At 36.0% G+C, this 69,353-nt stretch overlaps 3 protein-coding genes, 1 long non-coding RNA gene and 1 pseudogene across 4 annotated transcripts; 4 read left to right on the forward strand and 1 right to left on the reverse strand.

The window, feature by feature from the left end:
* Positions 1-3,741: 3,741 nt before the first annotated feature.
* Positions 3,742-4,506, forward strand: LOC133789042 (pathogenesis-related protein 1-like). Its single transcript, XM_062226757.1, has one exon. The coding sequence runs from the start codon at positions 3,812-3,814 to the stop codon at positions 4,301-4,303; it is 492 nt and encodes a 163-aa protein (XP_062082741.1). The 5' UTR covers positions 3,742-3,811; the 3' UTR covers positions 4,304-4,506.
* Positions 4,507-10,720: 6,214 nt separating this feature from the next.
* On the forward strand, positions 10,721-14,309 carry LOC133798135 (kinesin-like protein KIN-UA; annotated as a pseudogene).
* A 665-nt stretch (positions 14,310-14,974) lies between these two features.
* LOC133798227 (protein BLISTER-like) lies at positions 14,975-17,855 on the forward strand. The gene is made up of 6 exons (XM_062236485.1): positions 14,975-15,270; positions 16,090-16,176; positions 16,527-16,594; positions 16,957-17,070; positions 17,447-17,610; positions 17,772-17,855. The coding sequence occupies exons 1-6, from the start codon at positions 14,975-14,977 to the stop codon at positions 17,853-17,855; spliced, it is 813 nt and encodes a 270-aa protein (XP_062092469.1).
* Positions 17,856-25,337: 7,482 nt separating this feature from the next.
* On the reverse strand, positions 25,338-26,852 carry LOC133817930 (uncharacterized). The gene is made up of 4 exons (XR_009885746.1): positions 26,738-26,852; positions 26,085-26,155; positions 25,919-25,976; positions 25,338-25,394 (listed from the first exon to the last, which is right to left on the reverse strand). It is a non-coding gene; the product is annotated as an uncharacterized LOC133817930 (long non-coding RNA).
* Positions 26,853-26,926: 74 nt separating this feature from the next.
* On the forward strand, positions 26,927-51,131 carry LOC133789066 (cytokinin riboside 5'-monophosphate phosphoribohydrolase LOG8-like). The gene is made up of 6 exons (XM_062226791.1): positions 26,927-27,484; positions 49,943-50,040; positions 50,201-50,231; positions 50,539-50,638; positions 50,764-50,834; positions 50,918-51,131. Exons 1-6 carry the CDS (start codon positions 27,371-27,373, stop codon positions 51,077-51,079), a joined length of 576 nt encoding a protein of 191 aa, XP_062082775.1. The 5' UTR covers positions 26,927-27,370; the 3' UTR covers positions 51,080-51,131.
* The last annotated feature ends 18,222 nt before the right edge of the window (positions 51,132-69,353 follow it).

Genomic DNA, 69,353 nt, shown 5'->3' on the forward strand with positions numbered 1-69,353 from the left:
TAATTATTTTAAAAAAAAATTATATATCCACAACGACGACATGTCGTTGCTGTAGATGGGGGGCGGTTAATGGATCTACAATGACGACATACATCGATGCATGAAGTCGCAATATCCCTCTCGAACCGAAAAAAGGGATTTCCTATTGCGACTGATATGTTGTTGCTGTACTTAAATACTACTACAATGACTGCGTTTTGTCGTCGCTGTAGGTCGCTACAGATACGGACCTACAGCGACATCGTTTTGGCGACGACTTCTTGATCTACAGCGACAACAAAAGTCGTCGAAGTAGAGTCTTCTTCTTGTAGTGACTCTCCTAGGTTAAATTTCTTCTCTCTCTCTCTCTATATATATATATATAAAAGAGTGAGTATGAAATAATTAATTAATGGAGTTCAAGTTTTGAGGAGAAAGAGAAGAGGAATTAAACAGAGTGTTGACACCATTTTTCGTCAACTTAAAAAAAGAGAGCAAATAAACAAGAATATGCCATAGGAAATGAATAAAAAGAATCAAAACAAGATCTTTTTACGTGGTTCAGTAGTTAACATCTGCCTAGTCTACGAGTCTATGTTATTAGCTCTTTGGAGTCTTCTGGAAACTCTCAGAGAATAGTTGCCTAGAGATTTCTCTCCAAATCTCAATCTTCCGGTCCCCTTCAAATGAAGTTTACATCTCTATTTATAGAGAATGTTTCAGAATTCGTTCCCACATATTTCAGGAAGATATTCTGTAAATAAAATAAAATAATGCCAATAAATGCATTATTTGCTATGTACACGGTAATATCCCATAGAATACGGGATTGAATAACTAATTACATCATTTCCCTTAACACATAGAGAATTTACAACAATAAGTATGTTCACACATAACCGACTAGCTTAGACACCAGATCCATGCACCTTCGAGACTGTTTGCCTATTACGAGCTCGTCATCTCACTTCTCCTATGCTCCCAACAAGTAACCATTGACGAAGCCATCACCTTCGAGCTCACATCTCTCGAGCTCGGTCCATCTTCTTAAAGGGAAAGAGATGCATCAAGAAAGTTATACAAGTGTTGAACTCTTACTTATTGTGAGTTGCAAGTTCACTTTATAGGCTCGAAACACCTTCAAGGATACATATTATTCGAGCTCATGAGATCTTTGTCCGGTGGACCTCATAGTGACCTTGCTTATCTCGAGCTTACACCTTACGAACCTGGGTATCGAGATCAAGGTTCCCATTCTCGAAATATGGGTGTAACACAGAGCAAACAAAATAAATTTGGGGAAAAAGAAAAAAAAGCAGATGGCAGCTAATTATTCATTAGAGAGACAGGGATGAGAGAGGGAAATGGAGACACACGATATTTTTTCTTGATTTTTACTTTAGTATATTTTTTATTTATGTTGGGTTTAGTTTAAGCATACCTAAGTTATATATATATATACATATATATATATATATTAAATCAATTTTGTGTGTTTTGGTAATTTTTTTGTCGCTTGATTTTAGTTTATTTTGAGTATAAATATGATTAGTTATTTTATGATACATTTTTGACATATTTCAGTATGCAATGAGTTGATATAGTTGAAGACTAAAATATACTATATTTCTAACATAAAAAAAAAAAAAAAAAACTTAAAAAGGCGTATTTTGGTAAACTTAAGTCAACATTTCTTTTTTAGGAAAACCCTTAATTAATTTCCGGCGGGAGTTTTGTACTAATTTCTATCAAATGTATAAAAATGTAGTCTTGGCCTGCATTTTACATGATAATATTACATTAATTTATTAATACGTTGCTTATATATGTGCTTACTTATATATAAATATATATTATATGAGATGACAATAGAAGTGAAATTGATATATATATATATACCTTAATTACCTTAGCCGTTGGTAGTTTTTAATGTTATTTATATTCTAATTACCTACAACTACAAGTAAAGTACTTATTGTATATCATTTTCCTCATTTTGGTTCTATTGATTTCCCGTAATTAACGTTGGCAATAAAGACTCAGCCACACAAAAAAAAAATAAGTTTGTAGACTCATACATCTACGTCAAGCCGCCGGTGAGTATTTGACTATTTCCAATGAGAATGAGAGATGTAAATAGTGTGTTATATTTGGTACAAAAATTTAATATATTATATATTTAGGATCATGATTCAATGATAATTGTAAAAATTGTTGTAAAATTTAATATTTCATTAATGCAAATTTTATATTTATTTAAAATATAAAGAAAGTAATCATTTTTTTTTATATTTTTTTGTTGATAATATAAGATAATAAGATAAAAAGTAAAATATTTAATACAAATAGATAAAAATAATACTAAAATAATATAAATGGCATAAAAGTAAATAAAAAAGTATAATATTTATGGGGATGCAAAATTTGGCCAAACTTTTAGCATGTGCCAAATTTGTCACAACTTTTGACACACCAGCAAATTTTTTGTAAAGTGAGTTATATTTTAGCAATGCATGACCAATTTAGCACTCCATTGGAGATGCTCTTAATACATATCATGTATTTTTAGTAAATTTTTTGACACATATCCTAAATTTTCACTAGTAAATTATAATTATCAGTCTTTTTATGTATTGGTTTGGATCGGGTACTGTGGAAAGTTATATTGCATGCAAAATTATATTTTATATGTTATTTATGAAAAATAATTAATAAAATATAATTTTTTACATATAAAATATAAGTTTGATAATTAAGAAAGTAGAACTCTAACAACACAAAATTCTTTTTTTTTCTTACAAAACAACATCAATTCAAAGCATAATATCAATATATATGGAACAATACAAAACTTGAATTCCTTTAGGTTGTGTATGGTAAATTTTTTGTTTTTGAATTTTTTAAATACATAAATGGAAATATAATTTTATTTTTGTTTTTTTATTTAAAAAAAATAAAAATATGTTTACTATTTTTATTTTTTGTTTTTTTAAATAATAAACGCGTTTGATAACTTTTATTTTTATTTTTTATTTAACAATATGAAGTGTTGATTTGAATAAATAAGAAAGAAAGAAAAAAAGGTCGAAACCGTTTAAAAAATTTTTGAAATTGAAAAATAATTCTATTTTCAAAATTTAAAGAATTTTAATTAAAATTTTAAAAAATAATAAATAAAAATAGAGTTACCAAACATGTTTTGTGTTTAATTATAAAATTTTTAATTAATTAACTAAAAAAATATTTTTTAAATATTACCAAACAGCACCTTAACAATCTAAATAAGGCTGAGAATAACTCATCTGCGTAGTTGAAAAATGTAAATCTATTTTTATTTCAAAACTAATATCCTTATTAATATAAGCTAAACACAACATAAAATTTAATGTCAGTTTAAATTTTATGTGTTCAAATAATACTAATCATATTAAGAAAATATAAATATTTTAATAATAAATTATAATTGAAAATGAAAACTTATAAATATTTTGATAAACTATCCAATATAAAAATGTTTGTATTAATATTGCCAAAAAAAAAACAAAAACAAAAAATGAATTATTATTCAAAGTTCTACATATATATCTAGAAATAAAAAAAATATAAAACGATCTATTCCACAGAATAGTCAGAGAAGATATTATTAATTGGTATTTTCCACTAATGTGACCAAACTTATATGGTTTTACTGTAAAGAGATTGCGTATTAAAATAGGAGTCCCACACTTCCATCACTATAAATACCTCTAAAGATCAATACCCTTGTCATTCACTCATATAGACTACGTATAATAGAAAAGCACAAAATCTTCCAATAGCTAGCTATCCAAAAATGGAGTCAAGATCACTGGTCAGGATTTCGCAAGCACTACTATTCATGACATGTATAGTAGGGTTTGCCATTGCCCAAGACAGTCAACAAGACTTCCTCAACGCCCATAACTCGGCTCGCGCGATGGTTGGCGTCGGGCCACTGAGTTGGGACGACAGGGTGGCGTCGTACGCGCAGCAGTATGCCAACCAACGCATAGGTGACTGCAATCTGGTGCACTCCGGAGGGCCTTATGGCGAGAACATTGCGTGGGGCAGCGCAGACCTTTCTGGCGTTGATGCCGTGAAAATGTGGGTGAATGAGAAGGCCGACTACGATTACAACTCGAACACCTGCGCTGCTGGCAAGGTTTGCGGGCACTACACTCAGGTGGTGTGGCGGAACTCGGTTCGTTTGGGGTGTGCTAAGGTTCGGTGCAACAACAATAAGGGTACCTTCATCACTTGCAACTATGATCCCCCAGGCAACTTTGTTGGCCAGCGCCCTTACTAAATTAAAGCCAAAAAAATATTATCGCAGTAATAACAGGCATAAAAAAACCCTTTTATTAGTAATTAATATGTACCTGTGGTCGATCATATTGATGCCAGCAGAAAGATACTTGTATGGTTTGTGCCTAAATATCAATATCTTATATTGAAAATATAGGCTTTATATATATTATCAACGAAATAAATAAATTTGTTACCAGCAAAGTGATGTGATTTAATATATTCAGTCAAGGTTTGATCTTCTTATTTCTTGAATTAACCTTTAGCATTCGTCCTATTGATGTTGATGAGTAAAAAATGCTTCAAACAGTACCTTCCATAATTGGAAAGATCCTCTTATAGAAATCAATACTTTATGGCCATCATTATCCCCCATTATAAATTGGGTTGTATATATGCGAAATAAATAATATGAAGGAAGAGGACAATTATTTTGATTGGTCTTAAGTGTTTAAGCAAAAATAAGCTTCCTCCCCCTGTAACAAGGGTTGTGCAAAAAATTTTACAAACCGCCTAACCCGAATAAACCGATTAAGAGTTTTTTTTTTTCCTTTTATACATACATATAGTAAGTATATTAATACATATATTATAGGTAATATTAAATATTATTTTTCAATTTTTAACAATGAATTTAGAATAATGTTTTAAAGTTTCAATTTAGAATAATATGTTGAATCTAATTATTTAAACATTTTTTTATCAAAAAAAACTAAAAATTGGTTTTAGCGGGTTAACCCGACCAACCGCCTAAAACATTGGATGAGTTAAATATTTTTTTTTCTAAATTGGGCGGGCTAGCGTTGGATTTTTGCAACCCGATGTTGACTGCTTGAGGGAGAGTGAGGTGCCCTCTTGCACCATAATTGAAGTTGTGCTACACATGCGTCAGAGGAGAGTGAAGATCAGTTGATGGAGTGGGGCTGAGGCGCAGTGGAGAGTGATTGCGACACGTGTCGAAAGTCGAAGTGTTGGTCTCTCTTAGGCTTACGGGCCTGGTGGTGTTTGGACTGAATTTGGGACTACAAAATATAGAAATTAACATTTTTGTACTCCCAAATTTAGCCCAAACATCACGAGGCTCGTAAGGCCCAAGAGAGGCCAACACTTCATCTTTTGACACTTGTCACAATCAATCTCCACTACGCCTGCAGGGCCCTACTCCACCAGCTCCTCTGACGCATGTGTAGCACAAATTCAATTCTGGTGCAAGAGTGCACCTCACTCTCCCTCGCGCGACTGGGCAAAGAAAACACCCCCACCCATACGAATTTTCTGTACATACTACAAGAAAAAGACTCTACAGCAAGGATATTTAATGCGATGACTCCAAAGTCGTCGCTATATGTAGTCGAAATCCACGATTTTTTTTAATTCATTAAAAAAATTGGTTACCCTAAAAACACAACCAGACCCTCCAAATTCCTAGTACCCTACAGCGATGACATGTTGTCCCTGTTGCTTACCAGTAATTTGGAGGAAACAAGAGGCGGGAACTGACTCTATGGCGACGATAGTAGAGTCCTCGATGAAAAAGAAGAAGGAAATATGTTTGTCTATAGCGACGACATGTCGTCGCTGTTGGATATGGAGAGAACTTAACTGCCAGAAATTATTATAAAATAAAATAATAATTTTAATAGTATAAATTTTTTTTAATATTTTTTTTATAAATTATGTAGAAATTAAAATAATAATTTTTAATGGTAAATTAATAAATTTATAATTAAATATTTATTTAATTAATTTAATATATATTCATAAAATTTGATAATATATATCTAGAGAAATTAGGTAATTAAGTTAACTTTACTCTTAAAATAATAATTTAAAAATAATAAAATTTATTGTTATTTTTTTAAATAAAAAGTGAAAATTAGAATAAGAATTTGATAACTATTAAAAAACATAATAATAATTATAATGAAATATATTTGTTTATATAATGAAACTTTACAATACATTCATAACTAAAAATAATATATATTCATAAAATTTAATAATATATATTCATAAAATTTAATAATTTATTCATAAGATTCAATAAGATTTCACAATTTACTTGAAATAATTAGTATTTTGGTGATAAAAAAATTATTATCAAATAAATATAGTTTTTTATGATTATCACATTGTGATAATTTATTTTTCACTTCAATCAGTTATGACGATTGACAAGAGTTGCATAACTAATAGATGACGTAACTCTGATGAGTTTTGGAATGGTCTTCAAGCATTTATACAAATGACCAAGAATCATGCGAATGATTCGGGAGAAGTCAGATGCCCATTTGTTCAGTGTGTCAATATGTTGAGTCAGAAACTGGATGTGGTGGAGGCTCACATACACAGATAGGGGTTTCTGCAGCGATACGGGAAGTGGACCTACCACGGTGAAGTTGATATGCCTCCAGTAGTGGACGGCGAGGCTCCAGTTACTGATAAGATTATTGACATCATCAATGGTGTTATTGGTGAACAAGACACTAACGAAGAAGGCGTAAATGAAGGAATTTCATATGGTGGTGGCAATAGTGCGGAGAAAAAATTGATGACATGTTTCAAGAGGTAGAAGCTGAGTTATATCCTAGTTGTACTTGGTTGTCTTCCTTGAACTTCTTGGCAAAGATGATGCACATGAATGTTATGAATAAATGGACAAATAGTTCATTTGAAGAACTTTTGAAGTTTATGAAATTTGCATTCCCGAATGAGAATAAAATTCTGGCATCATTCTATGAGTCTAAGAAAAAAACGAGGAAGTTAGGGTTAGGTTATCACTCAATTCATGCTTCCAAGTACAACTGTTGCCCTGTGGTAGGAGTTCAAGACTATTTGGCACTACAAGAAAACATGATTTTAATAACACCAAAAATGTGTTATCAAAACATACCATAACACTTTTTGATGTGTTAAGACCGACTATGTTATCGTAGGTCAGGGTACTTTACATAACACTTTATCATTGTTATACAGATGTGTTATTATACTGTCAACGATAACACACTTTCTGTGTTATTTTAATAAATAGATAAGTGTTTAATTATATTATTTATAGTCGATTATATAACACATTTCAATACTTATAAATTTGTGCTATACTACACTTTAGTATAACACATTTTTTGTGTTATACTACACTTTAGTATAACACATTTTTTGTGTTATATAATGAAGTTTGCATAACAAAATTCTTTACTTATAAAAAGTGTTATTGTAATAGATATTATAACACATTTTTTGTATTATTTTAATATTTAGATAAGTTTAAATTCTCATTATATATTCATTTATATAACACTAATTTATTCTATTATATTTTTATTTTTTATTTATATAATTAAAATTAGCTTTCTTATATATACTAGCATCATCAAATAAACTTGATTTTCAAATAACAAAAAGTAAAAACATTCAACATTGTATTAACAATCCACAAATTAGTTTAAAATATTCAATACTATCATCAACAACAAAATGTTATTTAAGTATTCAAGTAGTCTTAAATATTCAACATATTGAAAAGTTACTACTTTCAGCACAAAAATATTCTACAGCTGCCCAATACAAAGCCTTCAAAATTAAGTATCCTTTTCTATTTCGCTTGTCACATCTACAAAATAAACAAAGAAATATTTTATTGTTATTATCTAGCATCACAAATTACTTCAAGAAAAATGCTATGGAAATTATTTCCAAAATAGGACACCAAATACAAAAGACAATCACAAATGCATAGCCAAGGACAATAAAAAATGTGAATACAAAAGCAATGGAAATTCCCTCTGATTTCTCTTTTCCAGAAAAAGAAAAATTTATATCAAACTTTATAATGTATTTCCAAACTAAAAAAAGTCAAGGACCAAATTTAATTGAACAGAGAAATCAAATCGCTTTTATAAAGAATAAACTAAGCAACATTGATGATATAATTGTTTCACAAGTACTATTTTTCTCTACTGTATGCACACAAAGCTTGATTAATTAATAGTAAGAAATCAATTATATAGAAAACTCATTCAATAGAAAAATCAGAACAGTAATTTAAATGCAGATAATACTAACATACATGAATGATCCTGATTATTGATTTTGAAATCTTAATAGTATAAGCTTAAAATAGATGGATGGCTTTTTTAAAAGAAATAGAAGGCAATCTTGCATTCCAACCCAAAACAAGCCTACCCAGCGCTTGTTTCATAGGATCTTTCACCCCAAAACAAAAATAATGCAAAATGAGTTGATTATTAATGGAATATAAAGCCAATCATCAATGATGTAATCTGAAGAATATAAAGCTATAATACCTGCAAAAATCTGGTTCAGAAACTCATTTTGGCCAAGTTGAGTGGTATCTGATTTTAAACAAGAAACTTGGAGAGTATTGTCTACTATAACATCCTCCAACTCTCACTCTTTCTTTGGCTCATTTTCTCCATTTCCCATTCCAACTGTTTCATATAGCTTCACAGTTTCTGCATAAGAAATAAGCAGCCACAAAAGTCTTTTTTAAAAAATACTTCAAGAAACTATGCTACAAAAAAAAAAGTTATGCAAAATAATACAACTTCACATATATTCCTTGTGAAAAACCCACCAATTATTTTGATGGCTGAACTCCAAAACTCTGGTAGTGATTCAACAACCCTAGATAGAGTATCTTGTAATTTACAATCTGAAGTGAAGTTTTCAGGCAAGCCATCTAGCAGAGCAGATTCTACAGTGTCCAAAATAACTTTGCACGATTGAGCAGCTTCTGCAAGAAGTACAAGAAGAAAGATTGGGAGTTTGTGAGGATCATAAAAGTTTGATATTTTAGTAATCTTAAACTTTTTAGATATCTAAGAAATGAAAATCAACAAGTAATAATCCAATCATCTTTTCTATCATTTTACTAAATACAATAAAAATATCAGGAAAAGAAAAACTACTTTGACTAGTACTAGACAGCAGCAGCAATAATGTGAAACAGAATTCCAAAGCTATGAACTAAGAATGAAATTATATTTAGGTAAAGGAAATATCTTCATATCGTCCAAGGCCTTGCAATGATTTTGCTTAGAGAAGAACAGCTTCAAGGAGCAGACTAACAACGTGCATGGACATAGGTGGGACAGAATCACTCTGTGAACGGCGTCTATTTTGTTCACATCTTCTAGAAATGGATCCTTTCATCCTAGGAGGCACTGCAGCAATGTCTATTCCTTCAAATACATGAAGTGCAGCTTTATGTTACCCTTTTGATACTGAAGTCTTCCTAGTAGAGCTCTTGCTTCCTATAAACCATGAAACCAAAATAAAACATCATCCAAAATAAATCATCATCCAAACTGATTTGCCAAAATAAATAAGTCTAAAAACAACTCCTTAGTAATTTGCCTCAACTTTATGACATTGTAAACTATACCATCCCAAGACTAAAAAAACTCAAAAACAGTAATGCTATTTTTGTAATAGTATACCAATATTTTAATCAAACTGATTTCTTGACTCTTCCTTTCGATAGAAAATTATACACAGGAACAATGTTAGAACAAACAAGTAAAAAGCCAAGGATTTCTCCCATATTTATTTCTTAATAAAATATCTCTCATATAACATATAAGAGACTCCAAGTCAAGTGTGAAGTCAGATACCCCGTGTCTAATTTCACCCGAATTTATTACTGCTCATTAACACACGTCTTTCACACACAACCTCAAAAGGTTTTCAGCCTCGACACACCCGAATTTATTATTTTCATTAGTTTATTTAATAAACATAGACTATATAATTTTTAGTTTATAAATATTATTCATAAATGTATATTAATTATTAATGATATCTAACTCCAACCATTGAATACTATTACTATAAAATACAAAAAAAAAAAGAGTTTACTATATATTTATACTATTACTATATAATATATATTTATATGTATACTATTACCATATAATATATTTATATTATTATTATATATTCATGTATTGATATATGCAACAAGGACTACTTGAAGAACATTTGGGAAAAGGAACAAACACTTTCTAACAGTAACACAGGAAGAAGAATAAAATGTAATATATTAACAAAGAGATTTCAAACTCAAATTTCTTACTCAGGATTCAAACAAAAAAAATTAGATAGATATTACTTGCTTGTCAACTTTAGGCAAACATATATTAGCAAAACTAGCTCACAAGAATAACAGTAACACAGTAAGAAGAATCAAATGTAATAATGCACAAGAATCTAAGATTACACCATAAGTCTTTATTAAGCATCAACAATCTGAGATTACACCCTATACACAGTTGAGAAGAACTAGCACACTAATATTATTACAGTTCACACATAATAGAAGTCCTAAAGAAACTCTCTCACAAAGCTAGTTCTCTCTTTCTTAAAGTCTAATCTCTAAAAAATATTGTATTATAGAATGAGGTATATGCCATTCTCTTTGGTTTTCCTTTGTTAAGATTTTTAGAGAACTTTTCATCCTCTGAAAAACAACTATCAGTGTAATTTACTATTAATACAATTAGAAGAATAGTCCATCAAAAAACTTGATCTTGAACAAATTTCCATAAAACAAATATATATGTATTAGAATAGTGAAAATAAAATATTATCACTCAAAAGTTCTTAATTACAAGTGCCAAATGTACAACCACACATATTCTTTATTAACAATATTAACCACTTGTCAATTGAAAACATGCCAACAAATAATCTCATATTCTAGTTGTTGTATTATAAACCCCTGCAAAAACATATTACAAACACACAGAAAAATGTTCCAGCTGTCTTATAAAGCTAGTTAGGTATTGTGAGGAAGAAAAAAAACTCAAAAGAAGAAGAGTGAAAATAGAGAAAAAAAGCTGAGATGTGATATTCATTCTTGCAAGGTTGAGTTTTGTAATGGTGTGTGTTCTTTCTTACTTTCTTTTCTGCTTTCTTGCAGTGATCATAAGGTGTTTGTGTGTGTTGTTTAATTCTTTAACTGAGCTTTTTGTTACTTATTGAAAACATTTGGGGGCTTGGAATTGGTGAAGTAATATCTAAACAATGCATCAAATTCATTTAATTTTTAAATGTAGAACATCATATTGCAGCTTAGATGTAGTAAATCTTAGAAGAGAAATAGAAGAAGCAACACTTTTAATAACCCATGCTGCTAAACAAGCTCATTATCCAAATTCATCTCTACAGAGTTTAAAGGTTCTAAAAAGCTTGTCTCTCTGATATGAAAGCTTCTGCAGTTCACAAATGTCATTTTCAACCAAATCTTCATTACAATATTTTTCCATTCAAAACACGTGTTATACATTCTCAATGTGCATAGAAGTGCCAAAAAAAAGCTTCAAACCAACTTTTTAAATCTGTTTTAGGGACAGTAAAAATAGAAAGTGGAAGTATACATTCCAAAAAACATGGAACTTTGTAATTCTGTTTTCCCAAAGTGTCCTAGATGGTTATAATGGGACAGTCATGGCATATAAGCAGACTGGTACAAGTGGTACAAGTAAAACATATACTCTTGGAAGACTTGGAGAAGAAGGCACAACTGCTCGTGGTATAATGGTGCGTGCAATGGAGGACATTTTAGCAGATATTTCTCTAGAGATTGATTCTGTGTCAGTTTCATATTTGCAGGTTGTTATATTTTGAGGCAAATTCTTTTATTTTTTTTATACATAGTCATAATCTTATGTATATTCCTTGTCAGATATTTGATTTCATAAACAATCAAACTTGTTTTGTGCTTTGATTAATTTGTAATATTTTCCAAATGATCCTAGTTTTTTTTTCTTTCCATCTATGCTTGCAGCTTTATATGGAAACTATACAGGACCTTCTTGATCCTGCAAATGATAACATTTCCATAGTGGAAGACCCCAAAATTGGAGATGTTTCTCTACCAGGGGCTACAATCATTGAAATTTGGGACCATATGAGTTTTGTGGAACTATTAAGGCTTGGAGAGGCTCACTGTTTTGCTGCAAATACATAATTGAACAAAAAATCTTCTCGTAGTCATGCTATTTTGATGGTAATACTTAATGTGTAATTTTTGGTACTTCAATGGTTCCGAATTTTAAAAGTTTTAAATTGTTTAAGGTGGAGCATTAACAATCACATAAACTGCTAAAGGTAAATGTGAATAGGCATGTGAAAGGAAGAGATTCAACTCTTTTGAATGAAAATTGTAACATCTCCCACATAAGTAAAACTCTAAAGGCTCCTTTAGTTCGGAAGGACAAGTTAGTTGTAGTCGATCTAGCTGGTTCAGAGCTTATTGATAAGTTAGGTATGAGTGTTTGAATTTCTTATTACAAAATGAGTCTTTTTTTTATTGTTTGCTTTGTTGACTAGCCTTTATTCATAGGAACAACTTACATTTAGCAACATTTATACCAATTGTTAGCAACATTTAGGAACAATGAGGCAAATGCTTTAAACTGAGGCAGTTTTTTTTCCACAGTTTATACCAACTTAAGAAGGAATTTGATTACAAATATTTATCCAGAAGGCTAGATATACAATTAGATAAACTTATTATGGAACATGAAAGGTAGCAGAAAGCATTTAAGGATGAAATTGAGAGAATAATCAGAGGCACAAAATCAGATTTTTGAGACTGAAAGGAATTATGCAGAAGTCTTGGAAGTAAATATTTGTGTTAATATTATCCAAAAGCATCATGTTCCTTTGAAAATTTTGGCATGTTTATTTGTCTCTTCAAGTTTGTTCCTTCATGTGTTAAATTTTCTTAAAAGCTAATTGGTCTTAACAGCTTTTCATTTTATTATTTTTTTTTAAGCAAGAAAAGTAGCTCAGGTCTCATTGTTTTTTTTAATACATGAACTTCTGATTTGATAATTGCCTATAGTTGTTTTAATTGTTGTAATCCTCATTTTTTGTATTTTTAGAAGGAAAGATTAAAGTATCAGAAAGATTACATGGAATCCATAAAGAAGCTTGAAGAGCAATTGATGATGAATCATTGAAACCATGGCAGTGACAAAATCGCAAATGGAGCGAAAGATAATGGCACTGATGTGACATCTAACAAAAAGGTAATTATATCAGATGAGAAAAAGAGCTTCCTATATAATTGTTTCTGAATGATACCTCTATTATCATCACAGAAGTTTGAAAAATAAAGCATCAAATCAAATAATACATTTTGCTTATTCTGTACTCTGATTCACCATAAAGCGTGTTTGGCACACTGATGTCTCTAAGGATGTAATAACTATACATGTCTAATTCAACTGGAACAAAAACAAACACTAAAATAAATGGTGGGAATTTATTAAATATAAAGTATTCACTATTGCTTTTGATCATCTCAATATCTCAGTCATTAAAAAATTGGCTTATATAGTGATGAATATGTTGCTTTATTATAACGTCTTAAACTTAATATATGGAATAATAGATAACAGTATCTGATCTATTTAGAAATGGATGTGTGGCTTATCTTAAATTATCACTTAGGCTTCTGATTTTCATGCCATATTTGGTCTCTTCTTTCACTCTCCAATTCAACTAACATTTTGAATTATGTTGTAATGTGTCTCTGGAAGTTTGTTTCACAAAATTTGTCTGCTCTAGAGGAAGTTGTTGAACTCAAAAAAATGCTTCAGAAAGAAACTCTTCTAAGGAAGAATGTTGAAGAGGAAATTAATATTCTAAAATATCAAATTTCTCAATAGATAAGGTCAAAAGGTATGTTTCTTCCTCTCTTCTTATAACTCTAATTCGTTGATGCCTTTATGGTATCAGCTATTTCAAGTTACTCTCCTTATTATTCTTAGGATATCGGTTAGTTCAATAAGACTACAACAAACTATATTCTTAGGTATTAAATACTTGAAGTAATTAATATATATATATCTCTGATATGTATTAAATCACTACTTATGGAATAAAATTTCAGATTTTGGGAACCATTGAAGCTTCTGATGATCATTCAGTCTACAAGAAAAAGAGAAAACACTGGCAAAACTCTGGCAAAATGATAAAGATAAGGCGTGTTATCTATCCATATATAATATCAAATATTTATTTCTATGGTGCACGTTGGTATTTAATGCATTATATGACAGGTAAAGTGCAAGTTTTTATTGTTTACCCTGAAACAAGCTATAGCTAGTAATTAATTTATAGTTATCACTACACCAAATACCCCATTCCATAACACATAAATATAAGTTTATTAAAAAAGTGTTATACTATCTAATGTAAAAACAAAAGCGGTAAATAATAAATAGTTAAAAAAAAAGGCGGGTTGGGAAATCGCTATACCTTCCTTTTCCCTCTTCCCGTTCTATTCTCTAGACCTAAACCCAAAGCTCTCGTTTTTTTTCCTCTAATCTAAAAACCCTGTCTCTAAGCCGGTCTCCTCACTCACTCTTCCCCGATCCCTCTCCTTCTCTCTCTCTCTTTCCTGCTCCCTCAACTACAATGGTGAGGGGATGTACGAGGCTTCAACCACGGTGGAGGTCGACGGGGCTGACAGAGGCTCAGCGGGACTGCCGGAGGCTTGACGACGTGGACTCGGAGACTCGTTGGTGCAGGTAAAGATCTCTCTCTCTCTCGTTCTGTTGGTGGGTGAAAGATTAATATTAATATATAATAATATTACACGATTCAACAATGGCAGAGATCACATGCGAGTGCGACAATGTCCCACCTTCTAAATACCAGTGCCAAGCTCTACTTTGCCCCCAGAGCCCATCTCTTTACCTTTTCTTCTAGCTTTGCTTGTAACCCTTTTCTCCGAATCCCTTCTTCCATTCCAAAGCCCCTTTCTCCTCTCATTGCTAGGGTCTCTCTTTCTTCTAAAGCTTCCAATCCCACCATGGGAGACTCTGCCAACGCTAGAATGGACGCTGTCCAGAGACGCCTTATGTTTGAGGACGAGTGCATTTCTGATTACCCTTTTTCCCATTTCTTCTTCTTTTTTGTTTGTCTTCTAGTGTGATTTGTTTGGTTGCTTGGATTTTGAATAGGAAAAATTGTATTATTGATTTTTTTGGTTATATACTTCGTGGGTTTATTAATTTTTTGTTCTTCATTGTTTTATTTCAATTATTGTACTTTGTTTGTTTGATGTTCTTCTTCTTCTTCTTCTTTTTTCATTGTTGAGGTAACGAAGTATATATATCATGGGGCTTAATTTTCTTCCTTAATCTTGCTTCATTACCATGATTTGTTTTATGTTGTGTTTGCTTAATATTTTTTGGTGCTACAACATTGCTATTATCAGTATCCCCTTTAAAATTTCAGCCAACCGAACTGAACAATTGTTGTGGTTAGAAAGCATCAAGATATTGATTTTAAATCTTATATCTACAGATATGTATTGTGTTTGTTTGTTTTTGGACAGAAAAGTGAATTATTGGATTTTTTTTTCATTGCTTTGATCTCTTATTGTTCTTGATATTATAATATTCCTTTTCTTGCTCTCTTTGGCTGTTCAAAGTATGAGAAAATGAAAACTTAGGTTTCATTTCTTTGTTGTTTGTTTTTGGTAAGAAATGAAAATTCAGTGACTGAGGTGATACTTTAATTGAGTATTAACTATAATCAAATGAGTTGAGGTCTATTTTGAAGTAATGACTTATTTATTATTTTTTATTTTTTGAAGAAAAAAGAATTGGAAGCCGAGCTGGTGAAATGTAACACGGGCAGCTAGGCCATGTCACAAAATAAGGTGAAAATTCATTTTTTTCATTAGTTGTTTGATCTGCTTGCTGTTTTTATTTTTCTTAACCTAGTTGGTATTGATGTCTTCAGGTCTGAGCAAGACAAGGAGCTAGAAAAGGAGGTTGTATCTGAAGTTGTGGGTGCTGGCCCATCTGAGGAATCTACATCTAATGGTGTGTAATACACATAGTCTATTAGATTATTCTTTTTCTTGGTTGATATTAAATGACGACAAGTAGGTGTTGAAGGGGTAATGAGAGTGATGAAGGGGAATACGAAGAAGGGCCTGTTGAAATTATCTGGTTAGGAAATGAGATCATTTTCAAAAAGAAAAGTATGCTATATATAATATTTTTTTAGTTGTGGATGAGATTTTGTGATTTGTGACTTGCTTGGTTATGTTTATTATTTTGTCAGTTCTTTGGCAAGATACATATATCTTTGTGCTGAATAACCTTTCTAATGTTACTTATTTTTATATAACACAATTCTTTCATGAAGTAACTGTTGAATATAAATTGTTACAGAAAGAAATTGTCTAGCATAGAGATGGATCGTATGGACTTGCAGTCAACTATTGATGCTCTTCAAGAAGGTTAGTGTTATAATATCATGAATTAAGGTATCGCTTTTGTCACTTATATGTTAGGTTGTGCTACTAATTTATGCCAAAATGAGAGTAGAAAAAGTAGGGGTTGATGGCCAGAGTGTGAACCAAATTAAAGTTTATTGAAACTGCTTTACAAATTCGTATTTGTATCAAGGACTGTCAAGTCTGGTGTAAAGATGGCAAAAGGGAAACAAATTATCTGGAATTAGGAAAGTGTTTATTTAATTACTTGAAATTTAACCGAAACTTAGTCTGAAAATATTCTAATTGTTCTTCTATTATGTGAATTTACACCGACATTGTTCATGTTATTAATACTTATTCCTCTTTTGTTGTTATTTGGGTAGAGAAAAAGCTGTTGCAGTCCAAGTTACGCAAAGCTTCCACTGGTGGAAAATCTGTTTATGTTACCCAGAGTAGTACACATAAGAAAGATGAATCTACTTCTACCGAAGATTTAGGTAATAATTCGTACTTGGGACTCTTATTTTTACTCTGAGAAGTCTCTCTGGGATATTGCTTGTGATTAAAACTTGATTTAATATGCAAAAATTAGTTTTGCTAATTCGTGCCTCTGGTATTTATGCTAGTCAAGAACTGGTCTTGATTCCCCTAAAAAAAAAAAAAAAAACTGGTCTTGATTGTTAAGGCTAAACAGCAGTTCGTTGTCCACTTGATTTGTACATCTAACCTTTTATTGTAGGGTCAAGTGTGAAGTCCAGTTAATTTTTTTTTATCTATCACACTATGCTGTATTGTCATTAAGAATAACTGTATATTACCAATACCTCATTCGGGTTTAAGCTTACTAGTTTGAATCTATTTGAATCCACACAGAAAATGAAGATACCATTACCAATACCTTGAATCAGGAAGTGCAGGATACATCTTTTATTGGAATTGATGCCTCCAATTTTTCAATGTTGCCTGACAATGGCTATTCAAATATACCTCCTGATCAGATGAGAATGATTCAAAACATTAATGCATTAATTGCAGAGGTATCATCTATCTAATCATTTTCTTAAATCATTTCTTGCATCATTTGTTATTTTTCTGCTCAAAAGATTTACTATTTCGAGCAAAACTAGTACATCAGATGATGTTTGTTTATATCATTATTTTGCTAATGAAACAACTACTGTACATTTTTTTCTTGCAGTTGGCTATGGAGAAGGAAGAGTTGGTTCAAACTTTGGCGTCTGAGTCATCTCATTGTTCTCAGTTGAAGGTAATGCAGATGTGATTTTTATTGTTTCTTTGTTAAATTGCACTAAGCTAATTTTCTTTTAAGTTGCTGGTATTCAATTCATGTTGTATCTGGAGATATGGTTAAGCAAGCACACACTTGGATTGTGTAAATGTGCATCTTTCGGTTCGAAAAATGGTTTGATGCACTACAACAAAATAGATGTTTTATGACTTTAATGGGGAGACATTGGAAGTCTACAATGTCTCCCACTTAGTGAGACGTTGTTGCTGGGGTCATTGTAGGTATATATCCCACGTCTCCCGTTGGGAGACGTGCCTCACTTCCCACGTCTCCCACTGGGAGAAGTGAAAAGTCAAATGTTGACTTTCCACCTCTCCCATTGGGAGACGTGGGAAGTCACTCACCTCTCCCAATGGGAGACGTGGGAAGTCCATAGGAGACATCCCACGTCTCCCATTGGGAGAGGTGAGTGATTTCCCACGTCTCCCAATGGGAGAGGTGGAAAGTCAAATGTTGACTTTCCACCTCTCCCATTGGGAGACGTGGGAAGTCTCCCACCTCTCCCATTGGGAGACATTGAAAGTCTCCCACCTCTCCTAATGGGAGACATTGAAAGTCTCCCACATTTAAAAAAAATAAATTAAATAAATTTATAATTAATATTATTAATTTAAATTGAATAATTAATATTAATTAATTATTAAATTAATATTAATTATTAATTAATTTAATATTTAATATTATTAATTTAATATTATTAAATTAATTTAATATTTAATATTATTAATTTAATAATTAATTAAATTGAAATAATATTAATTTAAATTTAAATTATTTTAATCTAAATTTAAATTAATTTAATAATAAATTAAATTGGAAGAAAAAAATATATTTGTTAGATATATACAAGAAATACAATATTTGTTAGAAATATTCAAAATGAACAAATATTGCATTGTGTATGAAGAAAGAGTTAAAAAATTAAAAAAAAAAAACCTATCAACGAGGACGGTAACTTTGGATTATCGGCAACATATATGTCGCCCATTCTTGTCGCAACTCATCAATTTGTGCCTCTGTATATGATGTGTTTGTTAGCTGCAAGAAATATAAAGTAAAATATATTAATTAATTATTTGATTACATTTATAGTTTCAAAAATAATTTGTAAATTTTAATTAATAATACCGTTCTCAAGTAATGCCCAGGACTCGCATGCTCAATCAAATCCTTCAACATCCTCATTAAGTAGTATCCACATGCCACATTGTCCGGTTGGTGTGGACACTAATTATTTAAAAATATGAGTAATTTATTATTAAATTGAAACTTTTTAAAAAAAATGCATACATATTATTCTACTTAATTATTATAAATGTTCAAAAATTTCTGCTAAAGTTACTTACCTGAGGTTGCTTAATGCGTAGAGTATCAGGGATCTCGACATCAGGAAGATTCATAGAGAAAAAAAGATTGAAAGCGCTGACGATCACTGATACAATCTCCTCACGGTTATTTAGCTCTGAATTCACCGGATCACAACAATAAACATGATATGCATATGGTGCCAAAATAAGCAACATCCAATGTTCACTGTATAAGAAAAACAAAAAAATTATAGCTCAAATGTTAAACAATGAAATTATTGATATGGGTCGGAAAAATGACAACTTTTTAAACTTACCCATGGTTCCAAGGGACAAGCATAACTTGTTCTTTTGATTTTACGTCATTGCAACGTCTGAACAGATTCTGAACACGATCGTCGAATGAACTCCCTTGAGTGGCGACGATATTAGGATTGACAAATAAAAACTTATTTTGGCGACCTTGTTGTACCACATATCTGTAAATGAACCTAATACAAAAATATGAAAAATTGTTATATGAATGAATAAATCAAATTAGAAAATTAAATGAACAAACTTATTTGTCAGATATATACCTCATGTAGCTGACAAGTACTGCTTGTCCAATCTTCTCCTTTCGAGCAAACTGAAGTATGTCATCCTTAAATATATAACAGTGAGACATATCCTGATCAAAAACTTCAGACTCTATGCCTAGATTGACACACTCGCCATCATCCCAATGAGATACGATATTCTGTAATCGTTCCAATGGAGTTTGGGCCAATTGTGTTGGAGGAGTTTGTTGTCGTCTTCTTTCTCGAGGTTGTTGTGTTGATGGAGCTCTTGGTCGTTGTGATCTGGTCCTACTTGTAGAGGGAGTCTGCATACAATTATATCAACAATTAAAAAAATTACAAACAAATATAGAATTGTAAAGATAATTATGTAAAAACATGGCATCACCTCATGAGTTACATCTTCAGATATAATGACAAAATCCTTAGGCCACGCTATTGGCGTCCCAATGGCCTGAGCAACTATGTACATGTCCAAATCAGGATATGCAAAAGGGAGAGGACATGTTGGCTTAAGAACACTCGTAATCATAACTTGGAAGTTGTTGCCTGCCTCTCTTTCAATGAGTGTACCTGATGCAACAATGTTTGAAACCGAACCAATTGCTAATTGGCATGCTCGGCCCTGCATAAGAAACATATTATATACAAATAATCATGTTGAAGCAGTAAAGAAATTTATTTGGTTTCAGAATATTCAAGAAAGTTTAATTACCTCTTGCAAAAGCGGTTGTAGTGCAACAATGTGGTGTTCTGCTTGAGGCACTACTGGGTCCGGAGTATAGTAGGACGCCTGCGCTGGTGGCACTGGTGGGTCGGGCACATAGTATGATGATGGCGCTGGTGGGACTCCAACGTTAGATCCTGACCCGCTCTGTTGGGCCAATAATTTTCTCAAGAGCTCATCTTGTTGTTGAAGGCGCTCTTCTAGGCGTTGTGCTTGTTGACGATGCTCTTCTTCTTGTTTTCGAAATCTTTCTTCAAATTCCTTTCTAATGTCGTCATTCGAAGAAGAGGCTTTTGATTTATTTTTCGTTGAGGTAGGTGTTGGAGTATTCCAATATACTGAGCGGGACACACCGTGTCCTCCAGCCCTAACACGTCCTCGAGGCTCAGGAGTGCCCAACGCCCTCGTCAGCACATCATCAGGGCCATCAGGTGCCCATTTACCCTCAGCTTGGAGTTGCCGGTAATGATCCTGTGAAACAATATTCACAGAAAGTTATATATATAAGCTAATAATTTGACATATCAACATTATTAAATATGAGCACTTACAATATTTTTTTGAATCTCAGAGGCCTCTCCAATTAGCTCTCCTTTTGCATTCCGACGACCCATGCTCCATAAATCTGCCCTATCAAGTTCAGTCAGACTTTTCCCACTTTGTTCCATTAACATCTCTTCAATACGCACATAGCCTCCTCTAGAGAGGTTGTGATTGTATTTATTCAGTGCTCGATAATTTTGCATCTCCTCTCTCTTTCTTTGCCACTCGGGAGTTAATCTTGAGTTCACAAACGCTAACCATTCATCCGGAGTTATGACATTCTCAAATCCAAATGGCAAAGCTGGCGGGAACTCATTTGGGTATTTTTTCAAAGCGTCGTAAACGTGTACCCTAGTAAGATTAGTCTTCCAATTTCGGAAGTACTTTCCCGCATCCTTCAACATCTGTTGCTTTTGTTTGGGGTCCAAATCATAAGTTTTCTGCAAGTTTGAAAGTAATAAGAAGCATATTATCAAAATAATATATATTTTAAAAACATTAAATGAAATATAATTAATAAAAATATACCTTCATTGTGTCCCATATTTTATTTTTATCCACCACACTAACATCTTTCCAACTGTTAATGTTGATGGACACAGTTGCTCGAACAACTGATCCAAGCTGTGATGAAACATTACTTCTAGATCCACCCACTAGTTGACCATACTCATTGTATTCAACAGGAGTAAGATGTCCTTCACTCCTTTTTTTGGTGTTTCTAGACATCCATGTACGTCCTCTCACAGATTTATTTTCTTGCTCCACTGACTGAGAATTAGGGCGTTGCTCTCCCTCATCAGAACTACCACCAAAAGGATCAGCCTCCATCTGTGAAACATAAATATCATTATTATAACAATTTTGGACACTCATAATCAAAAGATGAAACACATTGTGATAACAACTAAGAATTTCACATATCATAAACATATGAAACCTATTAAATGGTACCTCAAGACCCATTATCATCAACCCACAATCCTTCACCATTTTCACGGAAACAAATACAATCATCATCAACTTCGTCATTATCTTCTATTGCGGTGAATGTGACAAGTTCTTCTCCGAGAGGTATATCATGTAAATCACCATCTTTAATGTTCCATTCTCTTGTTTGCGTTGGAAGAACAATTGACCATTGGTTGTCTGAAGGATCATTCACATAAAATACTTGTTTCGCTTGTGAAGCTAATATAAATCGATCAGATTTGTGCCCAATTCGATTTAGATTAACTAATGTGAAACCAAAATCTTCATATATTATGCCGCTGTCACTTTTCACCCAATCACAAAAGAAAACAGGTACTCGAGTTGTGATATAATCTAACTCCCAAATTTCATTAACTACTCCATAAAAAGTCATATCACATTCAACTGGATTTTTATCTTTTGCACTAGAGACTTGCACAGTTTTAGCAACAAGGCTAACACCACTGTTTTGTGTGTTTCTGTTGTTATCGCGCTCCCTAGTGTTAAATAGAGTACCGTTAATCATGTATGATGAAAACTTGATGACATTAACTGAAGGTCCTCGAGAAATCCACTTAACAATGTCTGAAACCTTGTTTGATGTGTTTTGTAATTCTGACACAACCTATCAAATCAACATACCAAAAACAACAAAAAATGTCACCTTGTAATTAAGTACTAATTAATGACAACTTTCAATAATCAACACAATTTACCTTTTGTTCTATCCAACTACTAAAAGTTCGATAATGTTCGTCTTGTAACCATTTTGAGTTCCTTGACTTGGATGGAAATTTGGTCTTTATCCAATTAAAATGTTCCCTTCAATTATAAATATGTTGTTAAACAATTGAATATAAGAAATTACACAACTTAAACTTAATGTATTATATGAGTATAACTCACTCGATATAAGGTTGAATTTCATTTATATTCTGCAACACAAGACGATGCGCTTCATCTAGAAGATCTCGACTTACTGTGCATACAACGCTACCACGACGACTCTGAATCTCAACATTTTCAACATCATTTAACCCAATTTTCTGTACACCAGTCATGTATTCAGAACAAAATTCAACTGCCTCTTCTGCAATATAACATTCGACGATGCATCCTTCCGGCCGACTTCTATTCCTAACATACCCCTTAAGAATCTTCATATATCGCTCAAATGGATACATCCATCTTAAATAAACTGGGCCACAATATCTTAGTTCTCTAACCAAGTGAACTGTCAAATGGATCATTATATCAAAAAATGCCGGCGGGAAATATTTCTCCAACTCACACAATACCTCAACAATTTCATCTCTTAACTTAGGTAACTTTAGCGGATCAATCACCTTACAACACAGTGACTTGAAAAACAAGCATAACCTTGTGATTACATCTCGAACTCTCCTAGGCAACACAGATCGAATGGCCACTGGTAGCAAATGTTGCATTAGAATATGACAATCGTGAGATTTCATGCCAGTCAGAATACAACTTTTCATGTCTACCAATGACCTTATATTTGAGGAATATCCGTCTGGAACTTTTATATTAAACAAACATCTGCAAATTTCCATTCTTTCCTCTTTAGTAAGAGTGTAAGCTGCAGGAGGTAAATATGTTCGTCTCTTATCTGGTTTTGGAGTCAATTCATCCCTTATACCCATTGCAACCAAGTCTTGTCTAGCCTTAATTCCATCCTTAGTTTTCCCAGGAATATTCAACAAAGTGCCAATCAAACTATCACATACATTTTTCTCTATGTGCATAACATCTAAATTATGACGTATAAGTAAGAAAGGCCAATATTCAAGTTCAAAGAAAACAGATTTCTTTTTATAACACCCTTTTGGCTCTTCCACAACCTTGGCCTTGCGACTACGTTTCATCTTTGTAGGTGTACGAACTTTGGGCTTCCCTAACTTGAACACAATTTTAGACATCTTCTCAAGTACTTGGATCCCATTCAATGGCTCAGGAGCCTCTTCAAACTCTTGTTTACCATTGAATGCCTTCTTCCAAGTCCGAAGTTTATGCGTATTAGGCAAGAACTTCCTATGTCCCATATAACATATTTTCCGAGAGTGTTTCAAGTATTCAGAACATGTTTTTTCTTGACAAACGGGGCAAGCTTTATATCCTTTCACACTAAACCCAGATAAATTTCCATAAGCAGGAAAGTCATTAATTGTCCACAATAAGACCGCTCTAAGATTAAATTCTTCCTGCCTATATGCATCATAAACCTTAACCCCTTCATCCCACAAAGTTTTCAAGTCATCTATAAGAGGAGCTAGATAGACGTCAATATCATTACCAGGTTGTTTAGGTCCTGATATCAACAAGGTCAAAATCGTAAACTTTCTCTTCATACACAACCATGGGGGTAGATTGTAAATAACAAGCATAACAGGCCAACAACTATACTTACTGCTAAGGGATGCGTGTGGATTAAACCCATCAGTCGAAAGACCTAGACGAATATTACGAGATTCATTTCCAAAAGAAGGCCACTTCAAATCAACTCTCTTCCAAGCAAGGGTGTCAGCTGGATGTCTTAATTTACCATCCTTTATTCTTTCATTAGCATGCCACGACAAACTTTTAGCATGTTCGGCATTTCTAAACAATCGGATGAAACGAGGAATTGGCGGAAGGTACCACAAAACTTTGGCAGGTACTCCTTCCTTGACATCGTCACCATTTCTTTTCATTTTCCATCGTGACTCACCACAAGTAGGACACGATTTTGCGTCTGCAAAACTATTTCGATACAATATGCAATCATTAGGACATGCATGAATTTTTTCGTACTGCATGCCTAATGAGCATAATGTCTTCTTTGCCTCATAAAATGAAATTGGAATTTCATTAACTTCAGGCAATAACTCCTTCAAGAAACCAAATAACTCAGTAATGCTTTTATCACTCCATCCATGTTTAGCTTTTATATTGTACAACCTAAGAAGCGCAGATAATTTTGTAAATCTTGTACAACCAGGGTAAATTGGTTTCTCGGCATCATTAAGGAGTGTCTCAAACTTATTTGGGTCTACTCCTGATCCATAATGTGCGTCGTCAATCATTTCATCTAATGGATCCCAGTTCTCCTCCACTATATTCCTCCTCACTCCTTTTGGTCTACTTGGCAGAGTTGGAGCAATCGGAGCTATCTCCCCATGGTAATACCAAATTCTGTAACTCTTGTCGATCCCATTGAAATATAAGTGTTCTTTAATCTTTTTAAGATCCATCTTTTTAACATTTCCACACTTAAGACATGGACAATAAGTAAAATTTGGGTCTTTCACATTTTCCGAACAAAACCTTAAGAACAAATCAACCCCATTCCTAAATTCCGCAGATAACCTATTTGCTGACATCCACTGTTTATCCATATATTCTTCTATGTCTATGGAAAAGAAAAGAAACAACACTAAATAAGCACGTGATAAAGTTGTATGTCTATATAAAACTAATTTTTTATTATCCTAGATAAAATCGGGCAGCATTTCCCCTATAATAGTGACCTAACCATCTGCATGTGAATATCAAAACAAACAATTCAAACAACATACAATAAGTTTCTTCCTTATAGAATGTCTATATAAAACTAATTGTTTATTATCCTAGATAAAATCGGGCAGCATTTCCCCTATAATAGTGACCTAACCATCTGCATGTGAATAGCAAAACAAACAATTCAAACAACACACAATAAGTTTATTCCTTATAGCTCCGCAGCACACAGTAAAATTTATCAGAACCTACTTCACTAATACACACAAGTTCTCAACCTTCCGTTATCACCGCAGCACACAATTTTAATCTCAGAACCTACTTCACTATGGATGAATATTTAAGATATTCAAACTCCTCTAACATTTGTTTAATAATATTAAAAGTAGAAGTAAGAGAATATATATGTACCTCTTGCAATCTTTAATCCAAAAGCTAGCAAAGTTACTTCACTTAGTAATCAAATTCGCTATTAAATCCACAAACCAATAAAATTAAATTAATAAATAATAAATAAAACATCACTAAATATCTAGCAATATATAACGTATTATTGTAATTTTAGAAACTTAATTACCTCAAATGTGTGATTGATATTGGAATTTTGATGCAAAATACTCTCTAAAATCTCACCACAAAAATCACAACCTATGAAATTAAATTAATTAATATGTTAAACATTACTAAACAAATATCACTAAATATCTAATAATAGTAAATGATATTGGTAAACAAATAAAAAAAATCCCAATGTGCCGCTAATTATAACTTCAACAAAAAATCAATATAAAATTTCATAACCTAAAAACTTAATAATAAACAAAAACATAAAAATTTTAATATATTTCTATTTTATAAATTATTTAATAAATTTATTTTAACATAACTATTGATATAACAAAATAGTTACAATTTAAAAAAAAATTCAAATATACAAAAATATATCTAAATTTCGAAATAAAAATTGATAAAAATTTAAAAAAATCATGAACATATATACTCTAATGAAATATATACAATGTGATAGGTTAAATTAAAAAAAAAAACTAAAAAATCATAAATCCCTAAAAACTTCCATTGAAAAACCACAAAAACATACAATGTATATAAAAAAATGCATAAAAATGTAAAACTAACACAAAATCATGTATATTACTCATCCTAATGCAAAACCTATAATTTATTTGCAAAATAATTAACTAAAAATCAAGAAAATAAAAAAAAACTTACCTTAGAACCCTAAAAACGCAGCCCCAAATCGCCCAATTCTTCTCTCTGGTTTGCTCTCGGGTTCGTGTGAGGAAGAAGAAGGCTGGTAGTGATTTATAAGTGGAGACATCCAACGTCTCCCACTGGGAGACGTGCCACGTGTCCCACGTCTCCCAATGGGAGACGTTGGATGTGCTCCCATGCACATCCAACGTCTCCCAGTGGGAGACGTTGGATGTACCCATAAATCACTACCAGCCTATTTCCAACGTCTTCCACTATTTTTAATGTCTTCCAATTGTAACCATTAATATGCACTTTCAATGTCTTACACCATTAGCCATTTAAAATCCCTTCTAATTTTTAATGTCTTACACCAATGGTGTAAGACATTGTAGGGAGTCATTGAAAGTAGAATTTGTTGTAGTGATGGTGCCCTTCAAACCATAATTTTGTTGGTTTGTTATGTTAATATTTGTCTTACCCTTTTGTTGATTCTTTCCATTTATACACTTTTTATCTATTAAAAGTAAGAAAATAAACAATCTTGAAAAAAAAGGCTTTTTTGCCTATATATATAAATGCTATATTGTTCAATGCTTTTGGGATTGATAAGGGTAATAATATTGTTAGATTAAATATCATCATCTGGGAATGGAGGGAGCCAAAGCTAGGAGCAAGTTCACTAGGATTTGTGTCTTTTGTGGAAGCAACTTTGGTCACAGGAAAGTCTTCAGTGATGCTGTTCTTGAATTGGGAAATGAAATTGTTAGTTTTTGTAGAGTCCAAGAACTTTACTTAGCTAATTATTTAGTAGTATTATAGTATGTATAGTATTATCTTTGTTACTGTGGATTTTTGGTTCAGACCGGGAATTATTTGGACACTCATAGTAGTACTTATAGACTTTCTAAGTTTAACCTATAGTTTAAGAATATTAATTTTAACCTAAGGTTTGATTATATAGCTGATATTAAGGATAATATTTGTTATACTATAAGGTTTAGATATCAACCAATAGGATTTTAAGCACATGTTATGAATGGGTGATTAAAGATTAATTATTTTGAGGATTTAATTTAATAAGGAGTAAAGTTTGAATGTTATAGGGTCAGTCAGCAGCTTTGAATACGTTGAAGGCTTAGTCAAGGCTGTTTACTCCATTCAAACTTAGCTAAAAATGTGTAATTTCGTGTTTAAATATTCAGCGTGTGCCGATATATCGCAGCTATAGGGGGCGATATATCGCAGCACGTAGATACGGAAAACACGAGACGATGCACGGTCGCCTCGGGCATACTGGCCCAGGCGATATATCGCCTACAGGGGGCGATATATCGCCTCCTTCAGTGTATATTCAAATTTTTTTTAATTCTTTTCCCTTTCATCCATTCAACTTCTTTATAAGTCCAACATCTTTTGAACGAGTCTTCAGCCTCTGCTGAACGATTATTCAAATTATTTTCACCTAAAAAGCTATTATTTTTATTCAAGTAAAATTAAGATTCCTTCATTCCCAAACTCTATAAATAGGACCTAGTACCCAGCCATTATTCACCTTTTACTCTAAATTCAGAAGCTGCAAGTGTTAGGAGAGTGTGAGAGTTAAACACTTGGGTGGGGAAATCATAAGCTTAAACATTATAAGCTTATCAAACACTTTGGGAAGTAAGGTTCTATAGTATTTTGGTTGAGGTGTAGATTGATCTTACAAGTCTTTGAGGTAAACCAAAGCACTAGTTCATTTGTTTTATGTTATTTCTTTCTCATAGTCTTCTACTCAGTCTCCTAACCTCATTCTCTTTTTGGTTAGGGAATCTAAGTTCTTGAGCACATAAGTTTTGGTAAGTGTGACTTTCAATGGTTTAGTCTTTTCATTCCTTTCATTTCATCTCTTTTTCTTCATTAGACTCACCCTGTTATATATGGTTTTAGGAGTGTTCCAAAAGTCCTAACTCAGTCCACATATCCCGGTAACTTTGGTAAGGAAAATAGGCTAGAGTCAATATGTTATATGTTTATGTTATCTTATGTTTTATGTTATCAAATGTGTTATGATATATATATATGTATGTTTGTAGGCTTGGGCATATGACCCATATGACTAACAAGACCCCAAAGGGGTTATGGGCATATGACCTACTTAGCTAGTAGGACCCCATTAATCCCATGGGCATATGACTTGTTTAGTCTATGGGACCCCGAGTAATAATGGCCATTATAATAAGTGTATGTAATAAGTGTCATGATATGTCTTTATGTTATTATGAAATCTATGTTTATGACTATGTGTTAGATTTTCCTTGTTGGGCATTAGGCTCATTCCTTTTTGTTTTATGTGCAGGAAAATAGCTTTAAGAGGCGGTAAGATTCGTGGACGCTTAGAGTATATGTATCGATGGTGAATGGAGTCAAGGAGCCGAGCGTTATTCGATTCAAGGATGTAGTTTCGTTTTATGTCTTTTTACATGTATTTTCCACACTATTTATGTAATGTCTTTTTATTTTAAATCATGTTTTGTTTTTAAAGACAATGGGATCCCATATCCTTCTTGGTATTTATTTTGTAAGTTACTCTTATTTTTACAAGTTACTTAATAAAATTATGGTATTTTGTAAATGTAAGTTCTATTAAGGATTGTATGTATAGTTTCATTAATGGTCCAAAAGTCTAGATTAGTGGGTCATTACAGTTGGTATCAGAGCAACGGTTCCTTCGTATGAAGTTCTCCTCGATACACACGCTCAATGCTCTGAATCTGACCGCCAAGTAAGTGTTTAAGTTACTAGTTATGTTGCTTATGTGTATAGCTAACAACTTTAGTGTTTATGTTTTCAGTTAAGTATGAACGGAGCTTTAACCTACCAAGATATCCGAGCCATTAAGGCCTTAAAAAGAATAAGGGAGCCAAGAAACACTGTAGGAGCACTAGAAAGGATCGCTCGAAGGTTGCTTTTGTTTCACCAAGAGATAGGTGGCCTTCAAGATGCTAAGCAAATAATGTTAAGATCATCAACGGAACAATATGTACTAGTAATAAAGCTATCTAAAGATTTTCATACAGTAATAGCAGCCTTAGAAGAAATATGGGAGGACATGAATGATGAGAATGAACTACCATTAGCAATGAGATATTATTTCCTCTTAGTTAGGTTCACCGCTAAATTCGAGTTTCAGTTCACAAATGAGCAAAAACATAGAATTCTCACAAACCTTCCTAGAGGGCATTTTGATGCTCATGATAATGATGATTATGAGGAGATAGATGATGATATGTTAGATGACGGATCGGATGTAGAAGATCCTGATTTTTAGATTAGTAGCTTTTATTGTTTATTTTATTTATTTTGTTTTTATGATTGTAATAAGTGAAAATTATTTTTCCAAATGAATAACATGCTATTTTATTTTCATGTATGAGTTTGATTCTATTTTCGCAATCATAATAAATAATAAATAAAATGAATAATGACTAAGTTCGGTGAGGGTGGATACAAATCAATGAACCAAGTTTCCTTATTGAGAGTTAGGGGGCCATAGTAGTGGGAACGATTTTACTGATCCCAGCCCTCCCTCAATATGGTTAACTTTGGAACAAAGATAAGTTTCGAGCTTGAGAATTAAGTCATATAGGATGATTAGAAACAAACTTAGAAAATAAAGATGACTTGTTTCTCTAAGTATAGAAACCCACTCTAAAATAAATAAAGACTTATATAACTTTTCATAAAAAGTCATAATAAATAGGTCTGAGATATGTTTGTTTTAGAATAAGTTTTGCCTTAGAGCCTATTAGGTAAAGTTCTAACATGTTTCTTTCAACTGTTAGAACTCTGCTACGATGTCGCTCCGAAGATTTGCACGCATCAACGGAAACGCCTCCAAAGATGTTCCAATGACCAATGCGGTCCCTACAGTTCGTCGAAGGGGAGTGCGTGCTACTGCTCGCCGTAACGCACCGGCACCACCAGTTGACAACACTGCGGAGATTGCCAGACTGCGACAGAAAGTCGAGGAACTTTTGCAACAACAACGCCAACAGGCTCAATCTCAGCCTCAGCCTCCGCCACAGCCACAGCCGCAGCCATAGGAAATGGCCCCAGCTCCCCAACAAGTTGGTCCATATGGGGGATGGCCAATGTCGAATTACGCGCCGTATCCTGTACAGCACCTGGAGCCAGTTTCAGAAAGTTTTCGCAAGCAGCACGCTCCAAACTTCGAAGGGACTACAGACCCCTTTGAGGCAGAAGAGTGGCTAAGGAATGTGGAGCCGATTCTAGCCCATATGAATCTCAGTAACGCAGACTGCATATCCTGCATCTCATCTTTGCTCAAGAAAGATGCCAGGATATGGTGGGACTTGGTACAACAATCCCATGATGCTGCCACCATGACGTGGACCCGATTTATGGAGTTGTTCCACAAAAAGTACTACAATTCGGCGGTACTTGCTACGAGGGTTGAGGAGTTCACCAACTTGAAGCAGGGTATTTTAAGAGTGGCGGAATATGCTCGTCAGTTCGACCGCTTAGCAAAGTTCGCGGCAGAAATGGTTCCAATCGATTATCTGAGGGTGAATAAGTTTGTCAGAGGACTTCGCCCAAAGATCGAGATGGGGGTTAAACTAGCAAACCCGGGAAACACCACATATGCCGACATTCTCGAGACGGTAATCGAAGTAGAAAGGTTGCAGACCAATGTAAGCAAAGAAGAAGCCAGCAAGCCGGAACCTAGACAGCAGAGTCAACCTCAGGCCAGTCGGACCAACAACAACCATAACAGCAACAATCAGTCTAGCAATAGCGGCAACAATCAGTCCAGCAACAACGGTAACGGTCAGAAGAGAAGGAATCCTGACAACAAGCAATCTGACAACAATAAGAGGGCACGTACGAATAATGGAGGAAATAGGACGGGCTACGTGGAGTACCCGCCATGTGCCAAATGTCAGAAGAAGCATCCTGGAGAATGCCGCGCCAACACCAAGGAGTGTTTCAACTGTGGTCAAGAAGGGCATCGTAAAAGAGACTGTCCTCAACAAAAGCCAGAAGGGAAGAAGGATGAAAATATGGTTCCTGCTAGGGTTTTTGCTTTAACCCAAGGAGAGGCCGAGGCTAGCAACAAGGTGGTCACAGGTCAGGTTTCTATCCTCAATAACTTATGTCATGTATTATTTGATTCGGGAGCCACTCACTCGTATATCTCGTTAGGAATGATAGAAAAACTAGACAAACCTAGTGAAAGATTTAGAACTAGGTTTGTAACCGAGTTGCCTTCGGGCAAAGTAGTTCTATTATCACGAATAGTACGAGGCGTACCGATCAAGATTGAGGACATAGAACTAGAAGGAGACCTGATAGAGCTAGTGATCAAGGACTTCGACGTAATATTAGGCATGGATTGGCTAGCACAGCATGGCGCAACGATCGACTGCAGACGCAAGAAGGTGATGTTCGAGACTCCTGACGGCCAGAGAAGATGCTTCATGGGACAAGCTTCAGGATTGCGCACCCCGTTAGTGTCATCTCTCAAAGCTCAGAGAATGATGGAGAAAGGATGCCAAGCGTTCTTAGCCAGCATCACGAATGTGGAGAAGGAGACATCACTTAAAGTTGGAGATGTTCGGGTTATACAAGAATTTCCAGAAGTTTTTCCCGATGACTTGCCATGATTGCCGCCAAATCGAGAAATAGACTTCACGATAGAATTAGTACCAGGCACCGAGCATATCTCTAAGGCACCATACCGGATGACACCTATGGAACTCAAGGAGTTAAAGACGCAGCTACAAGAACTCCTAGACTTGGGTTTTATTAGGCCAAGCCATTCACCATGGGGAGCTCCGGTACTATTCGTGAAGAAGACGGACAGAAGTATGCGGATGTGCATTGTTGACGCCGTTTCTCGTCAAACAGTAAAAGAAGATCACGTAAACAATGAATGAGAATGGCTAAATGAAATAAAACAAATCAAACACGCGATTTTTACGTGGTTCAGCAGTTAAATCTGCCTAGTCCACGAGTCTCTGTTATTAATCTTAAGATTATCTCTGAAAAATTCCTTAGCATGAATTCTTCAGAGTTTTCTCTCCAGGATCAGAATTTCGGTCCTTTACAATGGTGCATGGCTTCTCTATTTATAGAGAAGGACGCAGAATACTATCCCACATATTTTGGGTAGTTACTCTTTTGTGAATAAAATAAATGGCTTTAAATGCCTATAATCAGATATAAAAGGAAACGTCCCTGAAGACCAGGAAACGCATAACTGACCAAATAATATCCCACAATTCTTGGGGATTTACATTAATAAATAAGGATTACATCTCATATTTATAATACTTGTAAATATTCAAGGTGATTATCGCGTATCTCCAAAGCTTTAGCATCTCAGGTCTCACGTCATTGTTCGAGCTAATGGCATCTTCCGAGATCACGTGTCTTTCGAGATCATACGTACATCTAGCTCGAGACCCCCGATCCGAAGTTGTCCCCGAAGATGAGTGTGTTCTCGGAGCTACCTTTCGAGATCGAGATCGTTTCGAGCTCATATATTCGAGGTCATATATCGTACTTTGCAGGCTCGATATACAATCCTGGAGCATACTTCAATCCTTACGAGACCATTTGTTGCGAATCCAACATTCGAGGTCATATTTACCATGGCTCGAAATCTAGGTGAAACATCTTGCCCCCTCAAAAGTATTTGTTCAAATCCTAAGAGAAGGAAACTTTTGAACTACTTTCCTTGAGAACTGTACCGTCACACCTTTGAAAATGGACACGCGTCAGCTGGGTATTGCCCATTTTAGGTACTTGAGTACCTTGGAAACACGCCCATGATCGTCCGTCTGACAACTTTTCGGCGCCTTCTTGTCATTGATCCCCATCCGTTCGATCTAGTGAGGATTTCATTTGACGCTCCTGATTAATTCCTTTTCCCCACCTATATATACAAGGCCCCACTCTTCATCTTCTTCACTTTCATCCTCATTCGCCATAAGCAAGAAAAGAAAAAAAAATAATCCCAGAGACCTCTTTGCAAAGTTCCTGTTCCATGCATGTTTTCTCGACCAAAGAAACAAAGGAATCCTGGTCTGTTCGAATCAGTGAGTTCTTTCCTGCAACCTCTTCTCCAATCGACGATCTCTCGGCAATCGCCATTACTGTGTAAGTATGCCGTTTTTGTTTTTCGTTTAAAATGTTCTTGCTGTGTGTGCTAGTTTATGTTCTTAGCATGATACGATAGGAGGTTTTGAACCGATAGGTTTTTATGCTTTCTGGATTTTCACTCTGAATGTTCGTCTTTGGTTTATACCCAGTTTTGACGTTTGAATGTGGTTCCCATTTTCTGGGTTTTGAAATTCTTAGGCAGCGTTTCATGTACATTAAGCTTTCGGATAAAAACATGGGCTTTGACAAATGCACGAAATCCAAAAACGTTTTTCCTTGCTAATCGCCACTCTTCTTTCCCTTGAATTTCGGGATTTTCAAAAAATTATCCACACTCCTTTTCTTTTTCGTGGAATACACGCCCCTGACTCTTCAATAAGGGTCTTAGTATTTAGTCTCGTTCCTAAATCTCCGAGCTCATTCTATCGAGCTCGTGACTCTTGCATGCATGGCCCTCACCATTTTTTCTTTCTCGCTAGATGTCACAGAATCTGGAAAGACAGTGGGGGTCATTGCTGGCAGTCCCTTACGAGCCGAAATCTCCGAGCTCGGAATCGCTCTTCGCCCGGAACCAACGTCGGATAAGAGAATACGAGCTTGCGCGCGAGCAAGAAGACATTCGAGCTCACTATCACCACCAGATAGACGAGGTCATTGAAAAGAAGAGAAGAGTTCTTCGGGAGGCTCTCTATCCGGAGCCCAATTCAGGACCTAGGCCCATTCCCCTCGACCCTGCGCTAAAGGTCACTATTGCGTATCATCCAGGGGAACTCCAGTTTTCATTAATGGGGGAAACTTCATCCTCGCAGCTGAGGAAGGAGATGTTCGAGGCCGAGCTCTACTGGAGCACAGTTACCACAACTAGTCAGATAACTGAAATCCTGGCTTTCCACGGCCTTAGCCTGTCAGGCTCCTTGAAGTGTCGAGCTCCGGTCGACCATGAACGAAGCTGCTTCGCCCCTGGGAGCCGCGACGCCAATGTGAACTACGAGGCATGGAGCCAGGAACACATGAGGGTAGGAGCACTGTTGCCCTTGAAGTCTTTTTTCAAAGACTTTACTGATTTCGTTGGGTTGGCACCGTTCCAACTCAACACTAATTCGTACAGGGTGTTGTCTGCCCTGAGGTCCTTGTACCACGAGCTGAGGTGGGAAGGACCTTCACCCCAAGAGATTTTATATCTCTTTTGTTTGAAAAGTAACCCCTCCCGAGCTCGGGGAGGGGATGGTTTTTACTATCTCTCGAGCTATCCCAAAGAGACGAAGGTTTTTGAGGATCTCCCCAATCACCCGCCTGATTTCAAGAGGGCCTTCTTCTGGACAGACGATCTGTCCCCGTCTCGACATTACTCGTTCAGGCGGATTCGTAAGTATTCTCTTTACTTTTATTCCTGAGCTCGAGACTTTAGTTTTTAAATCCATATTTAGATGAAATGTTTTTCGCTTTTCAGCTAATTTTAAGCGTCCCACCCCTACTGAAGAAATGACGAGGCACAGAGAGGCCTTGCTCCAGCTTCCTTATGGTAGGAGGTCTCTCTCGTATCTATTACACGAGGGAAAGCTCTGAGCTTGCGGGTTGTTGGGAGAGGGCCAGTCAACCTCTGACTGGTCCAACAAAAAATATGAATGCTGGGAGGAGGTGCCACTGCCTACAGGCGCCCCTCCTCCGAGGAGAGAGAGGAGGCCATCACTCCCAGTTCGTTTGAGGAGTCCGCGGTCCGGGAATGAGGCCAATGATGAAGCCTCGAGCTCGGACTCAAATGAAGGTAAAGTCCTCCCTACCTCGAGGATGTGGTCCCCCACACTACTAAAACACAGGCCCAATAGGTTAGTCTCGTGCCCACAGGATAGATACCATTTCTACATATGGAGTTGGGTAGATGACTGTGTCCATAGGTTTGATAGTGGGCTCGGGAAATATGATACCATGTACACCACGGACGAGGTGTGGAATGGGATAGCGGTGCAGTACGGGACCAATGATTATAGGGACCTCTCGAGGTTATCCCCTACTTATAGGGAAGGCACTCCCCCCGCCTCCTCTGAAGACGGGGGATTTTCATGGTCCCCAAGCTAGAGCTCGGGGGAGAGTTCCAGTTAGGTTTCTTCCATCATCACTCTATGTCTGGTACCGAAATTACTTGATGTACATACCGCTTTAGCTCGACTCACTGTGTTGTGACTTGTACAGGCGAGATGGACTCCGACCTTGACGCCCTTATCGACAATGCAGGTGCCAAGAGGAGCAAACGCCCTAGGGCGGGGTCACTGAAGACCGGTCAGCCGGACAAAGGCTCCAAGAGGTCCAAAAAGACACCTCCCCTTGCCTTACCGATTTCGAGCTCCATTGACGAGTCGACTATCCAGGCTAGCGCCTCCATGACAATGCCATCTTCGCAGGCCGTCGTCTCCGCAGTCGCACCGACCTCGCTGGCTGGTGCCCCTGCCATTGAGTCCCAACCTCCTGTGGTGGGCGAAACGTCTCCAGCCCAGCTTTCCAGAAGGCCTTCTGCTTCTCGAGTTCAGAAGCTGACAATCTCCACCCATATGGACTCGTATGTGGTGGATAATGCTGCTGGACCTCACGGATCTACGCTGATCTCGGATGTTATGTCCCGGATCGGCCAGAGCTATGGCAGTTTCGAAGCTCCTCAGTGGCAGTGCCTAACTGGCACCCGAGATCGCACTGTCCTTTACGAGAAGCGTATCGAGCACACTGCCGCGGTAAGTATCATTCTATATTCCTTTTGCTTACATTCATACTGTCCTGAGGCTAATGGTGGTTTCTTCCTTTTTTCAGGCTCTTGCCTTCACTGCCTAGCTCAATTACGAGCTGAACAACGAGATCCATTCGAGCAGGACCCATGCTCAAGAGGCGAAGGACCTCCACCTTAGAGCGAACGACGATCTGAAGGCGGCGAATACTAAGCTCGAGGCAGTGGTTAAGGAGCATGAGGACATGGCCAAGGAGCTCGGAAAGCTGAGAGCTGAACTCGAGGAGCAAAAGAAAGATAACACCCATCTTCGGGAGACCAATAAGAAGCTCGAAGAGGACAAGGCCGCCACCTTCGACTTCGTAGAGGATGCCAAAACTCGCCTTCTTGCCGAGTACAAAGAAATGAAGGAAAAGGCGGTCGACTCAGCCATGTACTGGATGTGGGATTATAACGAAAAGCTGGACACCAGCTTCTTAGGTCCCCATGAGGCGCCGCTTCTTGAACGATGGAATGCCCGGCTCGAGAAGGAAGAGGCTGAACGGCTTGAGAAGGAGAAGGCTGAGCAGCTCGAGAAGGAAAAGGCTGCTCCGGGCACCGTTTCAGAGGAAGCTCAGGAGGATAGTCATGCTATTCGTCCTGAGGGGTCCGGTGCCACTGATGCTGAGAAGGCCAAGGAGACTCCTCTCCCTTGAATCTGACCTCGGGGAAATCAGTTATCGGGGCTGCGTTCCCTTATTTCTGTAACTATTTTAATATATGCCCACGGGGCTGACACAATTTCTTTTACCATTCTTTTATATGCTTTACATTTCTTGGCTCGAAATATTTTGCATATTTTTAAATTGATGAACCGGTTATGTTTATTTATTCATACAAACATAGTTTGGATTTAGGCTCGAAATTCGATGCTTTCATGCATAGTTTATTCGAATTATCTGCTTCCGACCTCGTTACTTATCAAGGTCGGATATTACTTTAACCATGAACTCAAAAGTACTTATATGGTATGTAATGTGAATGATCTGGTTATATCTTTTTTGTTTAGTTACTTTTCCTCATCCTCAGTTTTTGTTCCGAGGTTAAGAGTTTGAAACTATTTTCTCTCAGATATTCCAGCCTCGATCTTGACTTGTCTCATGATAGGTTTAGGCTCCTACTTATCATCGATCAATTTTTTGGCTGGTTTGTTCCAGACCTGTTAAGTTTGCACATCTGGTTAACTCCAAACGTTTTAGGATTTTGGTAGTTCGGTTTTGTCCGAACTATCTAAGCTCGCGTATTTGGTTATATCCAAATACTTCATGTTTTTGATAACTCAGTTATCTAGGCTCGCGTACTTGGTTATCTCCAAATACTTCATATAAATATATATTTTTTATTTTTTAATATGACGGTATATATACCAATGATGCCCCCTTAATATCCTATGAGTGTGACCATAGGTTATTAAATTAAGAGAGGTTGCAAAAATAAAAAGAAATTACATATGGGACAAAATAGACCTTTTATTTGATGAAATTCAAAAACAAACAAACAAACAAACAAATTCATGGTTACAGGCAACACTTCCTACACTATTGATAGTAAGGTCTAAGGTGTTTGCCATTCCATGCTCGCGGTATCAGGCTCCCATCTAATCTCGCAAGTTTGTATACGCCAGGTTGGATGACTGACTCTATCTGGTATGGTCCTTCCCAGTTCGGCCCGAGCACTCCAGCTGCTGAATCTCGGGTGGCTAAGAATACGCGTCTCAAAATCAGGTCTCCCACTCCGAACTTTCGATCCCGAACCCTCTTATTGAAATATCTTGTGGTTCGTTGCTGGTAAGCAGCATTTCTCAGCTGAGCCTCTTCTATTTTTTCTTCGATCAAGTCTAGGGTTTCTTCGAGCTGAGTATGATTTGAATCCTGATCGTAAATTTGAGTTCGGATCGTCGGGATTTCGACCTCAATGGGCAACATTGCCTCGCAACCGTACGCTAGAGAGAACGGGGTATGTCCGGTTGATGTCCGAGCTGTAGTCCTATATCCCCAAAGGACTTGAGACAATTCTTCGGGCCATCGTCCCTTTGACTCTTCCAACTTTTTCTCTAGAGAGCTCTTGAGAGTTTTGTTAACGGCTTCCACCTGACCATTCGCTTGAGGGTGAGCCACTGATGAAAAACTCTTTATTATGCCGTTCTTGTCGCAAAAATTGGTGAATAAGTCACAATCGAACTGGGTTCCGTTATCGGATACAATCTTTCTCGGCACTCCGTATCGGCATACGATGTTCTTTACCACAAAATCAAGGATCTTTTTCGAAGTTATAGTTGCCAATGGTTCAACCTCCGTCCATTTTGTGAAGTAGTCTACGGCGACTACCGCATATTTCACTCCGCCTTTTCCAGTTGGGAGAGAGCCTATGAGGTCGATGCCCCATACTGCGAAAGGCCATGGGGATGTCAACATGGTCAGTTCGGATGGTGGAGATCGGGGTATCGTGGCGAATCTCTGGCATTTGTCACATTTCTTCACATACTCAAAAGAGTCTGTTCTAATGGTTGGCCAGAAATATCCTTGATGTATGATCTTCTTGGACAGGCTATGCCCCCCGGCGTGGTCTCCGCAGAACCCTTCATGAATTTCTTCAATGATCTTCTTTGCTTCGGGAGGGGTTACACACCTAAGCAGCGGCATGGAATATCCTCTTCTGTATAGCTTTCCGTCCAAAATGGTGTAACGAGGAAGTTGATACATCAATTTTCGAGCCTGGTTCCGATCTTTTGGAAGAATTCCATTCTCGAGATAATCAACTATTGGACTCATCCAGGTCGGTTCTGTTTCAATCATACATACATCTTCCTCGTCTGGCTCAGTAATGCTGGGTGCTGATAGGTGTTCTACGGGTACAACATTTAGTTCTTCATTTTCGGCAGAAGTGGCGAGTCGAGCTAAGGCATCTGCATTTGAGTTTTGTTCCCGGGGAACCTGTTCGATTGCGTAAAACTCGAAATACTCCAATGCGGATTTTGCCTTCTCCAGATAAGCTGCCATTCTTGTGCCACGAGCCTGGTACTCTCCCAAGATTTGATTAACCACGAGCTGGGAATCGCTGTAGCAATGTATAGCTTTGGCCTTGAGCTCTTTTGCTATTCGTAGTCCTGCGAGTAGAGCCTCGTACTCAGCTTCATTATTAGATGCTTTAAAGCCAAATCTTAAAGCAGAGTGAAATTTGCTCCCCGCAGGAGTGATCAGAATAACTCCTGCCCCCGCTCCATTTTCATTCGACGAGCCGTCGACGTAAAGTTTCCACAGCTCGTGGGCCGTGGTTATTACCTCATCGTCGGCTATACCAGTGCACTCCACTATGAAGTTTGCCAAGGCTTGTGCCTTAATGGTCGTTCTGGGATGGTAAGTGATCTCGAACTGTCCGAGCACAACAGCCCATTTAAGGAGTCGACCTGAAGCCTCTGGTTTAGATAGGACTTGCCTAAGTGGCTGATCTGTCAGTACATGGATGGGATGTGCCTGAAAGTAGGGGCGGAGCTTGCGAGATGAGTGGATTAAACTGAGGGCGAGTTTCTCCATCGATGGGTATCTTGACTCTGCCCCCAGTAATCTCTTACTGATGTAATAGACGGGTTTCTACACCCTCTCTTCCTCTCGAATGAGCACCGCGCTTATCGCGTGTTCGGAGGTTGAGAGGTATAGGTACAATACTTCTCCCGTTTTGGGTTTTGACAGGATGGGTGGTTCAGCGAGGTGTCGTTTGAGCTCCTGAAAGGCCAGCTCGTACTCTTCTGTCCATTCAAATTTCTTACTTCCTTTTAATAAGTTGAAGAATGGAAGGCCACGATCCGTTGACTTCGAGATGAATCTGCCCAGTGCGGCCATCCTGCCAGTCAAGCTTTGGACATATTTATGCTTCCGAGGTGAAGGCATATAAATCAGGGCCTTTATTTTGTCGGGATTAGCCTCGATTCCACGAGAGTTGACAATGAAACCCAGAAATTTTCCCGAAGATACCCCAAAAGTGCACTTCTGAGGATTTAGCTTCATGTTGTATTTTCTGAGCACGCCAAAGCACTCTTCGAGGTCATCAACATAAACTTCCATGTTGTTCCCTATTTGTTCTGAAAACATCATGTTAACGAGCCGCTGATATGTAGCTCCAGCGTTCTTGAGCCCAAACGGCATAACATTATAACAGTATAGCCCTTTATCTGTAATGAAGCTCGTATGTTCTTGGTCGAGGGCATGCATGGGAATCTGGTTATATCCAGAATATGCATCCATGAATGACATCAAGCCATGCCCCGCCGTGGCATCCACGAGTGATCAATTCTTGGCAGCGGAAAACAGTCTTTTGGGCAAGCCTTGTTGAGATCCGAGTAGTCAATACAGGTTCTCCACGTCCCATTGGGATTTGGGACCAACACTGGATTGGCTACCCAGTTAGGGTAAAAAGCATCCTTAATGAAATGGTTTGCTTTTAATCTGTCAACCTCCTCCTTTAATGCTTTCTTTCTGTCCTCGTCCAGCTGCCTTCGCTTTTGTTGCTTCGGGGGAAAGCTTTTGTATATGTTTAATGTGTGGCTCGCAACATTTGGGCTTATCCCTACCATGTCCGAGTGTGACCATGCGAAGACATCCTGGTTTTTCTTCAGAAAGCAAATTAATTGCTATTTTGCTTCGTCTTGGAGGTGTTTTCTGACCTTCACCTTCTTCGAGGGATCAGCTTCGTCGAGCTGAACTTCTTCGAGCTCTTCCAATGGTTCGAGGTCAACTTTCTCCTCAATCCTTGGATCGATTTCCTCGTCAATTTCTAAAACCGTTCCATCTTTATTTTGTATGATAGCGAGTGCCTGAGCGCTCGTTTGTTTCTTTCCCCTCAAAGAAATGCTATAGCACTCCCTTCCTGCCAATTGATATCCTTTTAATGTCCCGATCCCACTTGGGGTTGGGAACTTAAGGGCCAGGTGCCTCACAGATGACACTGCCCCTAGCCCAACCAGGGCGGGTCTCCCGAGCAGTACATTGTAGGCAGATGGTAAATCTACCACCACGAACTCCATTATCTTGGTCACCAAGACGGGATAGTCTCCCAAGGTCACAGGGAGTTCAATGGATCCCATACAAGCAGTCCCTTCTCCTGAAAAGCCGTACAAAGTAGTTGCACATGCCTTCAGGTCGCGAAGGGAGAGTCCCATTTTCTCGAGGGTCGCCTTATAAAGAATGTTGACCGAGCTCCCATTATCTATGAGAACTCGGAGGACTCTCTTGTTGGCAAGCTGAAGAGTAATAACCAATGGGTCATGATGACGGAATTGAACATGAGATGCGTCCTCCTCAGTGAAGGTTATCGGTTGCGTTTCAACCCTTTGGCTTTTTGGTGCCCTAGGTTCGGGTTCATAAGGAGACCCATCCCCTGTCTTCAACTCGTTAACGTATCGCTTTTGAGCATTTCTACCCCCTCCCGCGAGATGAGGCCCTCCCGAGATGGTTATTACATCCTCTCCATCAATCGGCGGGGGCCTATCTTCTTCCCGAGATCGGGAGTTATTATTTTGTGCCATCGAAGGCGCGGCTACTCTCTGACTCCCAGTAGTCTGTCCAGTACTCTGGTTTTTGACGTACTGCCGGAAATAACCTCTCGAGATCAACCCCTCGATCTCGTCCTTCAGCTGTCGACATTCATCAGTGGTGTGTCCGGTGTCTCTATGGAACCGGCAATACTTACTGGAATCCCTTTTGGACTTTTGATTTCTCATTGGGTCCGGACGCCTGAAGGGGACCTGGTTTTCATTAGCCAGGTATATGTTTTCCCGAGACTCATTGAGTTCGGTGTGTACTATATATACGGAGAAATACCTTTCTCCTTTCTTTTTCTTTCCTCCTTCAGCCTCGGGGTTATTTCCCTCGCTCTTTTTCCTCTTGGAGGGATTCTCCGAGGCAGGCAATGGAGCTGCTTGGTCAGCCGAGGTTGACGTGAAGTTAATGTTTATCGTTGTAGTTTCGGTCTGCGAGGTCGCCTTCAGCGTTGACCTCGCCTCCTCTACATTGACAAATCTCTGCGCCAGTTTGTTAAATTCGGTTATTGACCTCACCGGTTTCCCTTGCATGTCATCCCAAAGGGCACTTCCAAGTAAAACACCAGCTTGGATAGCCATCAGGTGCCCACTGTCATCCACATCTCGAGCTCGGGCGACCTCTAGATTAAATCTTGTCAGATAGCTTTTTAGTGTTTCGCCCGGCTGTTGTCGGACGTTAGTCAAAGTGGATGCCTCTGGTCTGACTCCCATCATAGCTCGGAACTGCTTCTTGAAGTCTCTAGACAACTGATCCCATGAAGTTATCGAGTGCCTCTTGTACTTTTCGAACCAACTCTTAGCAGGTCCGGCCAATGATGTTGGAAACAACATACACCTGAGCTCGTAACCCACGTTACTAGCTCTCATAATAGTGTTGAATGTACTCAGGTGACTGCATGGGTCGGTTTTTCCCTCAAACGCTGGGACGTGAGGAATCTGGAACCCTTGAGGAAATTGAGTGTTAGAAATATTTGGAGCAAACGGCTCGAGCTCCTCGTCAGAGTCCTCATATACGACCGTTCCCTCGTTCATTCTTTAAAAGCCTAAAGGCTTTTTCGAGCTGATCGATCCTTTCTTGGACTGGGTCCTTAGGTGGTGTCTGGAATTGACAGTCATTGATCATGATTCCAGGCTCGCATCTCCGTGAAGGATCTCTACGCCCATTCAGGTGATTCCTTAGGTCCGGATTTGTCTGATCTCCCTTCCCCCTGCTCAGATTCAGATGATTACGCAGGTCAGGATGGATCTTGCGGCTTCCATTATTTTTACGACCTCGGTCGCATTTACTGACGGACCTGGTCTCTCCGGACTCGTCACTAGTGAAACTCATTGATCGCTCGTTTCGAGATGGTTCCTTCCCATGTCGCCTCGTCTCCGCAGTGTGAGACCGGGAAGTCTGACTTCTCTCAGATTGTGCGCCTCTCCGCTCCTGGAAAGTCTCCCTGTGTCCTTGTCTATCCCCCGTATGCCCTTGATCCTGATCTCGAACAGGTTGAGCGTTTCTGCGGGGAGGTGAAGGATATCTTATGGGAGACGGAGGGAACCGTATAGGCGACGGTGGCTGCCGTCCCTGCCTCGGCCTAGAGGGTCCAGAATTTGCCCGAGATGGGTTAGTCGCGTTCGATGCACTACCAGGAACCTGAGTCCGAGCCTCGGTAGGAGCTCGGTTATTCTCAGTTCCTACAGGCACTTCCGCAGGTGGATTAGGCGGGACCCGAGCTCAGGTACTCCACAGACACCTGCGCCTCTGCGGCCATCCTAGTCAACTCCTAATTCCGTTTGTTGGCTTCTGCCAACAGCTGTTTCAATTGCCGGGTTTCCATTTCTACAATAGGAATGTAACGCTCAGGATTGTAGTACATATCCTCATCCCTCGGTTGAGGCAGTGGTCCCCAGGAATTGGAGGACCCACTTCTCTCCTCAGCATCCGGGTTTTCCATTTGTTGTTTTCCAGGACGCCTTGGGTAGCTTTCGTCAAGGGTGTTCTGATTGTTTGTAGCCATGAATCTCTCAGGGATGAATGCTTAAGGCTCTCAATGAAAGCACCAAACTTTTGACGCCGTTTCTCGTCAAACAGTAAAAGAAGAGCACGTAAACAATGAATGAGAATGGCTAAACGAAATAAAACAAATCAAACACGCGATTTTTACGTGGTTCAGTAGTTAAATCTGCCTAGTCCACGAGTCTCTGTTATTAATCTTAAGATTATCTCTGAAAAATTCCTTAGCATGAATTCTTCAGAGTTTTCTCTCCAGGATCAGAATTTCGGTCCTTTACAATGGTGCATGGCTTCTCTATTTATAGAGAAGGACGCAGAATACTATCCCACATATTTTGGGTAGTTACTCTTTTGTGAATAAAATAAATGGCTTTGAATTCCTATAATCAGATATAAAAGGAAACGTCCCTGAAGACCAGGAAACGCATAACTGACCAAATAATATCCCACGATTCTTGGGGATTTACATTAATAAATGAGGATTACATCTCATATTTATAATACTTGTAAATATTCAAGGTGATTATCGCGTATCTCCAAAGCTTTAGCATCTCAGGTCTCACGTCATTGTTCGAGCTAATGGCATCTTCCGAGATCACGTGTCTTTCGAGATCATACGTACATCTAGCTCGAGACCTCCGATCCGAAGTTGTCCCCGAAGATGAGTGTGTTCTCGGAGCTACCTTTCGAGATCGAGATCATTTCGAGCTCATATATTCGAGGTCATATATCGTACTTTGTAGGCTCGATATACAATCCTGCAGCATACTTCAATCCTTACGAGACAATTTGTTGCGAATCCAACTTTCGAGGTCATATTTACCATGGCTCGAAATCTGGGTGTAACATGCATAGGCTATCGTGAGCTGAACAAAGTAACGATCAAGAATAAGTACCCGCTACCTCAGATAAACGATTTGTTTGATCAACTCCGAGGTGCGACTGTATTTTCTAAGATCGATTTACAGTCCGGGTATCATCAGCTCAAGGTAAAGGGAGAAGATATTCCTAAGACAGCCTTTAGGACTCGTTATGGACATTACGAGTTCTTGGTTATGTCTTTTGGTCTTACTAACGCACCAGCCGCGTTTATGGACTTAATGAATAGGGTCTTCAAAGACTACTTGGATAAAGTCATCGTTGTGTTCATCGACGACATTTTAATTTACTCCAAGGATGAAGTAGAGCACGAGGAATACTTGAGGTTGATTTTGATGCGATTGAAGGAGCATCAACTCTACGCAAAGTTCAAGAAATGCGAATTTTGGCTTTCCCAAGTGGCGTTCCTTGGGCACATCATATCGAAGGATGGAGTCGCAGTAGATCCATCAAAGGTTGAGGCCGTGAAGGATTGGCCTAGACCAAAGAACGCGTCAGAAGTAAGAAGCTTCTTAGGGCTAGCAGGTTATTATAGGAAGTTTGTAGAGGGCTTCTCTAAGATAGCCACTTCGCTTACCAACCTGACCCGAAAGCAACAAAAGTTTAACTGGAATAATAAGTGTGAGGAAAGCTTCCAGTTGCTTAAGGATAAGCTTTCCTCAACACCAGTACTTAGTGTCCCGACACCCAACGATAAGTTTGTTGTCTACTGCGATGCATCAAAGCTAGGATTGGGATGCGTGCTGATGCAAAATGACAAGGTGATAGCCTACGCCTCACGACAGCTAAAGGAGTACGAACAGCGCTATCCAACTCACGATATGGAGTTGGCAGCGGTGGTCTTTGCATTAAAAATCTGGCGCCACTATCTTTACGGAGAAAGGTGCGAGATTTATACAGACCACAAAAGTTTAAAGTACTTCTTTACTCAGAAGGAGCTTAACATGAGGCAGCGCAGGTGGTTGGAGTTAGTCAAGGATTATGACTGCGAAATCCTATACCGCCCAGGGAAGGCGAACGTAGTTGCCGATGCGCTTAGTGGGAAAAGCTATGGGAACTTAGTAGCCTTATCCGGAATAAAAAAGCCGCTACAGCAGGAGTTTATCAGTGCTGGAATCGAAGTGATTGTAGGCAAGCTGGCTAACTTGTCTATCCAATCGAATCTGCTAGAGGACATACGGATTGGTCAGAGACATGATGAATCGCTAGCAGCACATATGAAAGTAGTCATGGAAGGCAAGAATACCGATTTCTCAATATCTAGCCAAGGCTTATTGAGATATAAGGATCGGGTATGTGTGCCAAATGATCAAAGTATTAAGAAGACGATTTTAGAAGAAGCGCACAGTACCCCGTACTCAGTTCATCCAGGGTCTACCAAGATGACTCATGACATCAAGGCAATCTATTGGTGGCCAGGGATGAAGAAGGACATAGCGGAGTTTGTATCTAAGTGTCTGGTATGCCAGCAAGTGAAAGCGGAGCATCAGCGGCCTGCAGGTTTATTGCAACCACTTAGCGTGCCAGAATGGAAGTGGGACGACATAGCCATGGATTTCGTGACGGGTCTGCCAAAGACGAATAAGCAGCATGATTCCTCTTGGATAGTAATAGATAGACTAACCAAGTCGGCTCATTTCCTGCCTGTTAAGACTTCATACACGGCAGACCAATATGCAGACATCTACATCCAAGAGATTGTACGATTACATGGAATCCCCAAGACGATAGTGTCAGATAGAGGATCAGTGTTTACATCAAGATTTTGGAGAAGCTTACAGCAAGCTATGGGTACTAGGTTAAGCCTTAGGACAGCTTTCCATCCTCAGACAGATGGGCAGTCCGAGCGTACGATTCAGATCTTAGAGGATATGCTACGCGCGTGTATACTTGATTTCAGAGGATCGTGGAACAAGTACTTACCACTGATCGAGTTCTCATACAACAACAGCTACCAGTCAACAATCGGGATGGCACCTTATGAGTTTCTATATGGAAGAAGGTGCCGATCACCGTTGCACTGGGACGAGGTAGGAGAAAGGCAGCTTCTAGGGCCCGAAGCTGTTAGACAAGCTCAAGAAGAAGTAGCGCTTATTAGACAGTGTATGCTTGCTGCTCAAAGCCGTCAGAAAACCTATGCGGATGCCAAGCGACGCGATGTGGAGTTCCAAGTCGGAGATCAAGTCTTCCTGAAGATATCTCCTATGAAAGGTGTCAAGCGGTTTGGGAAGAAAGGCAAGCTTAGTCCCCGATTCATAGGTCCTTTTGAGATATTGGACAAAGTGGGACCAATTGCGTATAGACTAGACCTACCGCCAGCACTAGCCGATAGTCACAACGTGTTCCACATCTCGATGCTACGCAAGTATGTGTCAGGCCCATCTCACATCCTCAAGTACGATACGATAGCGCTCCAGAAAGACTTAAGCTACGAGGAACGACTGGTTAGCATCCTAGATAGAGGGATGAAGCAGTTACGTCCAAGAGCTTTCCTATAGTTAAAGTCCTATGGAGCAATAGTTCTGAACGCGAGGCAACGTGGGAATTGGAGGAGGACATGCAAGGCCGGTATCCGGAATTATTTGGTAAGTAAATTTCGAGGTCGAAATTCTTTTTAGTAGGGGAGAATTATAGAGTCCAAGAACTTTACTTAGCTAATTATTTAGTAGTATTATAGTATGTATAGTATTATCTTTGTTACTGTGGATTTTTGGTTCAGACCGGGAATTATTTGGACACTCATAGTAGTACTTATAGACTTTCTAAGTTTAACCCATAGTTTAAGAATATTAATTTTAACCTAAGGTTTGATTATATAACTGATATTAAGGATAATATTTGTCATACTATAAGGTTTAGATATCAACCAATAGGATTTTAAGCACATGTTATGAATGGGTGATTAAAGATTAATTATTTTGAGGATTTAATTTAATAAGGAGTAAAGTTTGAATGTTATAGGGTCAGTCAGCAGCTTTGAATACGTTGAAGGCTTAGTCAAGGCTGTTTACTCCATTCAAACTTAGCTAAAAATGTGTAATTTCGTGTTTAAATATTCAGCGTGTGCCGATATATCGCAGCTATAGGGGTCGATATATCGCAGCACGTAGATACGGAAAACACGAGACGATGCACGGTCGCCTCGGGCATACTGGCCCAGGCGATATATCACCTACAGGGGGCGATATATCGCCTCCTTCAGTGTATATTCAAATTTTTTTGAATTCTTTTCCCTTTCAGCCATTCAACTTCTTCATAAGTCCAACATCTTTTGAACGAGTCTTCAGCCTCTGCTGAACGATTATTCAAATTATTTTCACCTAAAAAGCTATTATTTTTATTCAAGTAAAATTAAGATTCATTCATTCCTAAACTCTATAAATAGGACCTAGTACCCAGCCATTATTCACCTTTTACTCTAAGTTCAGAAGTTGCAAGTGTTAGGAGAGTGTGAGAGTTAAACACTTGGGTGGGGAAATCATAAGCTTAAACATTATAAGCTTATCAAACACTTTGGGAAGTAAGGTTCTATAGTATTTCGGTTGAGGTGTAGATTGATCTTACAAGTCTTTGAGGTAAACCAAAGCTCTAGTTCATTTGTTTTATGTCATTTCTTTCTCATAGTCTTCTACTCAGTCTCCTAACCTCATTCTCTTTTTGGTTAGGGAATCTAAGTTCTTGAGCACATATGTTTTGGTAAGTGTGACTTTCAATGGTTTAGTCTTTCCATTCCTTTCATTTCATCTCTTTTTATTCATTAGACTCACCCTGTTATATATGGTTTTAGGAGTGTTCCAAAAGTCCCAACTCAGTCCACATATCCCGGTAACTTTGGTAAGGAAAATAGGCTAGAATCAATATGTTATATGTTTATGTTATCTTATGTTTTATGTTATCAAATGTGTTATGATATGTATATATGTATGTTTGTAGGCTTGGGCATATGACCCATATGACTAACAAGACCCCAAATGGGTTGTGGACATATGACTTACTTAGCTAGTAGGACCCCATTAATCCCATGGGCATATGACTTGTTTAGTCTATGGGACCCCAAGTAATAATGGCCATTATAATAAGTGTATGTAATTAGTGTCATGATATGTCTTTATGTTATTATGAAATCTATGTTTATGACTATGTGTTAGATTTTCCTTGCTGGGCATTAGGCTCATTCCTTTTTGTTTTATGTGCAGGAAAATAGCTTTAAGAGGCGATAAGATTCGTGGACGCTTAGAGTATGTGTATCGATAGTGAATGGAGTCAAGGAGCCGAGCGTTATTCGATTCGAGGATGTAGTTTCGTTTTATGTCTTTTTACATGTATTTTCCACACTATTTATGTAATGTCTTTTTATTTTAAATCATGTTTTGTTTTTAAAGACAATGGGATCCCATATCCTTCTTGGTATTTATTTTGTAAGTAACTCTTATTTTTACAAGTTACTTAATAAAATTATGGTATTTTCGTAAATGTAAGTTCTATTAAGGATTGTATGTATAGTTTCATTAATGGTCCAAAAGTCTAGATTAGTGGGTCATTACAGTTTTTGTTTCTTTTTCTTCACTTTCTTCAGTCATTATATGAATTTGTTTGTATACATCTCAAACAAGCACTGATTTGTGATTTTGAATTTGATTGTTTCAATGGGTTCTTTTCCCTTTTCTTTTTTGGATAATGAACTGTTTTGTTGGCTTTTTTTTCTTTCCTTTTGGGTAGTTCACACGCAGCTTTTTCATTAACCATGTTCTTACCCTTTTTGGTAATGACACTAATTCCTGGGGTCTGCTCTTTTCTGGTCAAGAACACTTTTTTCTTTCTACTCATCAATTGATTACTTTAACTTGTTTGTTTAAAGGGTTACCCTTTGGTTGTGGTGGATTGCAGGTGGAGAGGAAGATAAATTTGGTGTATGGGGGAGGAAGTGTTGGGTTGATGGGTTTGATATCTAGGACAGTGTATGCTGGAGATTGTCATGTTCTTCGGTAGAAACTTAAAAAAAAAATGCCTAGACTAGTACATTATTGATTGTTCTTTTCATTTGATAATCTCTTATTGTGCTTAAACAAGCATGGTGTTTTTCAGTTTTATATCAAATTTTGTCACTTTACAAAGTTGGTTATATTTTTTTTTTCTTCCATGCAGGGTCATTCCTAAAGCTCTCATGCCTCATGAGGTACCTTTTGTTCTCTTTGTTCTTATACTTTTCTCCTCCTTGTTCACTTGGCTCTAAATCACCACAATTTCTCCTAGAAAATCCTTGTGTCAAACATTTTTCACATTGAGAGGTTGGTTCTTTCTATATCATGATATACTTTTACACCTGTACTTCATTCTTGAATCAGACAGATCTGAAAGTTGGGTTTTGGCACATCCAATAAATTACATTAAGAACTATATATTGAAGTTGTTTTCAAACACAAAATTGCATTCAATGAGTTCTATCAATTGGTTTTTACTAATTGCTGTAGCTAAATTGGTAGATATCTGGTGAAACTGTTGGAGAAGTAAGAACTGTTTTGGACATGCATGAGCGAAAAGCTGCAATGGCTCAAGAAGCTGATGCGTTTATTGCTCTACTTGGTAATTACCTGGAAATAAATTTACTAATTTGGAAGCATGAGAAGACATCTTTAGAAATGCAGAAACTTTGTGCAATTTGAATATTTATGTTAAGACACATTTGAAACAAATAATTGTCCTTGTAGGAGGATATGGAACAATGGAGGAGTTGTTGGAGATGATAACATGGGCCCAGCTTTGGATTCACAAGAAACCGGTAACCTTTTCGCCACTGATCATTGAAATACAACAATCAGCTAATGGCTAAAAAAACTTTTAATTAGGTATTACTCTATGCAGGTTGGTTTGCTAAATGTAGATGGGTATTACAATTCTTTGCTAGCACTATTTGACAATGGTTTTGAAGAGGGATTCATCAAGCCAGGTGCTCGGGAAATCGTTGTCTCTGCTCCAATAGCCAAAGAACTCATGATAAAGATGGAGGTAGTTTCAGCTGTATAAAACTTTCTTTTTGTTTGTTTTAATGACAGAAATGTTCCTTCTGTAAAAAGAACAGAATGTCAAGGCTGCCTTCTGATGTTAAAATTTCTCTCTCATAATGTATGTGCTTTGCTGGCCTACTGACCATAAAAGACCACTCCTTTGCACCTCCCAAGAATAGTTTATCCAAATTTGATCAGAAAATTTGTAACACCCTCACTTATTTTAGTTAAAACCATATTTGAGGTGTTACATTTTAAAACTATATCATAATTTATTACTGCGGAAGTCTGGACATTTTTTTTTTAAACTTGAAAACTTATTTCGCATTATTTACATTAAACATAAAGTGTGTCTCAAACATATTATACATAAGTATTAAATAACCCAATTTATTTTCAAAACATAACTTCACACTTTATTACAAACATCTCACTGATAACTGAAATAACCCACAAAAGGTCGATATGTTCATATGTACAAATTAGGGTCAGGACCATGCTTCAATTCTCCTCATGTCATTCGCACATTTCTTTCTCTACCTGCAACACAAGACAACTGTGAGCCTAAAGCTCAGTAAGCAAAGTAATGCATGCAATGCTAATGATTACCCAATATCAATGGACATACACAACTTCTTTTTAAATTTTGGGCCCCTTAATATTGTGCACACTGTTTGAATTGGTCAATGCCTGCAGGGCTTGTTACACATACAATATAAAATCCCATGGGTTCTCCTCTGGCTAGCCATCACCACAGTAGGGCACATTAAAAACCTTATTCCATCGTTGCCCCGTCGGGCTCAAGAGTTAAGGCGGCCACACACTGTGGTGTCAATACATATAACAATAACTCATATGGAGGAGAAATAAAAACGGAAACATGGAAAACAATATAATTGGTTCACTAAAACCTAGCCCAAATTATTGGGCAGCCACTATAAACCTACTATAGGCCTCCGTTTACACTTATTAACACTTTCATTTGCCTTTTCAAAATAGTGGCACTGAACTTAAACTTCTTATTACAACTTTCTTTTATGTTGCACAAAACTTGCAAAGGCATCATATAATTAATCATCACAATATCATGCATGGTCTTATATCATATAATAATTTTCCATATAACTATTATGCCATACATACAAATTTATGATGGAGTGTCAATGTATGTTAATACCACTTACTCACAAAATATTCATATAATGCATACTTTCACATAACATGTAATTCTTGTGTTGCAGTTGAGTACTTTACTTACCTTTTGTCCAAAATATATTTCACCGTGTAATAAGTGATGTCTTAGGTGTTGATATGCTTATCCTGACAATGGCATGGATTTCTCATCACAATGAAGGCAGTAAGACATTGAACTATCATTTAAAAATACCCATAAAACATCATATCAACTTTCATATCCAATTCATGCCTAAAATGCCTTAAACCACCTAGATCGAGCATTAGATTTATCTTAGCCATTTGGAGAAATTTTGACAGAGTTTCCCCTTAATTTTAGCTATCCTCAAATATAAAAATAAACCAATAATCCACATCAAATAACCTGCCATAACCATATATCCCAAATACCAACATGATTCATCATAAAGTTATCATATACCGATTTTGATAAAATTCTTATCTCCTAGATCATCACCCAAATTAAATGAGTCTCCACATCTATTCAAACATTTATAAACATATATACTCTCTTATAAACTCAATCAAATAACCAAAAATCATTTTGTACTCCAAGAACCCCAAAAACCTCATAAAACACAAAATTTCACTTACCGGGCAATTTTTCGGCGAAAACAATCTCTTCAAGCTTTTATAAACCTCAAACCACTTGGAAACCACCAATAAATATCTTAAAAAGGATAAAACACCATATATAAGCTCTCAGAAAAATTCAAAAAACATGGTTTAACTTCCAAGTACAAGAACTTACCATAAAAAGGCTAGAACTAAGCTTAATCCACTTCTTTGGCTTTGATTTCACTTGGATCTCCTTAGAATTTCTTCAAACCAGCCAAGAAATGGATTTTGGTTTTTTTTTCTCTCTATTTTTCAGAATAATGGTCGTGCAAAGTGATAAGGTTGATGGAAATTCTTTATTTTCAATGATTTAGCCTTATTGTATCAAAATTTGACACCTTTCATCTCATCATTTCACCTTTTGACTTATGAAAACCTTATCACTTCAATAATTTCGACTTAATCATCTGCTAGGCCTATTATCCTTATGTGTAAAACACTCAAACCAAACCTTAGGTCCATATGGCTTCATACCCAATAGTTATGCTTACCCGATCAAGCGTAGCGCACTTATGCTAAGCTCGTTTTGACTTTGCATCAATACCACTGATTATGTATACCTCCCATCAAGAATTGATCTAATGGTTATAAAACCATTTTTACATCATCAATGAGACCTTAATCATACCTCGATTACATTTGGTAAATCCATAAATACTCAATTTTACACCGAAATACTAGTAATCAACATTATACTATTTTTCACTACTTAACCTATGTTGCCTTCTATATCTCACTTTCAACACTTAATTCCATGCCTTGTCCATATTTTTCATACTTTCTTATATCTTGAGCACATCAAACACCCATAAAAGACAACTCAAATGCCACAAGGTTAATAATATTGAGCATACATATAGACATCACATACACAACTTTTATACTTATACATGAAAACACTTATAAGAATATGCATATGCTCAAATTATACATATTGTATGATATGTAATGCAATGCAATCATGTGATTATTGGCTATATTATATCAAAATAATGTGGGTGCTACAATCCTCTACACCTTATAAAAATTTCGTCCTCGAAATTTCTCTTACCCAAATAGCTCTGGGTATTTAGATCTTATTTCATCTTCCCGTTCCCATGTCATTTCCTCAATGTTTGAACTTCTCCATAAGACCTTAATCAGTGAAATCTTCTTATTTCTCAACTCTTTCTCTTTTATGTCAAGAATTTTCACTGGTTTTTCTTCATATGTTAGGTCTTGTTCAACTTCTATTGGCTTGTAGTTTAGCACATGTGAAGGATCTGGCACGTATTTTCTCAATAATGAGACATGAAAAACATCGTGGACATTTGACAGTGATGGCGGTAATGCCAGTCTATAGGCTACCTTTCCCACCTTTTCCAATACTTCAAAAGGTCCAATAAATCTTGGGCTTAACTTCCCTTTCTTTCCAAACCTCATTGCTCCTTTCATAGGGGAAATTTTCATAAATACCTTGTCCCCAATGTTGAACTCCACATCTCTTCGCTTTCGATCAGCATAACTCTTTTGCCTACTCTGAGCAGTTAACATTCTTTTTCTTATCTTCTCTACTGCTTCAGTTGTCCTTCTGACCAGATCTGGACCAAGATACTTTCTTTCTCCCATTTCATCCCAATGAATTGGTGATCTGCATTTTCTGCCATATAACATTTCATACGGTGCTACACCAATTGTTGCATGAAATCTATTGTTATAAGAAAACTCCATCAGACACAAATACTTCTCCCATGATCCTTGAAAATCTAGGACACAAGCTCGAAGCATATCTTCAAGAGTTTGAATGGTCCTTTCAGATTGTCCATCAGATTGGGGGTGATATGCCGTAGTAAACTTCAATTTTGTGCCCAATGCTCTCTGCAAACTTTCCCAAAACAATGAAGTAAATCGAGCATCCCGATCTGAAATTATAGATACTGGCACTCCATGAAGTCTAACAATCTCTTGAACATATAATTCAGCCCACTGATCCATAGTATAAGTCATGCGTACCGGAAGAAAGTGTGCTGATTTGGTATATCGGTCTACTATAACCCAGATAGCATCATGTTGTTTAGAAGTCTTTGGAAATCCAACTACAAAATCCATAGTAATCTCTTCCCATTTCCACTCTGGTATCCGTATTGGTTGTAGTAAACTAGCAGGTTTCTAATGTTCAGCTTTCACTTGTTGACAGGTTAAACACTTGGCTACAAACTCGACCACATCCTTTCTCATGTTGGGCCACCAGTAGTGTCTTTTCAAGTCATTAAACATCTTGGTCATCCCCGGATGCACTGAATACAAGGTATTGTGAGCTTCGGTAAGGATTTCTCTCTTTAACTCCTCATTATTAGGGACACAAACTCTTTCCTTGCACTTTAGCATCCCATTACATGACACGCTAAACTCATTGACCTTCCCACTTTCCAATTCTCTTTTTTGTTCCACCAAGTAAGGATCCTCACATTGACCTTATTTGATTCTCTCTAACAAGGTAGATTGAATAGTCATTACTGATAATCTTCCTGTGATTACCTCAATCTCCGCTCTGCACATGTCCTCCTGAAGTGGTCTTGTCAATTTCCTCAAAAATGACACATTACCATGAGACATTCTATATTGATTCAATGAGTAAATTACGAGTAGATTATTTCATATTGACAGTTACGTATTTTAATCCTTGATAACAAGTCATTGAGTTTTCTTTCTTTTCTTTTTCTTTTCTTCTGGTATTGATGATGATAAGTAGTAAAATAAAAAACCCTGCTTTTTCTGGACCTTAATCTCTCAAATATTTGGTCCTACTAATATTTATGTATATATGGTCAAAGGATTAAAGAACTCTTGGCCTTAGGACCATAATGTCGGATCAAATAATTCAATGCTGGCAGTTAACTTGGTCCTAGTGTTTTACTAATTACTATAATAACATATTTTACTTTTAAAAGCTTCTTGCTTTGCTTTTTCTAACTTTAGCTCCCAAAGTCTCCAATTTTTTGAGCTCTCTTAATTCTTATTACAAAATCTCTCCTCAAAAGCTAATTTATTTTCGAACCATATATAGTACATAACCAACTTACAACATAGCGACACATAAGAATTTTCTTTTTCTTTTTTATTAGGGTGTGACTATCAACACAAATGCCTGGACTGATGCTGGACATTCTGTGAATCAAATCTATGACATCCTTTACATGATGGGGCGCGATGATATCGCTGTTGGAGTTGGCGGCGAAGGTGGAATACTAAAAGTTGGTACCATTCTTCCTAATGTTGGTGGATATCTTCCCATAATAGAACAGGCATGAGCTCATTGATTGCCTTCTACATGTTTGATTTTTGTTTTTCCTCATAAAAAAACTTAGTACATTGCCATAACATGTATATCATACAATCTCAGTTAAAAGCCACTCTAATTTGTGTTTAGTTTATGTATGTTAGGGTGTTACAACCACTGGGGGATGTAGATATAGACAAGCTATCCCAGTAGATATTGGAGGTCGTGTGGATGTTGATACAAATTTTGGCATTAGAAAAGTTTTTCTTCCTTAGGTATATATAAACTATTATTTCCATTGATCTGTTATGCTTATTCTATGTATGATAAAAGAGATGTTTGCTTGAGTTGAGTTGGTAATTGGCTATCTTCCAGGGAGAATAGAATGTGGTTTATTAGTTATTAGAAGTGGAGAATCAATCTTTTTGCATTGTAAATTTGAATCTCAAATATTTTGTTATGACTTAGGGAAGCAGGAGATATAGACCTATTAAACAACCAACTACTCAGCAGGTAATGTATGAGAAAATATCTGTTTCGTCAAGTTTTGGAGTTATTACAAATTTAATTTAAACTTTATATGCTTACAGGTGGAAACTAGCTTAAGTCTTATGTTCTTATTAATAATAAAAGGATTTTTTTTTTACAATGTGCAGGTATATTGAGATGATTTCTTTGGAGCAATTCTTGACAACATTTGTAGTTGAGGCCTTTAGAATGGAAGAATGTATTTCACTAATTTTTGTATACATTTCTTGTTTTGTATTTAGTGATAAAGGAATCTGAATTGGGCATAAATTATGTTGTAATATGATTTCTTAAGCCTAGACTAGTAGACTAAATATTGTAATTACATTCGAGTAATTAATAAAAATCTATTTATGTTACCTTATTTGGCTTCAACTTTCATATTTGTTTTCCTAGTTTTGTGTAAGTAAAAAAAGATTATGTTTCTCTAAGCTAATATAACACATGTGTTATAATAAAGTGTAGTATAACACAAAAAAAGTGTTATACTAAAGCTAATATAACACAAAAAAAGTGTTATACTAAAGTGTAGTATAACACAAAAAAAGTGTTATATAATCGACTATAAATAACATAATTAAACACTTATCTATATATTAAAATAACACAGAAATTGTGTTATCGTTGACAGTACAATAACACATCTGTATAACACTGATCAAGTGTTATGTAAAGTACCCTGACCTACGATAACATAGTCGGTCTTAACACATCACAAAGTGTTATCGTATGTTTTGATAACACATTTTTGGTGTTATTAAAAGCATTTTTTATTGTAGTGTGTGATGAAACTTAATCTGAGCCTCAATTGGTGCTTTTATTGGAAATATTGTACTGGTTGAATACAATGAGATGTATTGGTTATACTTAGGGACTCTATAAGAAACAAGCAAGAAAATTGTCCTTGGCTCAATTCTTATTTATTTATTTTTTATGACTTAATTTGCATTATGAGTACATATCAGTTTCTACAGGCTTCAGTCATCATTTCTTATATAATTAATATGATTTATTTCTCTCTTTTTAAGGAAAAAGTTTGTGAAATATATGGTGGTGGTAATAATCCTCGTTATAAACTATTGCTTGTAACTTGTTCTATATGCAACACAACTTTCTGAATTATGTTGTTGTGTTGCAAGTCTTAACAGTTGAACACTTTTCTTTTGTTTGACTTATAGATCAAGACAGAGCTATGTGAATCTATTTGAACACAAGCCTTAATGGGAATACATACACATGCAAGATTTCCCTTGTATTTTGCAAGGATATTTTGTCCTCAGATATTGTTGGCTTGCTTTAGTAGTATAAATCATGTATGAATATAATATTTATGTCATTTAATATTAGTAGTGCTTTAATATTATTGTTGGGCTCCACAAACAAGCTTTCAAATCAAATACAAAGAACAAAGCATCATAATATTTTTAGATTTTTTTGTTCACTTTTTAAGTGAAACATGGAGGTTTTTTCAAATTTAAACTATACCTTTTAACTAAAAGTTTATTATAATACCAAGTAAAAAAATGCACACAACACACAACAAGTTTTCTTCCTTATATAACCGCAACACACAAACAAATTTTCCAGAACCTACTTCTCTAAGACACACAAGTTTTCAACATTCCGTTATCACCGCAGCACACAATTTTAATCTCAGAACCTACTTCTCTATGAATGAATATTTAAGATATTCAAACTCCTCTAACATTTGTATGATATTAATAAAAGAGTTAAGAGAACATACTTCCGTACCTCTTGCAATCAATAATCAAGTTAATTAACTTTGCAAATACTCATTGCCAATTCGATCCACGACCTAAATAATATAATCAATACCGAAAAGATTAATACAAAATTAAAATTAAATGATACAATAAGTAAAAAATTCTTTTATATATTAATTTTTGGGTATGTATGGTTATCATATTATTATAAGGACTAAAGAAAAGAATTTTAGAAAACTGAACTAACGAATTATTTATATATATATAAACTGAAACTGCAAGTGTAGAAGACTTACATTCACAACAACTGCAAGCGAAAGTGATATAAATATAAATTATTTGTCATGATCTTACAACATTCATACCAGTTTCTCTATCTTTTAAAATACTTTACAAAAATTCTATTTTTTTTCACTTTAACATTTTACATTACACTATACATCAGATTCTTTTTTTTTTCTCTACATCATTTAAATATTATATTTTTTTCAAAATTTCTAATTCATAAAATAAAAAAAATAAAAAAAACATATAATATAAGAAAGAGATGAGTGAGTAATTAATTAAAAATTATATAGCTAATGAATAGTGCATATGTAAAATACATATGCATTTTACTTTCATCCGATAGAGTTAAGTTTTAGCTCTTTTTTAGCTATATTTTAGCTATTCTAATCTGTTAGTCAAATGGGCTTCACTTTGAATGGCCCAGATAGATTGCATTTCCTGTTGGGCTTTTTAATCAGCTCAACAATGATACATTGTAATCCAAGATTGTATGATTGTTAAAAATTTGGAGTGGTATTTTTCTATAAAATAAAACAAAAATAGGATATGTTTTCTGAAAATCATATTTTTGAAAAGATTATGAACTAGCTGTATTTATATTTTATTAAAAAAAATTGTGGTATGTTTTAAAAAAGATCCCATTTTTGCAAACCATCTAAGCTGGTTGTTCATATTAAAAAAAAAAAGTAAGCCAAATTATGATTACTCATTCATTAACTAGTAACTGTTGCTATCATTGTCTTTAACTCCACGTTAATGGGAGTCACTAATAAACTATGAACAGTTCTAGTTAAGAATTATTAAACTTGATGAAGTCTTGAAAAAATAGTCTTACAAAGTTCCCAATAGGGCAGCGACTTTTTCTTGTAAAACATTCCATGCTCCATTAACATGTCTCTCTTCAGTCAATGGAGCTCCTATTGCAAATCGTAGCAAGTATTTGCCTAATAACACCTGCATATTCACACAAAAAAAAACTCTTTTTTAACCATGGAAAGAAGAAACACAAGGCAATGAAGTGATCATTTCATTATCAAACTATATGAGCTAGTGGCTAAGTGAGCTTACTATATGAGAAATGAAAGTTTTCCCAATTGAGTTCACATTATTCAACAGCTCATGGTTCAGTTTGTCGGCCAAAGCCTCATCCTTGGAGCTTGGCAGCAGCTGAAAAAAAAAACCAAAGAAAATATTCGAGGCGTGGTAATCTGCCATCCCAACACAACTTAATTACCAAGTTATGACACCAAATGAGTACTCTGACATGAAATTTATAGCTGTTACTTAATTTATTACCTCAAATCTTGGGTCTTGACCAACAAGGTCTTCAAAGTGTTCAGCCAAGTTGATGTGGTTTCTTATGTAGCACTGTAAGTTTTCCAAACCATAACGACGTAGCACCATCCATAGTTTAAGTGACCTATTAGTAATATGTAATTTTTCATCAAAACACAAACTTTGGAAGGATGCACTATTGAATCTGTATGAATGACTCATAACTTTGAAAACCACACCTAAACCGACGACCAAGTGGTATTTGCCAATCCTTATAATCCACAACAAGGTTTGCTTCAGAAGCCTAAATGTCAAGTTCATTATGAAAGTAAGTGGTTTGATTTCCATATTGAATCTCTAAGCATTATAGATATGTACACAAAAAGATACACCTTGTTTTTCAAATATTCAAGATTTGTAGACAGGGCCTGAATCAAAGCATTTCTATCCTGTTGTGAAGAATTTAAACCAGTCATTCATAATGGATTAGTAAATAACATGCACCAGAATGCATGGAAAATCAAACTCGCTACTGTTAGAAGCCATTTTTGTGCATTAATGGTACTCACATACCTTGATCCAGAGTGAAGAACAATCAAAGTTTGTCAGAAGCCATTTATGTGCATTCATGTTAAATGAGTCAACTTCTTCAACACAATCAATGTAGTGGCAATATTCTGGACATATACAAGCACTTCCAGCATATGCAGCATCCACATGGAACCACATTGCATGGCTCTAAAATGGCCACATTACAACTATTGTAAGACTATGTAAACATTTAGTTTTCTTTATTCTAATTATCTGAACTTTTCAATTGTCCCAAGTGACCTAACTTACCATTACCCATGTTTTGTTTTAGATGTTAGGAAATGAAATATATATGCTCAGTTAGTTGCAGAGGAAAACAAACGAAATTACCAACTAAAACCAGAAAAAGCAAATATACTTACCAAAAAATTATCGAGGTCTTGACGGTCATGGTGGGAAAGGTTAGACGAATGAGCAAGCGAAGCTAAGAGTGGAGCAAGTGGTGGGACTGAGAAAGTTGTGCATCGATCAACGACAGCTGATCGATCAGTGTAGCCACACAGAGACAAGACATGTGAGCCGCCAAGAGCCGTTCATAAAAAGGGTGAGTCACGATCTCCGCCTTCAAGTGACAGTCTTGGTCACCGGAGATCAAAACATCGCTGCCTCCACCTCCGCCTCCGCTCAGACCATCTCCTGAACTAATGTTCATGTTGCCAACACCACTCAACATCCCCAGCCCTGCTTCTTGCATTGGTACACCCTCTTCAATTTTGAAGAAAAAAAATCAAAGGAGAGAGAGAGAGAAGAACAGAGAAGGGTTTTATGGATATTCAGCCTTATTATATGTATGTGCATATATATTGGGATCTGAGACGCAAAACTTTCTGCACCAATTCTGAGAGATACAAAGATGTTTCATACACAAAGAAAGAGGAAGAAAAAAAAAAAGAGAAAGATAGGGTTTTTTTTTTCTTCTCACTTTTTCTTTTTGTTTTTGTTGGGTTCTGTTTCGTTTGATGTTTTTGAGAAAAGTGAGTTCCGAGAGTTGAGAAGAGAAGGGAGAAAAACAGAGAAGCCGAACGACTGGAAACGGAGTGAATGAGAGATAGAGAAAGACGACAGAGAGAGAGGAGATTTGAGGGATGGAGGAGATTTGAAGCCGAACGACTGGAAACGAAGCAGGGATTGACTTTGGAGTCACCGTAGCCGAAGAAGAAAATGGGGGAGTTCGAACAATGTAATTAAAAAGGAATTAGCCAGGAAAAAAATATAACTTTTACAAGTTATAGGCAGGCTCCCAAAATAAATCACAATACTTTTTCAGTAGTCTATCATAATACTTTTTCAGTAGTATTATTTTCTTATTTTATGAAAAGGGGTATTTGGTGTAGTGTGGATAAGTTTATTTCGAAGACAAACATTGAGCTTTGCAATTTCTTTAAGCAAATTTATGCTCGTAAATTGGTTGTTGAGGACATGGAGAATGTAAAAGATCAAATGGTATAAATTTTGTGCAAGTTGGAGTTAATTTTTCCTCCAGCCTTTTTTGACATAATGATTCATTTAATTCTTCATTTACCACAAGAAGCTATCCTAGGAGGACCAGTTTACATGAGGTGGATATATCCGTTTGAGCGATATATGAAGAAGTTGAAAAAATATGTCAGGAATATCTTCAGGGCGTAGAGACTAAATTTAATTTTCCGGAAAGAAATGCGGATATCGTTATTCTTAAAAGACAATTGTCAATTTTTAATCACAATGTCGTCCAAGTAGCAAAAAGAAAATCATATCCATTCATTATCTTCATCGAAAATTAGTGGAGTGGTTTGTATTCAATAATTGTCCTGAAATCCAAATCCAACAATATATGGAGTAAGTAGCTCAACACATATATGAATTGATTAAATTAATTCATGTAAAACTATTATCTTACCTCAATCCTTGTGTTATACAGTGAATGCCTTCGAGAAAATTCAAACATAAATATATAAAAATATATCCCTAGCTAGTTTAAATTGAAAGTAAATTATCGAAACTGTAGAATTTTTACGAAATTCGTATCGATTAATACTCATCTCATTATGTTTTGTTTTTTGTGTGATACTCTATAGATGGGTCGCATGCGACAATTACAGTCAACTGAGTGTAGTGATGAATTATTTGCTTTAGCAAACAGGTCCAATCAAAATGCATACTCCTACAATACTTGCATTGTTAACAGTGTGAAGTTTTTGGTACATAGTCGCGACGAAAGACGTACCACTCAAAATAGTGGAGTTTCAGTTCGAGGAACCGATGGTTTCACTTTCTATGGCAAACTTAAGGAGAGTTTAGAGTTATGCTATTCTCATGGTTACTCGGTAGCATTGTTTCGATGCAAATGGTTCAACACAAATGCAAGCAAGGGTTGAAATGTGACTGAGAATAACATAACTAGTATCATGATTAATTCTGAATAGTACAAGAACGAGAAGTTTATTCTTGCCACTCAAGCAAAACCAGATTTCTACTTGGAAGATCCTTCAAGAAACAAAAATTAGAAGATAGTAGAAGAAGTCAATCATCAAAAGATCTGGGATCATCCAAGTATCGATGATGATAACTAAGTTCATGTCGTGCATGATAGCGCTTCATCAAATTTTGTACTCACCGTGGATTTAGGAGAGTTGGAGATTATGCATTTGGATCGACCTGGTCACACCAGCATAAGTGGAGAAACGTCTCTACCTGTTCCAAATGTCGATGATGATTTCATCAATGATGATGATGATGAAGAAATTAGTGAAGATGATTTAGAAAGTACAGATGATGATGTAGGCATCGACATTGATGAGGAATAATATTTTCTTATGCATATTCTTATTGTATGGTGTATGTTTTAATTTCAAGACTTTTCAATCAATATATGACTTTTCTTAACAATGTTTGTTTTTCAATAGTTTTAAATGCAGTACCGCAATTATTTAAGTTATATAATTAACTACTAACTATAACTGATTTTAAGTTAATAATTATTTAAACTACAAAGATATTTCAGCTACTGTTGCTCATTCTCATGGTGTTGATGGAACGGGTGATCCTCCTCCAGATCCCACGCGAGTTCCTACTTCCTATGAGACATGTAATATATACTATAATTAGTCTATCTTTTATCAATAAATGTTAATTTGTTATTATTTATTCAATTTTATTTTATTTTTTAATTAACATATGCAGTGGTTGCCACAAAAAGAAGAGGCCGGTCTCGATCCAAAAATTTGCAGTAGCTCGTCAACGAAAATAAAGCCCCATTGGCTCTACAATTTGATCTGAATGAGGGAACCTACAAAGCAGTTGGTGATTTTGGGACATTTCTCATAAGACTTATTGGTAACCTTATTGGTCACCATATCCCATTATATTATGACTCGTGGCAGAGTGTTCCAAATGAGAACAAGATAGGATTGATGCAAAAGCTTGAGGTAAATTTATCAACTTATTCACATGTAAATTTTTTTTTATATATAATTTCCAAATTCTAATTGTTTTTTTAAGGAATTTTTCATTCTTCCATGATCTCTCCCTTAGTGGTGATTGTAGAGACTAGGATTGAGCGAGAGTTTTAGGATTGCTACAAGGATAGAAAGGGTCGCAAGAAAAGACACTTCGATGAACATGAAGGGTATAATGATATTGAGATAGCCAAAAAGAATCCACCAGAGGACATGGACAATGAGAGTGGGGAGAAGTTGGTTGGCATTTTCACCACTCCACAGTTCATAGCACGCTCAAAGGCAAATGTTGCCAACAGAGCAAAAAAGAAGTATCTAAGTCTCCATGGATCGACTTTTTATGCTTCTGCTCGATTTAAGAAGGTAAATAAAAATATATAAATAATTTGAAATATTTTAAGTTATCTTAATAATAATTTCAATATTTAACTGAGAATTTGTTAAATATTGTTTTCTAAAGATGAATCTTCAGACTAAGGAACTACCCAGAATTATCAATACGTTCCATGACATGTACAATCATCCGACACGTGGATGGGTGAACACGAATGCTAAGGATGCATATGTAAGTAACTTTATAAATTTTTTATATATGTATATTATAAAATTGTATTATGTATTAATTGTCTATTTTTTAAACTGCAGGATGCCTTGCAGCAAGAAGTCCAGACACAATCCCAATCCCAATCTCAATCTAAATCTTCAGCAGGAAGTGCCACTGTCAATGAGACACAATTCGTCTCAAAGGAACTTGGTCAATGTCGTGGCAACAACCGAGGTATTGCACACAAGTTAAAGGGCACTAGTACATTTGCCTCAGGCCCCACTAGATCCTCTTCAGAATTAGAGGCATCACCATTTTCGTCCACCACAGTCGACCCTCCAATTGGTACCAGTTGAGGCTTTCCAGTCCATTGTCAACACTTCAGTCAAGCCATTATGACCCATAACAACAATTTCATCCAAATGCAACAATTTTTGCCAGTTACAAATCCAAACATCCAAGCTCCACAATTTCAGCCTGTCAACTTGGACATGAATATGATATAGTCCACAATATATAACAAACTTTCAACCACAGCCACAACAACAGCAACCACCACAGCCACCACAGACCGACGATGAGGATGACTTTGTAATTGATTTAGAGATGACATTTAGTTTGATTATATTATTATTTTGAACTTATTAATATTCTGCGTTGTTTTTTATTTATTTTGGAGACAATACTACTTATGTTTTGTTTTTTACATTTTGGAGATTATGGATATTGTTAAATTAGTTTTATTATTTAATTATATAAATTCGTTTTCTTAATTTAACTAATATTTAATTTTTATTAAATAAATTTTAATTAAAATAATTAATTAATTTTTTTAAAAAAATTATACATCTACAACGATGACATGTCATCGCCGTATGTCGTCGTTGTAGATGGGGGGCAGTCAATTGACCTACAACGACGACATATAGTGACACATGAAGTCGCAATATCCCTGTCCAACCAAAAAAAGGGATTTCTTACTACGACTGATATGTCGTCGCTATAGTTAAATACTATTATGATGACTGCATTTTTTCATCGTTGTATGTCGCTACAGATACGGACCGACAGCGACGTCGTTTTGGCAACGACATGTCATCGCTATATACCTACAGCGACGACTTCTTGATCTACAGCAACGACAAAAGTCGTCGATGTAGAGTCTTTTTCTTGTAGTGACACTCCTAGGTTAAATTTCTTCTATACATACACACACACATATATATATATATATAAGAGAGTGAGTATGAAATAATTAATTAATGGAGTTCAAGTATTGAGGAGAAAGAGAAGAGGAATTAAACGGAGTGTTGACGCTGTTTTTCGTCAACTTAAAAATGGAGAGCAATAAACAAAAATATACCAGAGGAAATGTGTTACACCCAGATTTCGAGCCTTGGGAATTGTGATCTCAAAAGCTGGATTCGTCAGGTGTGAGCTCGCAATATCTAGAATACGTGTTCGCAACCTAGGCACCGAACCTACAAAGCAGGTGGCAACCTCGAAGATGGGTAGCCTCAAAGTCCTTACAAGCTTGAAAGACAAACATCGGAGTACGTCTATTCTCGGGTGGCCTCGGATCAAAAGTTTCGAGCCTGACATAAGTATGAGTTCGAAACTATGTGGTCTTGGAGAAAATAATACTCGAAAGTCACTCAGAGACCTGGGCTAGTACGATGCTGTTGATTGCTGACTTCGAACATCTTAGTGAGTCACTTGGAGAGACGCAGTATACATTTATTGTTGTAACTTCCCTATAATAAAGGGATATTTATTAGTCAGTTATACGCCCCCTGGTCTTCAGGGGACGTTTCCTTGTATATAGGAGTTACAGGCTTTTAAAGCCATTAAATTTATTAATGTAAAGGATAACTTCCCAGAAACGTGTGGGATAGTATCCTGAGACTTCCTCTATAAATAGAGAAGTCCTGTACCTTTGTAAAGGACCAAATTTTTTGTGATCTTGGGAGAAACTCTGGAGAATTCATCTCTGAAGAATTTCCAGAAATTTCCTAAGTTCTAATAACAAAGACTCGTGGACTAGGCAGAGTTAACTGCTGAACCACGTAAAAATCCTCCTTGATTTATTGTATTTTTCTAGCCATAACTATTTATTGTTTACGTGCTCTATATTTACTGTTGACGAAAAACGGCGTCAACAAAATGAATAAAAAGAATGAAAACAAGATCTTTTTACGTGGTTCAACAGTTAAAATCTGCCTAGTCCACAAGTCTATGTTATTAGCTCTTTGGAGTCTTCTGAAAACTTTCAGAGAATAGTGCCCAGAGTTTTCTCTCCAAATCTCAATCTTCCGGTCCCTTTCAAATGAAGTTTACATCTCTATTTATAGAGAAGGTTTCAGAATTCGTTCCCACATATTTCGGGAAGATGTTCTGTAAATCAAATAATATAATGCCAATAAATGCATTATTTTCTATGTACGCGGTAATATCCCATAGAATACGGGATTGAATAACTAATTACATCATCTTCCTTAAACATAGGGAATTTACAACAATAAGTACGTTCACACATAACTGACTAGCTTGGACACTAGATCCATGCACCTTCGAGACCGTTTGCCTATTACGAGCTCATCATCTCACTTCGCTTATGCTCCCAACAAGTAACCATTGACGAAGCCATCACCTTTCGAGCTCGGTCCATCTTCTCAAAGGGCAAGAGATGCATAAAGAAACTTATACAAGTGTTGAACTCTTACTTATTGTGAGTTGCGAGTTCACTTTATAGGCTCGAAACACCTTCGAGGCTACATATTATTCGAGCTCACGAGATCTCTGTCCGGTGGATCTCATAATGACCTTGCATATCTCGAGCTTACACCTTACGAACTTGGATTTTGATATCAAGGTTCCCATTATTGAAATCTAGGTGTAACATGGAGCAAACAAAATCAATAGGGGGAAAAAAAAAAAAAGCAGATGGCAGGTAATTATTCATTGGACAGACAGGAATGAGATAAGGAAATGGAGACACACCGTTTTTTTTCTTGATTTTTACTTGATTATATTTTTTATTTATGTTGGGTTTATTTTAAGCATACCTAAGTTATATATATTCAAATCATTTATGTGTTTTTTGGTAATTTTTGTGTTGGTTGATTTTAGTTTATTTTGAGCATGAATATGATTAGTTATTTTAAGATATACTTTTGACATATTTCAGTATGCAATGAGTTGATCTAGTTGAAGACTAAAATGCTATATTTTTAACATTAAAAAAACTTAAAAAACCGTATTTTGGCAACTTAAGTCAACATTTCTTTTTTAGGAAAACCCTTAATTAATTTCCGGCAGGAATTTTGTACAAATTTCTATCAAATATATAAAAAAATGTAGGCTTGGCATGCATTTTTACATGATAATATTACATTAATTTATTAATACGTTGCCTATATATGTGCTAACTTATATATAAATATATATTATATTACATGAGATGACAATAGAAGTGAAATTGATATATATATATATACCTTAATTACCTTATCCGTTGGTAGTTTTTAATGTTATTTATATTCTAATTACCTACAACTACAAGTAAAGTACTTATTGTATATCATTTTCCTCATTTTGGTTCTATTGACTTCCCCGTGATTAACGTTGGCAATAAAGACTCGGCCACACAAAAAAATAAGTTTAGTCCGTTTGTAGATGGACCATACATCTAGGTCAAGCCGCCGGTGAGTATTTAATCATCTCCAATGGGAGATATAAATAATGTATTATATTTGGTAGAAAATTTTAATATATTATATATTTAGTATTATGATTCAATATATAATTGGAAGAATTATTGTAAAATTTAATATTTAATTAATGCTAATTTGATATTTATTTAAAATATATAGAAAGTAATCATTTTTCTTTATATTTTCTTGTTGATAGTATAAGATAATAAGATAAAAAGTAAAGTATTTAATGGAAATAGATAAAAATAATACTAAAATAATATAGATGATATAAAAGTAAATATAAAGTGTAACATTTATGGAGATGCAAAATTTGATTCAATTTTTAGCACGCGCCAAATTTGTCACAACTTTTGACACACGAGCAAGTTTTTTGTAAAATAAGCTGTATTTTAGCAATGCATGACTAATTTGGCACTCCATTGGAAATGCTTTTAATACATATCATGTGTTTTTAGTAAATATTCTGACACATATCCTAAATTTTCACTAGTAAATTATAATTATCAGTCTTTTTATGTATTGGTTTGGATTCGGGTACCGTGGAAAGTTACATTTCATGCAAAATTGTATTTTATATGTTATTTAAATAATCAATACAATATAATTTTTTGCATATAAAATATAAGTTTGATACTTAAAAAATTAGAACTCTAACAACACAAAATTCTTTCTTTTATCTTACAAAACAACATCAATTCAAAGCATAATATCAATATATATGGAACAATACAAAACTTTTATTCCTTTATGTTGTGTATGGTAAAATTTTTGTTTTTGAATTTTTTAAACAAAAAAATGGAAATATAATTTTATTTTGGTTTTTATATTTTTAAAAAATAAAAATATGTTTGGTAACTATTTTTGTTTTTTGTTTTTAAAAACAAAAAATAATAAACATTTTTGATAACTTTTATTTTTTATTTTTTATTTAATAATATGAAGTGTTGATTTGAAGAAGAGAAGAAAAAAAAATGAAAAAGTTGAAAATGGTTTAAAACAAATTTGAAATTGAAAAAATTCTATTTTCAAAATTTAATAAATTTTAATTAAAATTTTAAAAAATAATAAATAAAAATAGAGCTACCAAACATGTTTTTATGTTTAATTGTCAAATTTTTA

The sequence above is a fragment of the Humulus lupulus genome, chromosome 1, assembly GCF_963169125.1.
Source record: "Humulus lupulus chromosome 1, drHumLupu1.1, whole genome shotgun sequence".
NCBI classification, from domain to species: domain Eukaryota; kingdom Viridiplantae; phylum Streptophyta; class Magnoliopsida; order Rosales; family Cannabaceae; genus Humulus; species Humulus lupulus.

Coding starts and splice junctions, on each gene's coding strand:
- LOC133789042 (XM_062226757.1), top strand. CDS start 3,812: ATGGAGTCAAGATCACTGGTCAGGATTTCGCAAGCACTACTATTCATG.
- LOC133798227 (XM_062236485.1), top strand. CDS start 14,975: ATGTCCCACCTTCTAAATACCAGTGCCAAGCTCTACTTTGCCCCCAGA. Junction 16,177..16,526: donor GAATCTACATCTAATGGTGT/GTAATACACATA, acceptor AAATTGTTACAG/AAAGAAATTGTCTAGCATAG. Junction 17,611..17,771: donor TTAATGCATTAATTGCAGAG/GTATCATCTATC, acceptor TTTTTCTTGCAG/TTGGCTATGGAGAAGGAAGA.
- LOC133789066 (XM_062226791.1), top strand. CDS start 27,371: ATGGAGGGAGCCAAAGCTAGGAGCAAGTTCACTAGGATTTGTGTCTTT. Junction 27,485..49,942: donor TTGAATTGGGAAATGAAATT/GTTAGTTTTTGT, acceptor GGTGGATTGCAG/GTGGAGAGGAAGATAAATTT. Junction 50,232..50,538: donor AAGCTCTCATGCCTCATGAG/GTACCTTTTGTT, acceptor CTAAATTGGTAG/ATATCTGGTGAAACTGTTGG.